General features: G+C 46.2%; 1 protein-coding gene, 1 non-coding gene and 1 pseudogene across 3 annotated transcripts; all 3 read left to right on the top strand.

The window, feature by feature from the left end:
• The first annotated feature begins 5158 nt into the window (after positions 1-5158).
• LOC119353213 (2-dehydro-3-deoxyphosphooctonate aldolase-like) lies at positions 5159-14234 on the top strand. 2 transcript variants are annotated; one of them, XM_037619810.1, is made up of 15 exons: positions 5159-5501; positions 6298-6395; positions 6471-6567; positions 6634-6699; positions 7051-7110; positions 7226-7300; positions 8053-8137; positions 8670-8728; positions 9289-9333; positions 10091-10189; positions 10303-10350; positions 10442-10489; positions 10575-10678; positions 10855-10958; positions 13893-14006. In XM_037619810.1, the coding sequence occupies exons 1-14, from the start codon at positions 5463-5465 to the stop codon at positions 10910-10912; spliced, it is 981 nt and encodes a 326-aa protein (XP_037475707.1). In that variant the 5' UTR covers positions 5159-5462; the 3' UTR covers positions 10913-10958; positions 13893-14006. The 2 variants fall into 2 exon arrangements, with proteins under 2 accessions (XP_037475707.1, XP_037475706.1); XM_037619809.1 differs by lacking the exon at positions 10855-10958 and having other exon boundaries at positions 13893-14234.
• A 14402-nt stretch (positions 14235-28636) lies between these two features.
• LOC119353212 lies at positions 28637-34267 on the top strand (annotated as a pseudogene).
• Positions 34268-34337: 70 nt separating this feature from the next.
• Positions 34338-34410, top strand: TRNAE-CUC. Its single transcript has one exon. It is a non-coding gene; the product is annotated as a tRNA-Glu (tRNA).
• Positions 34411-72089: the final 37679 nt, after the last annotated feature.

Raw genomic sequence — 72089 nt, 5'->3', positions numbered from 1 at the left:
TGAGGAGGAACAAAAGAAATGGGCAGATAGATGGAGGCGTGTGTGATACACAGCATATGGTTCACTCAGATGAACTATTTGTGATTAGGCAACACAAAAGAAACGGTTAGCCAGATCAAAGGTATGTGCGATATACGTCATGTGGTTCACTCGGATGAATTGTTTGCGTTGAGACATGAGAACAGAAACGGTTCAACTTAACAAGATGTGTGTAATACGCGACAAACAGGTCTGTAATCAGAAATGTGTCTGAAGACCGATAAGAACACAGACGGTTGTTGCTAGTAAGACGTGTGTGTTGTGCGATGGGATTGCATACAGAACAACAACATATGTATATACACACACTTATAAGGACATGCTTGCATAACCAAATTAAACATCCACTTACATATGTGGCTACTACAACCATGGCATTTGCACACACCAAAGTAAACTATTACATGCATAATTACATAAATGGCTACTACACACATGACATTTCCACACACTCCAATAAAGTAAACTATATATTACATGCATGATTAACTAGCATAAACGATCATCTACTTGTTGTGACGCTTGCTCTTCTTGTGGCTCGATCCGGGCTCATCGATCTGGGTAACGAGGCACTTCCTCATGTCAACAATCCGCCTGTGCATCTCGTAGCATGTGTACATGCTCTTGGCCGCGAACCAGAGGTGAGGTTCATCCATTTGCCGCATCTAGGCCTTGTGCCAGGATACGGGACTTGTTCTCTGGGCATCCTGCTTCATCTTTTCATAGTAGGGGTCGATGATGGCTGAGGCGAGTTCGACCAGGGAGTCCTGCTTCGTGCTGCCCTAGACCCTGTAGTGGTCACGGATTTCGATAAGGTTCTTGCAGGCCAAGCTCGTAACACTGAGCGCTTTTACATTGTCTTTGGTATCCACCGTGGCGAACTTGTAGTCGGTGCTGTTGACAAACCTGTTGAACGGTCGCAAGGCCCTGTGGCCATGCAGTAGTGGTAGATGAGGACATGATGACGCACGCACAACTGAGCGATGGCAACCTTCTGATCTATGCCAGGACAACCGGCGGTGTACTGGAGGTCGATGCCGACCACCTTGTACTTGTCTCCAGCAAGCAACTACTCAACGTTGTTGATGTAGTCGTCCACCACGTCCGGGTCGATGGTGTACACCACCGAGAGATCTGTCTCCCTCGCACGAGTCTCCACTCTATGCTCGTCGAACTCCATTGAAGCGTCGCCGGACATCCCCTCTCTATGTGTCGTCGTGGGTGTGCTTGTTGTGTTGTGGGGCGTGATTGAAAGGTTGAAGAGACTAAGGTTATAATGGCCGCGGGAATTAAAGGGGAAACCGGACGGCTAGGAATATCGGCAGGCCCTGATGGCAGTTCTAATTTGCAGCGTGTAACTCCGTCGTGCCGCACGTAACTGCATCGCGTGGCAACGCGCGCGGCGCAACCGCATGCATATGGGGCCCCCGACAAGATTGTGCGCACGCCCAACCACTGGCAGAGCACGCGCGGAGGGACATGAGAAGAGCGCTCCGCGTTCGCCTCAAGGAAAAGCTATCCACAAGCCGAGCACGCCGACGGACACGAGCAGAGCGCGCCAAGGGACGCGACCGAGCGCGCCACGGCGCCTAACAGCGAGCACAGCGCGCTGCGGCGCCTAACGGCGAGCAGAGCTTGCCGAGGGACGCGAGCAGAGGACAACACAGTGATACATAGCAAATAAGACGAACTGTGCGAGCGATGTCGGAGACATCAAGCACGAATCAGATTAGAGTTGCGTGTGCGATACATGGCAGACAGTTGATCCATCAGAGTTGTTTGTGATGGAATAAGCCGTGTGTGTTGTGGGCAAATGCTTGCTGGTGTATAATCTTAAATTTAACCAAAAAAAGTGTTAATGCATGTTACAAAAATTGTATAGCTGGAAACTATGTTCAAACCAGGACGGGGGTATGGTAGGTAATTAAATCGCAAACGTTTTTTATTAACTGTATGTGTACGTGTTCTATCGTCCTCCTCTCACACGTCTTGTCACCCCGCTGCCGCAGACGACTTACAGTGCTAGCTTGCGCAGCGTGCAGGGGCGTTCTTTTGGCCAAACGATGGTGCCAATGAATCGTCGGTGAGCCTGTTCCCATGCAACCTGGTAGGTTCCCGCGCAAACTTCCCGCTCGACTCGGTGAAATCCCCCAAAATCCCAATGCTTACCGGCCTGCTATAAAAATCCTCATGGCCGGTGAGTCATGCATCGCATTTTTCCCTCCCTCCCAGTAGCTTATCTCGTCTGCTTCTTCCACAATCGCCAATGGCACCGGTCCATCATCGTCGCTCAGCCACTCCGCCATCATCAGAGGACAGCTCCAGCTGGGAGGCTACACCGCGGCGGCGGCGCAGTCCCCGGCGTAGTGTGGTGCGCGTGGCGTCCCTGTTGGATGTGCGCAGAACACCCACCACCCGCTCCGCCACCGTAGCCCGAAGGCGGAAGGTGGCCGCCATGGCCGCCACCCCACTGCTGGCCACCGTGGCCATCACCCGCTCCGCCACCGCGGCCCGAAGGCGGGAGGTGGTGATCGTGGCCGCCACCCCATTGTCGGCCACCGTGGCCGCCAGCCCACCGTCAACCGCCGGGATCATCACCCGCTCCGCCACCGCCGCCCGAAGGAGGGGGCGGAGGTGGAGCCCGCATGTGTGTCAGCGACCTTGCGCCCTACATCGAGTTCCTGTGGGAAGAGGAGGAGCGCCTCGTCGAGCACGCAAAGAGCCTTACCGCGGCCGTGGCCGCAGCACACGCCGACGCAGAGGCGAGGAATCAGGAGATCTATGAGCAGTCCGGCCGCTTCGAGAGGGATCGTCTGGAGCGGCAGTGGGCGTTCGAGCTGGCGAGCGTCACTGAACGTGCAGCAGCGGCAGGCACCGTATTGCATTTGTCCAGCTCGTCGGTAGGCTCCTCCTCCTCCTCTGCCTCTTACTGAGCGCGCTCGGCAGAGGAGAGACTGCCGGAAGTAGCACAAAGCCCCTCCGTGGTAGTAGTAGTATTTAGGGGCTATTTTGTTCAGTTCATCTCACTATAGATGTGTGGTTGAACTGTACAACGTACTTAAAATTAGCTAGTATATATAGTTGAACTAGCTATTTCAGTACATGGTTAGCAACAATTGGGGGATGATTTCTAGCTTAATTACTGAATTTTAGTTGCAAAAATTACATAGTGCTAATGATTTCTAGCTGCATTTTTTGACAAATCGCAGTGTTATAAGGATTAACAAATGGCAACGTTACTAGATCAACAAATGTAAATCTTTCCAATTTGACAAATGGCAACATACCCAATATGACAGATGCAAATCTTACCAAATTGTTTGTACATGGTTGCACATGGGTTATTCAGAACAACCGTTTGCATTGAAGGAATGCATAAATCCTGCGCTGCTCTCACTTTGCATACGGGTGTTCTATCTAAATCGTTTGCGATCAAGAGCTACAGAAATCCTGCTCGACCCATTTTCTCTTGGCTTCCTGGGGAAGCTGTCGGTTTGCATACGGGTGTTCTAACTAAAACGTCTGTGATGCGTGTTTTATATTTAAAAAGCGAATTAAACTGTGGCTTGGGCGCCATTAATGAAGAGGACGCGAGCAAGGCGGGTAGCCATGGAAATCAAAGGACTCGCTTCCAAGTGAGCTTGCGCAGCGTACTGCTCGCATGCTTCCCGGTGAGCCTACGCACTCGAGGACAGTTTGCACGCCTCTCGGTCAGCCTGCGCACCGGACGGCGCTCGCACGCCTCCCATTCAGTCAAGGTCAAGCAGCTGTCCGCACGGCACTTCCTATAGTGATTAAAACCAAGACATGTGGCGTCACATGAATGGTTAACAGAATTTTGGATTTACTAGAATTTAAAAATCAGGCATCTCAATGTTTTGCCGGCAATCAACAGTTCTCCGGTGTTTGAAATTCATGCCCATTTATTTCATGGGACCTAAGCATGCACCCAAGGACACAGATTTGATTTTTTAACCAATTTATATGCATTAGAGCATGTGCATGTAGTTCAAATTTGAATTATGCACATAAAATGCATTGAAAACTCAGTTAATGCATAAAAATGTCCAAACGAACCCCGAAAAATCACAAAAATTCACACAACACTCCTATTTGTTCTATGTTGAGACGAGAAAAAAAATTTGAAAGCAATAAGAGGTAATGGATACCGTTTCGTCCCCAAAGGTGGAACGTTCCCTACCGAAAACCATCATGCCTGTTGTGAGAAGCTGCGGTTTGTGAGAAGTATATACCTAAACCTGCCCCATATGGGACAAAATTTATACTATGACATGTTGATGCCGCTCCATGATAGCATGCCAAGTTTCATGAATTTCAGACGAGTTTTGGATTAATAAAATTTAAAAACCATGCATCTCAATATTTTGCCGGCAATCAACGGTGCCCCGGTGTTTGAAATTCATGCTCATTTCTTGCATGGGACCTAAGCATGCACCCAAGGACACATATTTGATTTTTCAACCAATTTATATGTACTAGAGTATGTGCATGTAGTTCAAATTTAAATTATGCACATAAAATGCATTGAAAACTCAGTTAATGCATAAAAATGTCGAAACGAACCCCGAAAAATCACAAAAATTCACACAACACTCCTGTTGTTCTATGTTGATGCGAGAAATTTTTTTAAAGCAATAAGAGGCAATGGATATCGTTTCGTCCCCAAAGGTGGGACGTTTCCTATCAAAAACCATCATGCTTGTTGTGGGAAGCTCCGGTTTGTGAGAAGCATATAACCAAACCTGCTCATATGAGACAAAATTTGTATCACGGCATATTGATCCCGCTCCATGATAGCATGCCAAATTTTATGAATTTCAGACAACTTTTGAATTTACTAGAATTTAAAACCAGACATCTCAATGTTTTACCGGCAATTAACGGTGCCCCGGTGTTTGAAATTCATTCCCCGTCCATTATTTTGATTAGGAGGTGTACATGTTGCGGAGAATTGTGAACGCGTACGAGACAAAATGTGTGAATACAAATCTTCTAAACTTGTATGAATTTTTTTTACCCTGCCCACTTTCCATGGCCGGTTCATCCATGTATTTTCCATGCCCGGTTCGACTGAAAAAGAAGACCAAAACCGGTCCCGACTCACGAACGGATCTACCGACAGCCGTCATCCTCCTCCAGCAATCCCCATGTGCTCTCTGCCCCGCTCCGCCTGATCCCACTCCCAGCACCTGGACCCCTCCCCCTGCTCGTCCGCGCCCCATTCACCCACATCCGCCACCGTCCTCCATGCCCTGCCCCCCGGTGTGCCTGACGACCCGATTCCTCGCCAACGAACTCCTCCTCCTCGGTTCCACACTTCTCGGATCCTCGTCGCCCCGGCCGAGCAGAAACCGGAGCCCTGCCGCAGATCCGCAGGGAGGAGGAGCCGAGGAGGGAGAAGAATGGACGCCCCGTCGGTGGCGCTCTACAACCAGCTCAAGGTAACAAGAATGCCCTCGCGCCGCGTGTGATGTTGGGTGCGGCATTTCGTCGACCACCCTGCGGCTGCCGGTGCTGTGGCGGGTTCAGTTCAGACCTTCTTTGCCCCTTTGTTCCTCGCCAAGGGTGCTTTAGGAGTTACTCCCTCCGTCCCATAATATAAGAACGTTTTTGACACTAGTGTAGTGTCAAAAACGTTCTTATGTTATGGGACGGAGGGAGTACAACGGTTCTTGTGGTGGGGAGTTGTTGGATCACGTCGCTGTCTGCTTATTATTCGCAGTCCTTTTTTGTTTTGGATAATACTACGTAGATGATAATACAATTGACAGTTAGCGCATTCTGGCAGGGCCTTGCGTAGTGCTTAGCTTACCAGTTACGGCATATGCAAAAAATCCACATTTTGATAGGTTTCTTGGTGAGGTGCTGGTCAAATCAAGTCAATTAAAATGTTCTCTGAAGGTCCTGAATGCATGCCATTATTGAGATTTACATGATGTAGAAATATTCGCATGATTCAGTAAGTTTGTTGGTGTTGTGACGCTATTGACTATGCTCAAGCCTGGAGATGTTTGGTATGACTAGATGGGATTTCTGTTTTTGCGTTTTCTTTGAGTGAGTTACAGAGAAATTTCCTTTTGAGTGCTGTGTTTCTGCCTCTTGGATGACAGTAAAATTGCTTTTGGGAGCTCATCTCATGTCCTTGGTTTGTCGTCATATGAATGAATGATACTAGCAGCGTGATCACATCTCAAGACGTCATATATGCGAGAACTGACCCCTCTGATTCTGCACCAGGCTGCCCAACCATTCTTCTTGTTAGCTGGGCCCAATGTGATCGAATCAGAGGAACATGTCATGAAGATGGCCAAACACATCAAAGCCATCACAACCAAGTAAACAACCAATCACCATACTTCTGTTTACTCTTGGGCGAAACTAAACCCGTTTTTTTTTTCTCTCCATGGCAGGCTTGGGGTGCCTCTTGTGTTCAAATCAAGCTTTGATAAAGCAAACCGTACATCGTCGAAATCCTTCCGTGGTCCTGGTCTGGAACAAGGCCTAAAGGTCTGACAAAATAATATTAGACCTTTTGTCTCTTCCGTATCTAACCTTTCTACCTTGCTATATCAGATCCTTGAAAAGGTGAAGGCTGCATATGACCTTCCAGTGGTCACCGACGTGCATGAAAGCTGCCAGGTATCCATTTGATTCTTTTAATCCTGTAAGTAAGGACACTCTTCTCTGTTTTGCTAGCAAATTCTGCTGTGTCACTCGCTTAATATTTCTGCAAATTTAGCTGAGTCCATTAATTATGTTTCCTTTCTATGAAATGTTACTGTACCACAGGTACCGTTACTTTTTTGTACATTTGAATGTGACATGTCTGAATTTAAAATATCTTTGTTTGAATATATTGCTAGGCTTTTTGTGTTGAATTTGTACTGCTACATGTGTTTATTGTATCCTTTGAATCCAAATTCTTGGATTGTGTGTCCTTTGCTCTGAAGTGTAAAGCAAAGATGCTTTCTAACTAATTCACTAAATCAGTGCGAAGCTGTTGGAAGAGTTGCTGATATTATACAGATTCCAGCTTTCCTCTGTCGCCAGGTACAACTTTAATGTATGCATGTTTCTGGGAAAACTGCAGTACTACTAGCTATCAAGCATGAATCTTCTTTAATATCTCGTTCAACATGCCTAATATAAGTATCTATGCCAACAGACTGACCTTCTAGTGGCTGCGGCTAAGACTGGGAAAATTATCAATATCAAGAAAGGACAATTCTGTGCCCCGTCTGTAAGTTGCATTTCTATCTGGCAGTCTTCACAAAATTTGAATGTAGCACCCCATTTTTTGATTCTTATAAGGTGCGTTTGAGTTGGCACCTCGACAAAATTAAACTTTAACCATAAATTTCTTCTCCAATATATTGTTTGTACCTATCAAGAAAATTATGACAGCGTGAAAAGCACATTTAGACACGGGGCATATTTACTAAACCTTTCTATTGTTTGACTATCTATTGGTCAAACATTAGAAAGATAGAATCTCATGTTTCATGGGCGCTTCATACAAATCAAAAAGGGGTACTATTGTTGCCACTATCTGCGTTATTGCTGGTGCCATTGTCTGTTTTAGCGTTAGCCTAAAAAACTCATGCTTAGTTTGTTCAATAATGTCCTTTGTATTTCACATCATGTGGTTTCTTTCTCTATGAGATTGAATGGTCATGCAAAGTTGAAGCTAATTGCACTTGCTTGGACCTTTTATTCTACTCTTTATTAATCCAACATTAGAAACCAACATGATGCCTAACTAACTATGTAAAACAAGCTATCAGTTCCAGTTTAGTCTGTCACTGTTCTGAATTGTCATTTCTCTTCAGAAGTTCGGCTAGCCATTGTTCAAGATGTAGCTTTCTGTATCCGTATACCAATTACATGCTTGTGCTACTTAACTAGATATTTTTTCAATGGAAAATGTTGCGCCCAGCATCTAGTTAAGTTGCACATTTGTTGAAGTGATCCTGTATGGCTGTACCTTAACAGGTTATGGCCAACTCTGCGGAGAAAATTAGACTTGCTGGAAATCATAATGTGATGGTCTGTGAGCGAGGCACCATGTTTGGCTACAGTTAAGTCATCTTTTCGCCTTTTTTTGTACTGCCTGCTTCAGAAGTAAATAAATAAGAGAAAACACATAATATCATATTACATTATAGGCTATGTAATTATCACGAAACATATTGTACTGACTAGGATATCCTGCTCTTTTTGGACACTCGGATATGATGTGGCATGGGGAATAATGATTGTTGTGATTGAGCAGCTAGATAAAGAGAAAATACATGAAAAGGTGAAATCTGAGGGCTAACTAGCTCTTCAAATGTCTCTGTGTCCCTAGCCATTTAACATTTTAGCGTGTTTGAATGAATTTACTAATAGTAGTAGTAGTACTAGTACATACTACTAGTCAGGTTGGGGCACCATGCAGTGCAGCTGCCATAAAACAAAGTGAGCAATACAACCATTTGCCCGTTTTCCTTATTCAGGTTAAAGGAGAATCAGGCATTAGTCTTCCTGCAACAAGCAACTTATGTTCATGGTTTCCTTGTAGAAGATAACTGATTTAGCAATATCTTCCTTTGTTTTCATTGCACACACAGATGATCTAATTGTTGATCCAAGGAACTTTGAGTGGCTGAGGGAAACAAATTGCCCAGTTGTAAGTATTATCACCTTACTTTTGTCCACAATTGCACAATCACATATTCAGCATGTTTCTAGTCATGAAAAGCTCTGTCTAGGTTATCATTGGCGTTCGGCCACAATAGAAAAAGGTTATCATTGGTGAAATTGGGCATATCGGGATGTCCGGTATTCATGATGGCGTGATATTTGCAATAAAAATAGTATTAACCTATTTTTCAACATTGGAGCTCTATTATATAATGAAGATAGTTGTTTTTTATTGTCAATTAATTGATTAAGCATTGAGTTATTTTTCTCTCTCGGGGCACATTTGCCTTAATATGGCAGATGTCTAGCTTTTGTGCTATTTTCTGTTGTTATTACTCGATAATGGATCTGGGTTGTTTATTTAGACATGAACCAGATGATTGCGTTTTCTATAGCTGAATTGTACATTGAATTCTTGATTTGTGTATTCTCAAATATCATGTTATGTGGTAACTTATTCCATTGAATTCTCGATTTGTGTATTCTCAAATATCATGTACCATGAACAATGACATAGATCGGTGACAGAGAAGTATCCATTTTCAGGTAGCTGACGTAACACATGCTCTACAACAACCAGCTGGGAAAAAGGTATAATCACCTATTTCCAATCTGCCTCTCTTGGTTTAGGGTAATTGTCCTCGCAGACATTTTTGCTCAACCTTAAGAAAATTATTCTTTTCTTTCTTTTCCCCTTTGTCAGAGTCATGTCATTTGTGAATAAAATCAACATCAAGGGAATCATCATGATCTTTAAATGTTGCCAATAGTTTACATGGAAACTTGCAGCAGTTGACCAGATTTTACATGGCATGTGAACTTACTCCCTTCTGTCTTAAAGAAGATGACATTTTAGACGTCTACGCTGTGTTCATAACATAATTTTGCTACTTAATTTCTACTATAGTATTGCTAAATTTAATTGTTACGTTATGGAAGTATTTTCTGATACCAATCTGTAAATATGATTTCTCACATATCCAATCGAATCATATGTTTTAAACAAATTGGTGGTGAAAGTTTTAAAAGCTTGATGAAAACTATGTCCCAGACACCATACTTATAATGGACTGGGAGGGTATGATACGTGGCAGTGTTCCAACCTGATCCATCACTGTATATTTCTGCAACCATGATCCATGGCCAAAGCTCAAAAACCATGGTGTGATATCTAAGCAATTCAGACTTTTTGGGTTATTTTTATTTTGGTTCTTCTGTGTAGCCATCTCCTAAGATAGTGTGATCAACTAGTAAAACATTGATGACCAAATTAAACCTCTTCCAAACTAACTATCTTTTGAGGATTTTAATTTTGCTCAACCGGGCATACTTGACTCTGTTTTGCAAGCTTGATGGTGGTGGGGTCGCAAGTGGGGGCTTACGAGAACTCATACCATGCATCGCAAGGACTGCTGTTGCAGTTGGTGTTGATGGTATTTTCATGGAGGTAGGTCGATGAAACTATCATGTTGCTTTTTGCTCGTTGTACCTTTCATTTTAGTTATGATCCATTAGAGATACAACAATATTTGTAAGATTATTTTCACAATCCTATGACAGGTACATGATGATCCCCTGAATTCACCATGTGACGGGCCAACTCAATGGGTAACCTCTCCATCACCGTTGAGACATTTTCAACCCATGATGTGTGATGATATGCTCACTTATTACTACTGTTGTGCACATTGCTTTGTAGCCATTGCGCAATTTGGAGGAGCTGTTAGAAGAATTGATTGCGATCGCTGTAAGTTAGACATCCTTGCTTGGGTATAGTGAGGCCAAATCTCTCTCTAAGCGCTCACCATTTTTCTTTTTCTCTTTGTGCGAAGCGAGTCACCAAAGGAAAGAAGCCACTCAAGATGATTTGGCAGTGGGTAGCAATAGGAATAACTTTGTCGTTACCAATTGGTTTCACCAATATGGTCGTGTCCAGGCGAGTTGCTCTTTATATGCGGTACTTTCATTTACCGTTGGCTTAAGCTTTGTTGGATTGCCTGCATGTATTAGTTTCTTTTGAAGTGTAGCATAGCAGCCACAGATTCCTGGTTTGAATCACTCTGTCTCAGAGTCAATCCGAAAGAATTCGACTTTTGATTTGTGGTGTTTCAGTTGGAGCACATTTTTCGAAATCGGACAGCTTGGTAAAGAAACACTCGCGGTTGCATGAGCATGATGATAGCAGCTTCCTCTATTTATCGCTGGTGATAAAACTGGTACAGTTGCGAACAATGCTAAATACATAAATTCTCCTTTTAAAATCATAATGCCTAGAGCTTTTCTTGCAAATACAAATGGATTTGATGATTAGGGGACCGAACAAACCCCGAGTATATTAGAACTTTAGAAGAAGATGAATCTACTCCGAGGTAACGGCAGAACATAGAAACGCAAGGAATAAGTGTTCAGCAGGAATGTTGGAAATTTGAATGGCCTTTCTAGCAACAGTTCACTACACAATAATCTTACAAGTTAATTTACCTCTTATGCTTGTTCAGAAAAGAAAAACCGCTTATGTTACTGCTTTTGTCTACTGGTACTGCTTTTCTTGGTGAGTATTTGGCTTTGCTCCAATAGTTTTTCCTCCTTGAAATTGAAAGCCTTCACCATATTGTAATAAACCTGAAGTGAAGCACCCAACTTACTCCCAGTTCTGAAGAAAGTTTTGACATTTCAGATATTTTGAATTGCAATTACCTTGCGAGTTCCCGATGTACAGCCCATGATCGACAAGTTTCAGTTTCATGCTATCCTGTCCCTTTCCCTTGGTGCATGCATACTTGACCCACATCACCTATGCTACAATGGAAAAAGAATTAGGCCCTGTTCGGCAGCTCTCCACTCCACGGCTCAGCTCCTGGAGCGGCCGGAGCGGAGCGGCGCCGTAGCCTATTTTTCTGGAGTCATCAAAGTGACGCTCCGCCGGCTCCCGTATTTTGAGGAGCTGGATGACTGCCGAACAGGCACTTAGGCTCTGTTCGGCAACTCTCCGCTCCACGGCTCAGCTCCTGGAGCGGCAGCTCCTGGAGCGGCCGGAGCGGAGCGGCGCCGTAGCCTATTTTATCGGAGTCATCAAAGTGACGCTCCGCTGGCTCCCATATTTTGAGGAGTTGGATGACTGCCGAACAGGCACTTAGTCTGGTTGCAACATTAGAAGCTATTCCTTTGGTCTAGAGAACCATCAGCTATCCTCAAGCATTGGATTTCTGTTCAACATACTCCTATGCTGACCAACTGCTTCAAATGCTTATCCATCTCGTTTCCCCTGTTTAGCCAAAGGATCGGTTATGCATTCGTCAACAAGAAGCTCCCTATGATCCAGCAATAGTGCCCAAAGGTATTCTCGTATCAGTATAAGCCTTTCAGGCCCTAAATTATCGGATGTCATATGGTTCTTGACAAAGGTAAATCTTTCCTATCCGAATCTTGAAAGGATAACCAGATCCTTGCGATCCCACTGATCTCCTCCCCGAGTCGCCTCCCCCGGCGGCGGCGGGGAAACCCTAGCCGCGCCGCCGCGGCCCCCTCCCCACCTCGTCCCATCTCCTCGCTGCCGCCAGAGGCAGCCGCCGGACAAGCCCGGGGCGCCAAGGATGGTGGCGGCGGGGTCTCGGTTGCCCTACTTCTGCATGGGGAACCCCGGATTTGGAGTGGCGGCTTCATTGGCAAGGCACGACCAGCTAGCAGCCGTGCGGGCGGTGGATCTGGTGTCCCGGCCACGTGGGCGGCGGGATCCGGTGGTCGTCGACAGGCGGCGGCGGCTTCTGCGGCGGCCGGTGCGCGCGATCTGGCGCCTCCCCTCCTCCTCTGTTCGGCATGCGGGCCAGCCTGGTCAGGCCGCGCTTCCTCTTGGTCGCCGGTTCTGTACAGGAGGCGCTACTGGTGGCAGAGATCTAGTTCGGGTGAAATCACTGGCCGGCCATGACCGGCCGCGCCGGCGGCGACGCCTGAGGGCGCCGTTTCCCTCCTTGGAGGCGTCGGTGAATTATCAAACTAATAGTTGTTAGCATCAACTTATTCCACTTAAGTAACAAAATCAATCTTTACTGAGCAGTATAGAAAAATAAAATAAAATGGCCACAGAAAATGAATCAACATTTTACATGCCATTTAGATCAAAAGGAAAAATAAACAACCTTCAAACTTATAAACTATCTAGCTAATCCATTGTATATAGCATCACCTCCAAAATTTGCAGGAGCCCCCAATCAATTTGTTAAACACCTCTGCCGCCACCCACTTGGATTTCGTCCTTGCTGGACAGTTGTCATCTTCCACTGATCACATGCTCAATGTTTGCTTAAAAGAAAGGAATTCATGTTCAAGCTTGGTGCCTCCAATATCTCCAAAATGATTCATGTTCTATATTAGCAAAGTTGATCTTCCATATGGCCTTCCCCTTGCAACCCTGAGAAGTAGCCATCCAAGTGAAGGTGGTACAATGCACATACCAACAACAATTATAGCCGCCAGGAGCGCTAAACCGAGCACGTAGGACAATCCTAAAAAAGTAACAACCTCCACAGAAGGAAGATGAAGGTTAACTCCCTTTTCTGTAATTGTTGGCGCACCTGCACATAAACACACGGTTTAACTTGTATTGAGACTGGCTAGTGAGTTCGTTAGGTTTTGTTGGAGCAGCTTGGATAAACTATTAATCAAGGCAAGCGAGAACTGATTTGGCCTAGAATTGTATAGAATATTCACTTAGAGAGAAAAGTCCATTTTAGCTAAGAAAGGGAGAAATATAAAATAGGAACTTCCAGCTGATTGTTTCTTTTCCATTAAGGAATCCAGCTTAGCCCCCACTATTAGCTAGAAGCTCATATATTCAACTCGGTACTATACAAATCAGTGATAGAAACTCCTCTACATATCTTGTACATACTTGTATGCAATTAGCATCTGTAAGCACTCATGGAGATAAGGTTTGCATAGAAAAAATTGAACTGAATATGAAATGATTAGGATGAATGCCAACAAACTGAGCTAACATAGCTCAGTTTTCTACCACTTCACGGAACTTGGTATCGCAGAGCTCACATGTTCCTGCTACAAGTGAAGGGAAACTAAAAGCTACAGATTACACATTAGTATATTTGCTACACAGGCCCAAATATAATCTTTCATTACTTCTTTCTTGCATTCAGGTGGCCCCCCATCCATGTCTATGAAATGGTGTTTTATATCACATCCCTTGAACAGTTTGAACAGAGCCCCAGAGGGGAGGGAAGCACCTTGAACCGAATGAGGAGAGATTTGCAGGGGACATTAAGCGTGAGATTAAGGGACAATTAGCATTAGTCCAACGTTAATTGTTACAAACATGAAGCGTATGGCTGAGATTGTTTAGATTCCAGAGACAATGGTGCTTTCTATAGGGGTAGTGATATTTGTTGTACTAAGATTTCCTCTTTCTAATATCCAAGATCAGAAACATTCAATTCAATACTCATGTGCATCTCCAGCGACAATGATGCAACGTTACACTAGACAGACTCCAGTTATTGATAGCTGTTTTTTTAACTGAATATTGATAGCTGTTTTGACTGGATTGAGCATACATGGTTCAACAAAAGTCATGATTGATTTTGCTGATCACTACCCCATAGACAAGCATGAGTCACATGAACCAAAACTTTATCATTATTCTAGGGATGATACTAAATTGGCTTGCACTGGCCATCTGTCGTCATCTGTACAGCAAACAGCAAGCCTTCAAATTCAAAGTAGGTCGAAGCAACCAAACAATGCATGTATTGAAATGAATCCAAAATAACCATAATAGATTAGACAGGCCTGCTTCACCCCAAAAAAAAAGACAAGCACTCAGCAGATTCATTAAAGGAGCTGAAGTAAGAGATGCTGATGGACAATATTCATTAAAAAAGCTAACTATGAGATACTGATGGACATATGTAATAAGGCTAAACGTACCTAATAAGGTGGTACTACTAAACAACACATTAGTACCTTATTAGTTAACCATAGAAGAAAAAAGACTACACTTGCATCACCCGCTATAAACTCACTTATAACATATATATTCAGTAATATTAAGGAGTGGCCAGTGTTGCTCACCTTCCAGATCACAAGAAGGTTCTCTTTCTCTTTACTGGATCATCATAGGCATCGTGTTGGCACCGGCGCTTGCCTTTTTCGCTCATAGATCGTCTGCAGCACAGCATAATGAACCCACTTAATCAAATCCACGACAGAACACATCAAATACGAATAGACTACAAACATGATAGAACTGATGAAGATAGGGGAAAATGACATTAGCGCCTATAGACGCCGAGAGTTAGGAGGTGTCGTAAGTCTTAAGTTCAATTGTTTATGTTTAAGTTTGAATGAAAATGTTCCCTCTTTCCATTAGACAAAGACAAACACATGTACTGGCTTCAACGCCCTACCTAACAGTGAAATCTAAGATCAGACAAGAGGGCTTATTGATCACGATTTCTGTTTTCTTAAATCATGTCAATAATCGTAGTGAGCTACTAGGACACATGATCCAGGTGCAAAATATATCTATGTACACGTAGCAAAGAAATCAAGTAATTCATGAGGTAGGATTCACAACTTAAAACAAGAAATACAAATGCCTTTCCTTGTCCATCTATGGCTCACGATTACAACCACCGAATGTGAAACCACAGCCATGACCGATGAAAGACAAGTGTGGATAAGCAAACTGGAAAAATACTGCTTTCATATTCACGACGAGACATACCTATATCGTTCCTGCCGTCGCACGCGTACCCTAATCCTTCTTGCAAATTCCACCAAATTTTCAAAATTTACACTTCCTTGCACATAAACATGCCTGCCATCAGAAAAAATAGCCATGCCAACAAAGTTCCCATCACCGTCGAAGAGTAGCTCACCATCACCAGCCTAGCACATAAAATAGCGAAAATCAACAAGGTTTGCATCAAACAAAGTAAAAGTGGCATCTAATGGGCGCATAGATTAGGTCATTCTGATTCCTCAAAATAAATTATTCATTTATTTCCTCTTATTAACATGTAAAGAAGATAAAAACTGACAACATATGTTGCAAAGCACAGTCTCGGAAGGCGTTGAAACTTTACTCGGGATCTCTTTTACAGTCGTCGCTCCACCAGAGTCATTATAGTGTATGGCTATTACGACAATGAGGGGCGGAATTCAATAATTCTACATCTACGAAACCTTCTACGTAAGCTTACTTAACCTTCCATAAAATTCTCTTCCCCCCCCCCCCCCCTGATTTTAACCGGGGTGGGCCCCAGCTGCTAATCTTGGCTCAATTAACAAACCCCACATCAGCTTTTACGTAGAATCTGAACGTAACATTACGTATGTGTAGCACTGCTCGGTGGAATTTCCACCCCATGGTGGAGATGTACTTCGCAAACATCAAGGAACACTGTTATTTTGACAACAGCAGCCCTAACAGTCCCGTGATCTAACTCACATTCCTCCAAGCACCCAGGGGCAACATTACTAAATGCGTCGCGCACTTGAATCTGGAATGACAAGAAAGCAAGAAGAGAGCACAGAATTGCCACAATTAGTAACTTAAAATGAACAAGAGAACAAGCAAAATGGGGGAATAGTTAATTACCAACCTTCATGGCAGAGCTTGATTTTGTTTTGTCCCTCATAGCTGCAGCCAAATTTGTTGAGGTCAACACTTTTGTACAAGACGGATTGTGTTCTATAGGAATGCCAGAGCATAAAAACACAATGGTGTCTCCTACAAAAGATCAAAAGTTAACTGCTAATGCAGATGTGTATTTAGGGAATTCAGAAGCTTGAAAAGGCAAGATCACCATCAAACAAGAAGATCCAGACGACGCCACGGGCCGTTTTGGATGGAGCTTCACCGGAACAGTCGGAGACATCTCGAGAAGAACCACCCGAGCTGCCAAGTCCGGCAGTATCAGTAGCACCTGAACCTACTTAAAATAAATATAACATAACAACCCCCCAACCCTAATTTCTTCGCAACTCGCTGTCCTTTCCTCTTCTTCACCCCTCTCTGGTGAAACAAGGGCGATCGACAGTGGGGGCGCTTCTCCGGTGAGTCTTACACGGTGATTGGGGCATTTGTAGAAAACATGAATCTTATAAGGTGATTGGGGCATTTGTAGAAAACCCTTCCAGGATTTGCATTAGATTTAGAAACTAGGCAGATGGTTGACCAAAATCTGCAGCAAGGACACGACACCAACGGCAGCATCCCCGATGACGGATGCGCCAAAGAAGCTAATGCCCGCGATGGATGGCGCCATGGATGCGCCAAACAACTTCCTCCTATGGTGCTTGAATGCGGAGGAGCTAGCGGCGGCGGTAGAACGAAGAGGGGAGGGGGGAGAAAAGACCTAGGGATGGGGGAATGTGAAGGAGAGATATTTCAGGGGCCAGATTGCATATATTTGCAATCACCGGCCGTGGGAAAACTCCCGCCTGGGCCCTGGTATCGACGTGGCGGCGGTCAAAGCATCACGCAAGCTGGTCAGCAGCGGTCAGACAAAATTAGGACCTCGCGTGGACAACTTAAACAGATTTCAGACTCAGACGTGCATTTTGAAAGAATTAGGACCTAATCGACACTTTGGTGAAAGAATTAGGATCACGCATGCATTTTACTCGGAATTTTTTTTACAGTTCAACCTTGTTGCGGATCTGCTTGGGATAAATTTTCACCGAAAACCGTAAAAGTCAGTTAATTAGGACCCAACCTAGTACAAATCAGCATAACTATGGTGATACATGGCCTCAACGCAGTCCTAAATGCATACATCACTACTCATTCGAACACCCACCCAGCACCAAGGCAGGTTCAGAACACGTGTAATTCTACGAATCACCCGAAGAGGAAAATCTTTGCCTTGCACCCACAACATTACTGTCATCTTATTCTTAACTATGTCGACAACATACAGTGCTTACCTTTTTTATTGGCTGCATCATGATTCAGGAATTTCATCTCCTTGTCCATGGCTCTACTCCTTCCCATGGCGTAGGCGATGCATGGCACGCCAACCTCGTTGGTGGGAAAACGGAGCGGACGTAGGAAGCAAGCACCCCGACACCTTCGCGTTGCAGTTATTACCGAGGTCCCCACCTTGTATACACAGACAAAGCTCCCGTCATGATGCACCACAACTTTGACCGATAGCTAAGATAGTGGGGTATACCCACACTCAGAAGTAGAAAGCCAACTCTCACCCCTAGATGGCACTATCCTACTATCCAGGATCCAAATCATGAGCAGTGAAAGTGACACGATCTTTCATTACTCATGATTTGAATGTGGATAGGAGTAATAGTGCCATTGTTAAGAAACGTAATAGTGCCAAGAGGTGACTTTCTACTCCCAAATGTGGGTACATCCTATTATCCCAGCCGTCCGTCGAAGCCTTGAAGTAAAAGTACGCCTACTACCATGATTGCTTTCACTGCCCACTACTAATCAGAAGCTTAATTAGATCTAGCAAAGGGCAATCTCTCTTGCTTGAACGAGCCATGAGCTGAAAATAACCCATTGGGGGGAGAGAGGGATTGCAGCACCCGAGCTCCACTGCTCCCTATATTTAAACATTTTAAAATTTGTATTTTTGAAGTTTCAAAAAAATGTGAAATGTCTCATGGGGATACATATAAACATTCCGAATACCCGTGGCAAGTTTTGGTAGAAATCTCGTTTTGTTTGGGGCTATAGAAAAAAAACAAATTTCTGACACTATATAGGAGAAAAGATGTGCCATTTTCTGTCAGAAATTTCTCTTTTTTGTATTTCCCAAAATACAAAGTATTTTGTTTTCAGCTTTTTACCAGGCCTTAGGAATGTGTGTATGTATTCACGTATTTAATATAAGATTTTTTGAAGCAACGAAAATGTGTTTTTCAAAAATTTCAAATACCAGGAGCCCTGGAGCCCGGTTGCTGCAGCCACTTTTCGCCATTGGGGGTGCCTTTTATAGTGACTCTTTTAAAAAAAAGGAGGATGACCCCCGGCCTCTGCATCTGGGAGATGCATACGGCCGCTTTATTGATTATTTTCGAGGACCTTACAAAGTATATTCCTATCCAAATGATGGAGTGCTAGCTGGGCCACTACCCAGACCACTCACCTAAGCCTAACATCAAAAGCCGGAATCCCCAGCCGAGCCACATAACGGGTCTGGGGCACAATCCGGTCAGACGCACTCGTGTGTCGTCGCCGCCATCTTCCACGGGTCCGTCTTCAGATCATATTGTGGCTTCTACCTTGTCTAGCCACTCTGCCATCGACGTCACCATGATGCCAGACAGCAACCTCCTCCTGCGCGAGTCCATCTCCGTACATCATACGCCGAGGCTCCACAGCGCCATGCCGCCGATATCCGCCGCCATCAATGTGTGAGATGAAACACCGCTCCACCATCCCCCCAGCCATCACTTACTTCAAAACGATGCCCCCAGGAGGGAAAGCGATAAAACGCCATCATCGTCCGATCCGAAAGACCCAGATCTAGGGTTTCCCCCGGAGCATCCCGAGCCTGATGATGCAGACTCCAACGACGATGCCTCGACAAGGGAACGACATCTAAGATGCCGCCATCGTCCGCCATGACCGTAGTCGGCGCAATTTTCATCGGCAGTTGCTCCACCAGACGTGCGCCGCCGACGTCGTTGGTCCCTTCAACCGGAGCAAACTCCAAAACAATGCCCTAAAGAGGGACTACGACGCAAAAGCGCCGCCATCGCTCGATCCCAAGGAGATCTAGGGTTTCCCCCGGAGTTGCCCGCGCTGTCAAGGACCAGACAAGGGTAGAATCCCGGCGGATCTGCCCAGCTGCCGACGAGTCGCACCCGCCACCTTGCCGATGGCAGACCAGCGATCAAGGCCCACGCTTGGGCATAGATCCGGCCGCGCCGCCGTGAACCGATCCGGTCACGCCGCCGCCGTCCCTGGCGGCCGCGACGCACCAGATCGCGAGGCCTCCTGCCGCGGGAAAGCGAAGTCGCCGAGGCGCCGCCACTACCCGCCGTGGCGTCCGGCCCGCCGCCAAGCTTCGGTCCGAGGGCGCCAGCCCCACCCGAGCGAGAGGGCCCGAGTCCCCGCCGCCGCCGGCGACGGCAAGGCTTCACTTGGCCGCGCCCTTGGGCGGCGGCGAGGGAGGAGGAGGAGGAGTGGGGGAGGTCCGGCCGACGGGATCTGGGGGCCTACCGGTCGCCCACGCGGGGGGCGGCTTGGGAGGGGGAGGGGGATTGGCTGCGCTATCGTCCTTAAATGGGAGAGATTTCCACATTTCTCACTCTCCACCATGGCCACTCCAGAATCACATTTTTCATAACATTTTCATGTCCTCAGTCAAGCCATGGTATTTCTTACACCATGTAACGAGCATTTTGGCACTGGTTCACAGAGTTTGCATTTTGCCCCTAGTTTCCTCGTGACACAACTACCATCATTTTGCACACAAGAAATGTATGCTTCAACCTACTCAGTAAATTGTGCCAACCTCCATTTCTCGCCTCTTTATACATAGCCTATACGGGGGACAACTAAGGAATCCTTTAATTACCAGCCTCGCTTGGCCACTCACGATATACCGTTGGAAATCCTTTTTTTTGCGGGAAAGAGGATTTCATTCATCAAGTAATATGGTCACACTCAGCGGCAATGATGCTCGCGATCTCGTCGGGAGGGTTACGCAGCCAAACAGCAGTCCGCTGTTGAGTACGTCCCAAATGGGCGAGAGTATGGCTAGCGAGATTTACACCACGCTTAATCTTCTGTAACTAAAACCTTCTTTCTTGAGCTAGCAGGGATCTAATCTCTATGACTCTGAGTGTGAGCTGAACGATCTTTCCCCACAACAGAGATCAAATGTAGCGCATCCGCACAGTTGCTCTCCACCACAAGGTCCAATTCTGTCCAACTGAGCGCCAATGTTATGCCTTCGTGAATTGCAGCTAGTTCAGCCTCCAGTGCATCCTCACAATTCACAAGGTCTCTGGTAGCAGCAAGCATCACAACCTCATTGTGATCACAAAGTATCATACCGGCACTTGTTATACCATCTAAGGCCATGAACTATCCATCGACATTCAGCTTGCATAGCCAATCGCTGGAGGCATCCAGTGCTCCACACGCATCATTGGCTTTGGCTCCCAAACATGTTCCCCAAAGTAATCAACAATCTATTTACCTTTGATCTAGTCAGCCTGAGGGTGTTGCTGCAGCGACAAGATCGATGTGACGTAACTAACAAGGAAGCGGCGAGAGGCCTCAATGGGGATCGCTGGCTTCTGATGGGTTATTGATGCATATACCAAGCCCGCCACATAATCATCAGGTCCATGACTCTCTGGGGTTCAGTCAGCTTGTCTAGGAGGCGGAATATCCAATCCGGCTCTGAATCCTGAAGGTCGGCATCATTAGGAAGATCCCAAACTTCTCTCATGGCATTCCATAGACCAGCTGCATGGGGACATCGAATAAGGGCATGGTGAGCATCTTCAAGAGCATTACCACAAATAGTACAAGCTTGGACATGCACCGTATGTTTAACTTTCTGGGTTGCTTCCGTGGACAAAGCTTCATGTGCAGCCTTCCATGCAAATATGTGTACTTTGGGCGGTGCCTGACTCTTCCAAGATGAGATCCCAACCAAGACGTCGGCATCAGGGCGGATACTCGAGGCCCCTTGATCATTAGCGGCCATCTTTTCCTGTAAGGCGATGGAGTATGCACTCTTAACTGAAAACAACCCACGCTTGTCAGGAAACCAAGCCACAAAATCAGATTCCAATCGTGGAGAGGGCATGATTTTCAGAATCTCAATAACATCAGCGTGACCAAAGTGTTGTTGTAAGAGCCCTCTATTCCAAGATCCATCTGTATTCAATAGTTCAGCAACCCACTTTAGGCGGCACCGTCGTTTCGGCGTGATGGGGCGGCATGAAGTACCACGGGGTATCCATGGGTCTCTCCAGATCCGGACCTTTGCACCATCGCCCATACGCCAGATGATCCCTTTCTTAAGCAACTCAAGGCCAAACTCGATGGCTTTCCAAGTAGATGACGCATTTCCCGTGAATACTGTATCCACCAATGGGCCATTTGAATAATACTTTGCCCTTAGAACTTTGGCGCATAAACTATCAGGATATTCAATTAATCTCCATGCCTGTTTAGCCAACAAAGCCTGGTTGAAGAGTTGTAGGTCTCGAAAACCCATACCACCACAAGCTTTTGGCCTGATCATACAATCCCAAGAAATCCAATGAGTGTGCCATTTATTTTTGCTAGCACCCCACCAAAACTCTCTTATCATTTTCATAAGATCTTCACAAAGACCCGCAGGAAGTTTAAAGACCCCCATTAAATAGGTTGGCAAGGATTGCGCAACTGCCTTGATAAGGATTTCTTTTCCACCGCTAGAAAAATCACCCCATTGCACCATTCTTTTTAGGAGCTTCTCTTGAATGCTCTGAAACTTCCCTCGTGTCATCCGACCCTCTGGTGTTGGGAGGCCCAAATATTTTGGCTCGAATTCTACTTGTGTGACCTGTAGCACAACCCGGACTTCCTCTTGTGCATCGCTTGGGCAAGCTTTCCCAAACATCAGGGAGCACTTATCAACATTAACCAGCTGGCCCGTCCCTTGCGCATATGTATTGATCACTTGCTGCACCCTCAAGGTTTGCTCGACCTCTGCCTTAAAGAAGAGCAATGTATCATCGGCGAATAACATATGAGAGATACCAGGGGCCCTGCGACATACTTTCAAAGGCACAATCTGATTATCATTGATCTCTTTCTGTAGTAAAGTTGAGAGACCGTCCATGACAAACAAAAATAGGAAAGGCGACAAGGGATCGCCTTGGCGCAGACCACGGGTAGGGATGAACGAATCCAGCAAGGTCATTGTCGCTTCTTTTGCCACGTCACCGTCTGCAAGCGGGCACGACCTGTCAGATCTGTGTTACCAGAGTGAAACGGCTGATCAGTGTGATTTGCAAAAAAGAAAAAAGACTTTGTGTGTGATGCTTTCTGTAAAAAAAAAGAACCCCACCTTTTCTACGATGCCATAAATGTGATGGTTCTTTGTAATTCACTCCGTTTAGGAGGTGGGATCAAGTAAGCTCTTTACAACCTTGCTTTGGATGTTGAACCAATAAGTATCCAAATCTCATGTGACATGCTAATCATCGTGGTTTTGCCCAAATTTGCGAGCTGAGCCATCTCAGGGTGGACGGCGACCCTTTCTAAATGGAGAAATAAACTCGGTTTAGTGATCCGAAAATTGGTCCGGCAAGCTTGTGAGTCTTCTTGGCGGTTATAGCACGTTTAAAATTTTGAGTCTATATATGCAGGCTTTCTTAGGAAGTATATTGACTGATAGTAGAAGCAAAGGATAAATATTGGTGTCTCTTCGCACGGTCTCTCATGATTTGAGCAGACTGATCATAGTCTTTTTCCCTTTTTCTTTGAGAATCACCGGGGGAGGGACCTGAATATATTACTCAAAATGGCCATAATATCTGTTGGCCATGCTCAATCAAATAGTATTGAGGAATGACTTTTATACCCTAAACTTTCATAGCGGAATTCTAGTTGCGCGCAGAATGGCTGCTAAGAAGAATCCCATTTTTAAAATTGTTGCTACACGATCTACATAACGGTTAATGGTGCCGAAAGAACCCTAAAAAACCAAAACTGACAATAAAGTTGACTACACGTAAAAGCATGTACGATTTGCACAAAACGGAGGACATACATTGCAGACACATCAAATATGCCCTTTATTAAAACCAGATGATTTGATTTCATCTAGCACGGTATTGCGAGAACTTTGGCCTACGGCAGCGTAAGAGCATCTTCAGCCGTTGGCCCCGGACGCATAAAAATCGCCCCCTGGGGGCGAGCCGGCGATACAATCGGTGCTGGGGGCGGTTTTGCGCCCAGTCGTCGCCCCCAGCTCGTCCCCAGGCGCCGAAATTGGCCCACTTTGCAGCCCCATTTCGGCGAATAAAGGGCCCATATGGGCGAGAATAGGCCCATATTCGGCGTGATTTCGCCGTGTCTCGGCGTTTAATTATCAACACAATTATTTCTTATCACATATTTCATCACAGAAAAATCAAATACTTTAACAAAATAGTACAACAACAAATAGTTCAATACAAATTATATAGTTCAACAAATAAAAACTCGTATTTCATCACACGGCGTCTTTCTTGAGCCTCCATAGATGCTCAATCAGATTTTTCTGCAGTTGATGATGCACCTGTGGGTCTCGGATCTCCTGACGCATACTGAGATAGGCAGTCCAAATTGCCGGTAGCTGGTGATCAACTTCGGCTAGAGGACCCTGCCTGTAGTATGGTTCAGTGTCAAACACTGGGTCTTCTTGCTCGCTCTCGATGATCATGTTGTGCAAGATGACACAACAAGTCATAATCTCCCACATTTGATCTTTGGACCAGGTCTGATTGGGGTACCAAACAACAGCAAATCAAGATTGGAGCACACCAAATGCCCGCTCGACATCCTTTCTGCAAGCCTCCTGAAGCTTCGCAAATCAGGCGTTCTTGCCTCCTGTCACAGGGTTTGAGATCGTCTTCACAAATGTCGACCATCTCGGATAGATGCCGTCAGCTAGATAGTAACCCTTGTTGTAGTGCCGCCCATTGATCTCGAAGTTCACCGGAGGAGAATGACCTTCAACAAGCTTGGCAAAGACAAGAGAGCACTGCAGCACGTTGATGTCATTGTGAGTTCCCGGCATACCAAAGGAGTGCCAAATCCAAAGGTCATGTGTGGCCACCGCCTCAAGCACCACACTCCAACCGCCTTTGGCGCCTTTGTGCATCCCCTGCCAAGAAAATGAACAATTCTTCCATTTCCAATGCATGCAGTCGATGCTTCCAAGCATCCCAGGAAATCCTCTTGCTGCATTCTATGCTAGGATCCGAGCAGTGTCTTCCGCATTGGGTGTTCTCAAGTATTGTGGTCCAAATACTGCCACCACTGCCCGACAGAACTTGTAGAAACACTCTATGCTGGTGGACTCGGCCATGTGCCCATAGTCGTTGAGTGAATCACCGGGAGCTCCATATGCAAGCATCATCATCGCTGTCGTGCACTTCTGGATGGAGGTGAATCCAAGAGCGCCGGTGCAATCCATCTTGCACTTGAAGTAGTTGTCGAACTCCCGGATGGAATTCACAATCCGGAGGAAGAGCTTTCGGCTCATCCGATAACGGCGCCAAAATGTTTTTCTCGCCGTGAAGTGGAGCATCGGCGAAGTAGTCGGAGTAGAGCATGCAGTAGCCTTCGAGACGATGTCGGTTCTTTGCTTTCACCCGCCCAGGCGCCAAGCCACCTCGCCGCGGCTTTTCGTTGCTCGCCAGCAGCTGGGCGAGGGCGGCGAGCACCATGAGATGCTCTTCTTCCTGGACGTCGGCCTCGGCTTCCTCCTCCAGCAGCGCGGCGATCGCTTCCTCATCATCGGAGTCCATCACTGACGCAGGCAAATCACCGAACACCTTGTGCTCGGTGAGCGTGTACCCGCCGCTAAACCGCGCCTCCGCGGTCAGAAACGCCCAGCTGCTGTTGGAGGGGCTGTTGCGGCGAAGCACTGCTATTTTTCCAGCGGGGAATGGCTATCTAGCAGTGTAGGGCGGCGGGCGGCGCCGAGATATAGCTAGTGGTGGCCGAGGGCGCGGGGGGTGGGAAACGAGTCGAGGAAGAAAACCTTGACTTTTCCCCTGACGGTGTGGGCCAGCCACGCTTTTCCCTTGCGCCGGAGCCCCCAGCTGCTCCCCAGTACGCCGGGTTCGGCCTGTGACCGCCGGGCGGAAAAAAGGACCGAACCGGCGATTTTCGACGTCCTGGGGACGCGACTAGGACGTTTTTTTCGCGCCGGCGCCGAAAAAGTGACCTGAGGGTCCTGTTGAGGACGCGACTGGAGATGCTCTAACCTGCTATACTCGTAATCAGCCTCCCCCTTGGTGAGATCTGCAAACGCGGACAGCTGAGACACCCGCGAAGAACCAGAATTGTTCATTTTGTACACCCGCATCGCGCTGGCCTTAAATGACCTGAACCAGCGGACCATCTCTGTACGGTCACGGGACACTTCATAATACTTGCACCAGCTCTCGTACAAGGCCCAGAGGGATTCCTTCGACTTGATGGAATTCTCATCGACAAGGGGAAAGTTTGGATCATTTCCTGACTTGTAGCGGCATGATTCCATCCACTCGATGAAATTCTTATCAACAGGGGGACAGTTTTTGTGATCTTCTTCTGACTCGTAATCGCCTGCGGTTCAGTAGCAAGGAGTTACAATTTGATTTCAAAAAATACCATCATCTCCTCCCCCGATGATTCTAAAAAAAAACATCATTTATAATATTTGCAGAGCTGAATGCAAACCCGACCTTTACGAGACCTCCAAGAGACTGAGCCGACACCTGCATGAGATTAGGACTTTGTAGGTGACGGGAATCACCTCCCATTGAATACACATCGACGAAAGACCTAAAATGAGGAGTGAATTCCATTTTTTACCTTGTAGTTGTACATTTGTGACACATATTACCCTATTTAGCGGAACTTTTATCGAAATGTCAGATTTTAGAGACTTTTAACACGGTTTTACCCCAGTTTTACATTTTGTCTGTTTATGGTCGATAGGATCGGCATGTTGCATCATTGATTTGTAAAAAAACTGTAAGGATCGGAGGGCATCATTGGCGATCTTGTCCAAGCTTCTCTTGTCTATCTGTTCCACTCCTTGTGGCCGTCCACATGTTTTTGGATACAGGGCGTCACCTCACACCTTACCTGATGGACACGCATCAAAAAACAAGGGTCCAAAGATTTCAAAAGGGGTATTCTAGATGAATTTTCACTCGAAGGGGTAATTAGTGTCACAAATGTATAAATATGGGGTAAAAAGTGGAATTCACTCTAAAATGAATCAAGAAAAATGCGACCACCAATACCAAGTTTAGGACTTGAATCCCAATTGGTTGGTTCCACCACAAAAAAACCTAACCATCTAAACTACCCTCGGTTCACTCGGTGATTAATGATAGTTATTTTACGTGCCTGCACACATGTATACAACCACTGCTTTAATGCATAAAAACTTGGTGACCGCGGCGAACTGAGCCTAGCTCAGATAGTCTGGTGGAACTAGTCCACCAGGATTCATGTTATAGACTCGACACTCGTGCTCGAATTTTTCTTGGTTTAATTCAGGCTTCCCTGTTCGTTCAATGGGAGGAGACGTTCAAGTCGACTACAAAAGCACATGTGGTGACTTCGTGAATCTCAAAATGATGGGCCGGCTCAATCTCTCATAGAAGTATGATGTGCGTGTGTGCGCTCACAACCTGTGAGTGTATGTGTGTATGTACGAGCATATGCATTTTGTATAGTGTTAACAAAAACTTGGCAACCGATCAGAACGAGCGATCGGTCACCGCATGGGCCAGATCCGGCAGGTTCCCGTCCCGAGCTGGTGTGGTACAGTGCTAGTGGTGGTCGCATGTGGGCGGTGGCCTAAGACGGAGGTGGCGGCGGCACCCTATGTATGGTCAGGTCAACATGCAGCAGCCGAGACGACGCTTGGCTGTGGCTGCGGCGGGTGAGTTTCCTTCGGTGATCTGGCAGCTGGAGGTTGATTAGCTGTCATGTATCCGAGTCCCTTCTAGATCCGTCATCGGCTTCTTTGGCTTGCCAAGACACGAGTTGGGCTGTGGTGGTTGGGCTTGGTGGTGGGTGCTCCAACGGTCATCGTGTGCCTACGTTTGGTCTGTGTCGTCGCCGGCATGTTCTAGATGTGGTAGTATAGTGGTCTCTGGCAAGGCTTAGGCTCCTTGTGTTATGGCATGTGTGGTGTTGTGGTGAGGGGTTGAGCGGCAGTTGGCTCAATGTTTCAATTTGTGTGGTCTGCCCTTAACACCCCAGGCTTGGTACCTTTGACTAGTTTGATGTCGATACCAGTAAAGAACACGTCCATGGTCGTCTTTTTTGTCTTTGTAGGCGTCATCGAAGAGTTCACCCCGACACTAGACTTTTGTTGTCTGGTTCTAGGTACCGACAACTGTTGATGTGGCCGGATCCCTTCCCACATGATTAGGTGGGGTGGTGGTGTGCGCTCTAGGCAAAAGCTTTGTGCCAACGGGGTTTGGTATCGGTGACGTTTGACGTTAAGGTGTGCCATTTTCTTCTTGAAGCCGCTGCAAAAGAGCATCTTCATTTTTACCATGGGTCTTTTTTGGCTCTCGATCATTGGTTTGCGTTTGGCGGTGGTGCCTGGTTTTAGTTAGGGGTTGTTTGTATTCGGTTTTGGCGTGATTGTCCTCTATTAATTATGCAATTTAGTGGTTTTTGCCTAATTTTTCGTATAAACATGACTAATTTTTTTGGAAATTGCAGGAGCATCTCTGACGAGGTTCTGTAAAATAATTCCTACAAATTCTCTAGAATAATTATTTTCTTAGTTGCATGAAAGGTAGAAAACTGGAGTTTTAGAAGTTTCAGCCTGAAGAAGTTTATTTTGATTATTTTTTGACTCGATAGAGTGAAGATAGCAACAATAAAAATTCCCTTAGGCCTTGTTCGATTGCAACAAAATTGAAGGGGTTTGAAGTGGATTGAGGTGGATTAAATTCCATACAAGTCAAAATCTCATCCAATTTCCTCCAAACCTCTCCAATCCCCTCCAGGAGAGGTTTATCCGAACAAGGCCTTACCTAGACTTTTCCACTCTGGGGTGAGTTTTAAGCTCCGAGTTTATTCTTAAAAAAATCCATAGTTTTCCCGCGAAAAAAAAATACAAGGAAATGAAAATTTTCAAGCTTCAGCTAAGCTCAATGGCCAACGCCCCAACCGAGTCGCGGGGCTCGCCGCTCGCCTCCCCCGCGACGGCGATGCGGCGACGCCCCCCGCCTCCGCCGCCCGCGTCACATGCCCCCTCGAAGAGCCGGCTGCTCCTCCCGCATAGCGCTTCGCCGACCCCCCCCCACATCCTCCCGCGGACCCGACGCCGGTGAGTCGCCGCAACCCTAGAGAGCCCCGCACCCGGCCAGATCTTTTCTGCATCGGGCTGTTGGGTTCCCCAATTAGGAGAAGCGTCGATCCCAAGATGAACACACACATATTCTTTGCTTTGGCTTCAACTGTACTCAAGAACGCACCGAGCCACTGTCTCTGTTTATTTTCGGCCACCATTTCTATTTCTGCAGACTTCGCCTCCAGTGTGAGTACTGACGGATAATCGTCAACAGCAAGAGTAGCTGCCACTGATTCATCAACGGAAATGGTTGCTTCTTGCTTCCCCGCGATGTGATGTGCAAAAACGGAGGAGTAAAGCTTCAAACAGAATACTGACGTACGCCCCATCCGTGCCCATCCTCGTCCCTCGTCCATTGGATGCCTTCTCGGCTAGCTTTGCTTCCACCCGTGGAACTGCCTTTTTTACTCAAATTGCTGGTTGCTTGACGCAGTACGCTTCTAGCCTCTTGTTGCATGAGCCATAGCCCGTGCTATATATATGGGTGGGCTGTGGATTCAGTACTCTGTTCTTTGATTTGAGCTGCGGGTTCAGTTCAGACAAGCACAATGGCTGTGCCAAGGGCGTATGCCGGTCATCGGCTCCGTTGTGTGCTTGTAGTTCTGTGTGCCTTGTGCTGGGCATCGTCCTCTGTCAGGTCCGTGGCGGGTCAGGCCGGGCAGCTGAGCGTGGACGCCTCGCCGCAGACTGCGAGGAAGATGCCTGACAAGATGTTCGGCATCTTTTTTGAGGTGAGCATAAGAGTCTCTTGGTAAATTGCTTGTTAAACTGCGATTGCTGAAAACTTTTGCGCTCTTTGATCGATTTGTACCAGCCACCTGGTAAAACTTTGCATAAAATTTTCTCTCATTCAGTAAGGCCATTTTGTTTGGTTACAGTTTAAACTATATATGCAGCTATATTGTCTTAACTGAATCTCGTAGGATTACAGAGTGCGGCTCTGTCGCAGTTTGCCTCAGTTCAAAAAAGTTGGGTCTTGGAAAAACGGTTTTGATTTTGCTGCAAAGAGAATAAAGTCAACAACAGTTAGTAATTCAAATCATTTTTCGGTTTTATCTGTAGGAGATCAACCATGCTGGTGCTGGTGGGCTGTGGGCAGAGCTTGTAAGCAACAGAGGTAAGTAAATCTTAATTATCAGGATATGTGTTAATGATTCAAGGGTCCATTCTGCACTTCCATTTTTCCTTGCTCAGTGTTGTGTATACTCTGACAAAATTACTTCCAGGTTTTGAGGCCGGTGGGCCTAATACACCATCAAACATCGACCCATGGTTCATAATTGGAAATGAATCAAGCATCATCGTGGGAACCGATCGGACATCTTGTTTCGAACGTAACCCGGTCGCACTCCGAATGGAAGTTCTTTGTGGTTCTAAAGGAACTAATGTCTGCCCATCCGGAGGCGTTGGGGTCTACAATCCTGGTTACTGGGGCATGGTATGATATTTCTTTTGTTCATATGTCTGCATATATGATATGTTGACCTGTTTTCAAAAGAAATACAACATATTCGGTCTATAATATTGCGGAACGTGTGTGGCAGTTTCAGTTTGGTTTGAAATGCATTATCATTCTTTTAAATGAAATCTCTTTACAAGTTTGCCTCATATTGCTTTCCTCTTTCCAGAACATTGAAAGAAGGAAGGGTTATAAGGTGAGCCTGCACATTAGGTCTTCAGATGCAGTTTCCTTGACCATTTCTTTGACAAGCTCTGACGGTCTGCACAAACTCGCTTCTCGCACCATCACGTAATGTTATGCTGTCATCAGTTTATCAGAAATGCTGCATTATTGTTTGCATATTTATAACCTGGATTCCCCTGGTGCTTTCAGGGGCGGCAAGAAACAATTCGCCAACTGGACAAAGATACAGTTTCGTTTGTATTCCAGCCAAAACAACACTAATTCAAGGCTTCAAATTACAACCACTAAAACGGGGGTGGTCTGGCTCGATCAAGTGTCGGTTATGCCATCGGACACTTACATGGTATGCCTTCTTTGTGTCTGTTTCTCTTCCTTTTGGGTGAGATTTCTTTTTCTTCCGAGACCGCACAGAAGAACCGTGTCTCTTTGTGTTGAAGAAAGCAATGAGAATGAATACTATGTATGCTTTCACCTGTACCGTGTTTGAACTTTTGTTCATTACATGTTTTCTTCATAGGGACATGGTTTTCGGAAGGATCTTGCTTCTATGTTGGCCAATTTAAAGCCCCAGTTTCTCAAGTTTCCAGGTTTGTCATATTTGCGGTTATTACATCCAAGGTTAACTTATACTAGCATTACATGATTTTGATGATACACATCAAATGTATTTTAGGCGGTAACTATGCCATGGGAAACTATCTAAGAAATGCGTTTCATTGGGGCGAAACTGTGGTCCATGGGAGGAAAGACCTGGCCATGTGAATGATGCCTGGGGATACTGGACTGACGATGGACTCGGATTCTTTGAGTTCCTTCAGGTAAATGGAACAGAGACACAGTCTTTGACTTTAACACACTAAAATTTCTCCAATGAGTATATTTCATAAGTTGATATTGATATTTATTTACTGCAGTTAGCTGAAGACCTTGGTGCTTCCCCTGTTTGGGTGGTGAATGATGGTATGTTCAGTCTACATAGATGTATGGCTTCTAGCAAACACTTGATCTGTCTTATGAAATGCTTGTCGGTACTGCAGGAGCAAGCATTAATGAAGAAGTTCCTACTGCAATAATTGCATCTCTGGTGAAGGTATGTTCTTCAATAATACTTGTCAGTCAGTTGATAAAGGAAAGAAACCTGACTGGATAACTTAATGTCATGAAATCTCTGATTTAATTTTGTGGCATACGTGTTCTTCTCTGTTGTTTGAAAACAACATATGATGCCCAACCTCGTAAACAATTGGCAACATGAACTTGTTCTACGAGGAAATGTGACTACAAAGACATAAGAAGTACAAAAACAAACTCTTTTACAAAGTAAGTTGAAGATTTTAAGAATAAATCAACCTATTTTTTGTAGCAGGTGTGTTTGCAAAACAAATGATTTATATTGCGATTAAATTTGCCATGAGCATTCTTGGCTCAGTTACTACCACAAAATATATTACGGCACATAATGTTCTCTTGTTGATGCCAAGAAAAAGATATTAGTTGCTAAACATTCTGAGGCAGCATGAAGTTTCTCTTATATATTTTTTTAGAATTTTCTTTTATATAGTATTAGTCCAGTACTTTTCCGAAATTATTTAAATGAATAAATCTATTATACCAGTACCTTTTCGGCCTTCCTGGCCTTCCCTGCATTTTCTTCATACTTGTAGTATTTCAGGATGTTGTTGATGGTATCGAGTTTGCGAGGGGAGGGGCCAACACTACATGGGGTTCAGTTCGTGCGGCAATGGGACATCCACAACCCTTTAAGCTTGATTATGTTTCAATAGGGAATCAAGAATGTTGGATGCTCTACTACAGAGGTTTGTAGTTCAGTTCAGTAACCTTCTTTCCTAGGTTCACAAATCTGTACATGATTCAGTGTGTTTGTGGATCAAGAGTTTTCTATGTATGCCATGATTGCATAGAATTTTTGGTCATGTGACTTCTGATTAAAGATTTTGTTCTATTTATTTTTCTGCTATGGATAACTCCTGTATCTGCAACCTTGCTTCTCTACTTAGTGAAAGTATGCGCAAAGATTTTGCACATTTTCTCTCTCATGGATAAAGCAGGAAAGCTCATACTAAATGTTTACTTGGTTTAATAGGCAATTACCAAAAGTTCTATTCTGCGATTAAAGCTGCTTACCCAGACATCAACATTATATCAAGCTGTGATAAGTCAACTATTTCAGCATCCAACCCTGCCGATCTATATGATGTTCATGTAAGGCTCCTCTGTTATGTTTCGTCGCTTTCTATCACAAATTAACCTTAATGATTGATAAAAACTTCATTTCTGCTGCAGGTCTATGCATCTTCTGCTAATATGTTTTCGAGAACTAGTATGTTTGACAACACACCACGCAGCGGACCAAAGGTAGTATGTTTTGAAATTCCAAATGCTATCCCGACATGCTACATCTGTGATGTTCTGTGCCAAGTCTCTGAGCTAGAAATGACTTGTGGAATCACTGTCAAACTGTAGGCAATCGTTAGTGAGTACGCCGTGACTGGAAACGACGCTGGCAAAGGAACACTGGTAGCAGCACTTGCAGAAGCTGCATTTCTCGTTGGATTAGAGAAGAACAGGTTATTATGTGTGCTCTTCCTGGTTTTTCATTGTAGTGTTTTGTTTGCTCCTGGGTACTAAATCTGGTTCATGATGCCAATAATTAAGACCATGTACAAATCGGGGTTTTGACATTAAATGCTAGAGGATAATGCCTAACTGTCCCAACAAGTCTGGGCAGTCTGCCGTTTGCATTGCTCTGCTGGTGGGTTCCACTGCAAACTTTGATATTTTGCCCGTTAATTGTTCTACTGCAGTGATGTGGTTGAGATGGCAAGCTGCGCACCACTTTTCGTAAACGACAACGATCGCAGGTAAAGATTCAACATCTTAAAAGCATCGTTTCACATTTCGGTATGGTTTGCCAGCCTCGAATCGATCGTGTCGTGTATTTGGATAATCAACACAGAAAATATTATGTGCTCCCTCCACAGGTGGAGCCCAGATGCCATTGTGTTCAACTCATGGCAGCACTACGGATGCCCAAACTACTGGATGCTACACTTCTTCAAGGACTCGAGCGGCGCCACCTTTCACCCCACAGCCATGCAGGTCTCCAACTACGATCAGATGGTTGCATCTGCCATCACCTGGCAGAGCCCTAAAGACAAGAGCACTTACCTGAAAATAAAGGTGCTCCCATTTTTTCTTTTCCAAATTTCAGTAAGCAAACTCTGCTGACCAACCTTATTACGAAACAAAAATGACCAAACACAACAATCTTTCCGCAGGTCGTAAACTTCGGCAGCAAAGCCATGGATCTCAACATAACAGTGACGGGTCTGGAGAGCGGCATCAAGAGCTCCGGCTCGAAGAAGACGGTGCTGACATCCGCCGCGGCGCTCGACGAGAACTCCTTCGAGCAGCCAGAAAAGGTCAGCACCGCACCACCACACTTTTTTTTTTGCTGACTCTGCAGGTGGTAAATTGCTCGCTCTAGCTGTTTAGCTCTGGTGTTTGCTGACTCTGCAACCGTGTTGCTGGAATTCTGCAGGTGGCGCCGGTGTCGAGCCCGGTGGCCGACGCCAAGCAGCAGATGGGCGTGTCAGTGAGCCCTTACTCCCTCACATCGTTCGATCTCCTGCTGGAGCCCAGCAAACACTCAATCATATGAAGAAGAAACTAGCTCGAGTGGAAGGAAATCATAGAGATAATTACCACGTATATTGTAGATTGTACTGTATTATTCTCTGTGCCTGGATTGTATGTCTGAAAGAAACATTACGTGGCCGTCTCTCTGAAGCTTATTACAGCAAACATTGTGCTCCGTAACTAGAAGCGATATTTGCAAACGTTCATCACGTTCCGTCGTAGTCTAGGTGGTTAGGATACTCGGCTCTCACCCGAGAGACCCGGGTTCAAGTCCCGGCGACGGAATATTTTTTTCCCACGCCACTTTTTAACCTACTTACAAATGGCTACTATTCCAGTCTCAGTTTTAGCACTTTCAGCTTTAACTTTAAACGTTCACAGTTGAAATATGAATATTGGCACCAATGTATCATACATCCAGTTTTAATTTTAATTGTAACGACTGGAATATGAATATTTGCACCAACATATCATACATCCATTTTTTAAAGCTTTAACAGCAAACGATTGGAATATGAATATTTTGGGGAAATTGTTGAACACATGATGTGTGTGAGAGTTTTGAGGCAATACAATAAGGAAAACGTTTGTTTTAAGTCGGATGAAAAGAACGAAACGCAAGCCGCTCCCGTTGATCGACACGTGTCCTCTCGCCCTCCACCGCTTCGCTCAGCCGGCCTTATCTCTTCACCCCGTCTCTCCTCCACACATTTTCATCCCCGCTCACTTTTTTCTCTTTCCCATCTCTGCTCGCGAGAAGAGGAGAGCCCCCATGGCGTACTTCAGCCAAGGTGCTGCGAAAAAGGGAGCGACGGCTCCACCACGCTCCTGCATCCCACCACAAATGGAGAGATGGTGAAGTCCGCACGCCACCGCCGCGGTGTTGCATCCTCGAGGGTGCGACGCAGCGCGCACGGGGGGAGGCGCTCGCTCGTCAGTACCGCCGGCGATGCGCCGCACTCGTCGATGACCATCTGTGCTCCAATGCAGAGCAACGCATCCATGGCCACAGCACTGCGATACAACCTGCTAATGCTGCAAGTCGCCGGCGGCGGCGCTGCATTGGAGAGCTCTTGGGGCCATTGGAGCTCCACCGCGGCTGCAGTGAAGTGTCGCCGGAGGGTCGGGGTTGCAATATAGCGTCACCGGAGCTGCAGTGAAGCACGCCGGAGGGTCATCGGGGTTGCAATGGAGCGTCGCCGGGAACTGCAGTGAAGCAGGCCGGAGGGTCGTCGGGGTTGCAATGGAGCGTTGCCGGAGCTGCAGTGAAGCACGCCGGAAGGTCGTCGGGGTTGCAATGGAGCGTTGCCGGAGCTGGAGTGAAGCACGCCGGAGGTTCCAAAGGAGCGTCGGCGGCGCCACCAGTGCTGCCATGGAAGCTGCTGCGCTTGGTACAGGGAAGGAAGACGAGGTTTGTGCTGCGATCCAACTGCTGCGCTGCGTACAGAGAAGGAAGACGAGGCTGTGCTACGATCTAACGGCAACCCCCGTCAGATCGGACGGCTGGTTAGGCGGATGATTTCCAACTTATTCGTAGCAGTCGCCATACAATAACCAAGAATAAATCCCTCGTGAGCTTTAGGAGAAAATTCAGTTCTACGGTGCTTGTCAGGAAGACAGGAACGAACAAACCATTTGAACGCAAATACTCTAAAATATCCTACTTGGGGCTTTCTACTGGGAAGTTCATATACCACCTTCTTGAGGAGCTCGTGGAGGTATGGTTGATTTTTTTTTTTTGCGGGGTAAAAGGGAGTTTTATTGCAAATTCATAGAGTTACAGTCAAGAGGCCATAAGCCCTCGATACAAGGTGGAATCGAGCCCAACCACACTGCTGTAGCTCGTTCGGACCGGCTATAGGTGGCCAACCGATCGGCAACTCTATTTTGACTACGTCTAATTTTCTGAGGTACAAACTCCCTCTCACTCATCAACTCCTTAATCTCTAACACTAACTGGCCATACGCCGAGCGAACCAGGGCATCATTTGACAAACTGGACAGAGCTTCCGAAGAATCCGACTGCAAGACCACTGGCCGGTTGGAGTGCTGGATAGCCAAAGCCATACCTTGCATGATCGCATATAGTTCTACTTCCAAAGGATCATTGCAGTGGAAAATAAAACGGTAAGACGCAAAAATAACCAAACCTTCGCTGTCCCGGAGAACCATGCCCGCAGCCGCTGACCCATCAGCCCCCAAAAATGAACCATCCACGGAGAGGGCGACGTAGTCTTGCTTCGGGGCCGGCCAGGGAAGTGGAGGGGCCGCCTCCAACTGTATGGGAGCAGTGGAGGGCGTAGCTGCCATTTTACCTTTCAAGATTTCATCAGTGTTGAAAACCTCCCAGCTAGTTTGATGGATTGGTAGTAGCTGTCCAGAAAATCCACCGTAGAAAGAATCGGGGGTGGATCCTTACCATGTGACATGTCATTGCGTAATTGCCAAATCCGCCATATCAACATTATTAACATGTCCCGAACATCATCAGAGCACCGGGTAAGCAGGTGCAGCAACCATTCCTTCCCATTGTCAAGGAGAAATTCATCACCTGGAAAGGGCCATCTGTTCCGCATATGTTCCCAGAGACTTCTAGCGTGCGAACAGGCAGCCAATGCATGGAATGTACCCTCCTCCTCCACACCGCACAAAGGGCAGGTCGAGCGAGTAGAAACATGTCTGTATTTCTTGCATTGCTGTGTGGGTAGAGCTCCTGTCACAGCCCTCCATGCTGTGATCTTCATTTTCTGAGGTACGTTAGATTTCCACACACAGTTCCATAAGCCCCGGTTGCCATCTGGGCTAGTACTTGAAGCACCATCTGCGAATTGGATATTGTGCTCGTACATAGCTAGTTTATATGCACTTTTCACTGTGAAAACTCCACTTTTCTCCGGAAACCAAGAGAGAAAGTCCGTTCGCTGACGGGGGGATGTTCTGATTTTCAAAATATGTTGAACATCCATCGGCCAAAAAAATTGTCTCAGGCGGTCAACTCTCCAAGCACCATTGACATCTAGGAAATCAGAAACACGATTTAGACGACAAGTACCTTTAGGGGAGATTGGACGGAATGAAGAGGGGCGCGGTATCCATGGGTCTCTCCATGTCCGTATTGCAGCTCCGTTCCCCACCCGCCAAATAACACCATTTTTGAAAAGCTCAAGACCATGCAATATACCTTTCCACACCGCGGAGCCATTGCCTGAAAAAACAGTGTCCAAAATATGACCTGAAGGGTAATATTTAGCCTTCAGTAATCGTGCACATAAACTTCCAGGCGAGTCCAGCAAGCGCCAGGCTTGTTTGGCCAACAAGGCCTGGTTGAAAGCTCGCATGTCCATGAAACCCATGCCTCCCATAGGCTTTGGTAGCATCATTCTGTCCCAGCTCATCCAGGCCATCTTCTTTTTCCCATTCTCGACACCCCACCAATATTGCCTCATCAACCGTGTTAGCTCATCGCAAACAGAAGCAGGGAGCCTAAACACACTCATAACATAAGAAGGTATGGTTGATTGATGGCGGTGCACATGGTGTTGATGGCATCGGCCAAAAGCATATGTGCCTATTATACTCGTCGAGCATAGTGTACCACCACAATCAATGTTTCATTTTCCTCTCCATAACTCCATTTTGTCGAGGGTACAGGTGGTGGAAAGCTTGTGGTTGATCCCATTTTCATCGAGGGAGACATCAATATTGGTGATCTTGAACTTCGTCCCATTATCACTTCAGACTTTCTTGATCTTGACCTAAATATGGCTTTGATCTTTTCTTACAAAAGTCTTGAATGTGCCTTGGGTTTTACTTTTATCATCCAAAAAAATACCAAAATGAATATAGAATAATCATCAATTATTACGAGACAAAATTTCCGGACATATGTTCTACCTTGTTTTAAGCACATTTGTAGGGATACACAATGGACTCGGATGATGAGTTTATTTACAACGAGTTATTCGATCCGTTGTCATAGGACGACGGTGATGGCGGCTACAAGTTGATGATGACGATGATCCTCAAAGAAATGGAGAAGAAGGAGGAGCATATGGTGTCAACTTTAGGGGTTTTGACACCGGGCAGCACAACTGTTTGCCGGGCTATTGTCCGTGTACATGCTAATATGTGGGATCCCGAGACATTGTGAGAGGTAATAATTGCACGTCTGATCATGCACGACAAGATTGTGGTCGTCCGGAGAGGTCGGACGGCTAGATAAGGTTAGGTTTTTTTTTGGATAAGTTGGATAAGGTTTTTTCTAATAAAGACACTTAAAGCGCATCTTTTTTTTTTTGAAATTACTCAAAGCGCATCTTAAATCTGATTAATATCAAGAAAACAATGATCAGTACCACGGATAGATAACAGAGCGTGCTTTCTCAGGGGACATTTGTTTACATCGGAGCGAGCTAACTTTCGCCCCCGCCCCGCACGTGGTTTCACTTAGCCGTGGACCGTCGTGGACGTATGTTCCTCCAACGAACTCGCACGGCGCCGCGCACCAGCCCGGGCCGGGCCGCACCGCTCCCGCCTGCATGTGCATGCAACAAGCTCCAAAACGTCCTGCGTCGTCCCAGCTCCATGCACGGCCATTTCAGGCTAAGCCAGCGCCTATCACACGCGCGTACGTAGCACTACGTGCCCATGACCCCATCATCGTCTCCGGTCGTCGCCTACCAGCACCGCAGCTGCCAGGAAGCTTCCTAAAGTCGTCGTACACCAGCACCGCACCTGCCTCCGTAGATACAGAGTATGTCTATACACACGAACAAAACAATGCAAGAATACGTATAGGATGGTGACGTTACTTGCTGCCTGGCTTTTCGTGGCATATACTTACATTAGTAAGTACATTATTACATATATCTGGCGGAACTAATGCGTGGTTAATAACCCAATGTTTGTGTGGGTGTGTGGGTTTAACAAAAGGTTATATCTCTTACGCCAAAAGAAAAAACGAAAATGACGTGCATACGATATTACTTTCCTATACAATCCTTGTACGGCACTAACTAACATGGACCATTCACGTTGGAACACAAGAAGGAAACCAACAGCTCGTGCCATGCGTCTTACAAGGACTGTACGTGCGTGTAGCATCGATCAAAAAAAAATTGACGGAAAGCATGGATTAATGTTATCTGCAGTTTCTTGTCTTGGTGGACCAACTGTTTCTTATTGTACCAACATATACGTACGTATGTATTGTACGTGCCATGCAACTGCCAGGCAAGTAAGTTTCTTGACCGACGCGAACCAACCTGTGGTTGGATGGTTAGAGGGACTGTGGTATCCCCAGCCCACCAGGGTTCAAATCCTGGTGCTCGCATTTATTCCTGGATTTATTTTAGGATTTCCGGCGATGCGCATTCAGTGGGAGGAGACGTTCCCGTCAACGACGAGGTGCCTACGGTGACTTCGTAAATTTCAAGATGATATGCCGGCTCAGTCTTTCGGAGGTGCTCATAGGGGTAGGGTGTGCGTGTGTGCATTCATAGGGGTGAGTGTATGCGCGTGTATATGAGCACTTGTGTCTGTACTGATGTTCAAAAAAAGAAGTTTCTTGACCGACGAGCCTCTCTCGTTAACTATTGTCTTTCTTTGTACAAATGGGTCAATCAGTGACAAGAATTTTACATGTTCGTATTAGAGGGGGAGAGGTCGGCCGGTTAGATAAGATTTTTTTACAAGGTTAGATAAGTTCTTTTTAACAAAGACGCCCAAAATGCATCTTAGATCTAACTAATATCAAGAAAAACAAAGGCCAGTTCAATGAATAGACAATTGGATGTGGAGCAATCAGTAAAAAAATTTACATTAGATAAGGTTAGTTGGGTCTTTGGGATGTAATCAGTAATAGTTGAGAAGCTTACTTTCCAGAACAAATGTCAATATATCTGTTCACAGTTAACCACCCCTGGCACCACGCATGTGCCGTAACAATGTGACCATAAGAAATTTCATGTCTGCTTCCTTCTCCCAAGCATGTCTGCTAGCTAGCCTCTCCTCCTTTTATTCTGCCATGAAATATATTCTGCCCAGCATGTTGCACGCAGCAGAGATATATACATACGAGTATATATTTGATCTGATCTCTGAGTCCTAATCAAACCCTACTGGTCACAGTCTTAATTAGTAGTACATCACCCACTCACAGAAAATGCATTTCAATATTTTTCAAGTATTGTTCGCTATATAGTTCATTCACACGCAGAGCTAGCCTCGAATAAAACATGCTCTGGATACAGAGCTGTACGGCTGCACTACCGAATCGATCTGCTTTGACCAGCTGCTAGCCGAGAGAGAGAGATAAATAATAATTAAGAATAACCCGATGCGATTGGGTCGATCCAACGCGCCAATCGCTAAAGAATGTCAATGCATTGGTACATTTTTTAAAAAGTCTCGACATGCTAATCACGATCGTCATAGTATAGTTCAGGAAAAAAAATGAATAGGGTCGCCGTAGCTTGGTAACCAAAAACCACAGCACAACGTGACCGAGCCTAAACATACCCTCCGTCTCCCCCTCTCCCATTCTTGAAACTGAACCATTCCCCTTATATTTATAAAAACTTATGAGCTCAGCTATATTTATATGATCAGCCCTAGCAAAAATAGTAATTAATATGTAGGAAGTATGATTTTTTAGTGGGGGATTTGATCCGTAAAATAGATCATCATCAAAACTCAAACTTAAAAGTCGTTGTGTTGATCCAGCATGAGCACTGACTATTCATCAAAAAGATTATGATCAATGTATAGCATAATGATATATTGTTTATTCCGACCACATGGTATATACTCCCTCCGTCTTAGAATAAGTGACTCAACTTTGTACTAAGTTTAATGCAAAATTAATACAAACTTGAGTCACTTATTTTGGGACAAAGGGAGTATATAGTAAGCTATCTAGAAGGGAAAAAACGACGTTCTGACTTCTTGTGATTACCTAGGTGTAGCATTTCTTGGGAAGAGCTTTCCTACACCTACATAAGCTATCTAGAAGGAGTATTACGAAACTTAGCGTATGAGCTGATGTGGCCTGATTTAGTTGGAAGAAAAATGGCCCAGGCCCACCCCATGAAATTCAGGGGGGTGATTAGTTTAGGGGAAGGAAAATTACGTAGTTACGTAACAAGTTACGTAGGTGTAGCATTTTTGGGGAACTATTTACGAATAGAAATGCCACTGGCGGTGGAAGGGCCAGTGCCACTATCACAAAATTTATACCTTTTTGAGAAATGTAGGCAGCATGTGACGTGGGAAGATCTAGTTTCTAAAATATGTCTTCGTTATAGCATTCCACGCCACGTACCTCAGAAGGGCATGATGCCGCAACTTTGTGGATGCTATCGGCGCTTCTCCCACCAATCATAGACCGCACAATTGGTGCACCAATAAGGCCGGGGGGTGGTGGTGGTGGAGAGAGGCGGGTTCCACATGGATCACAGATCACACCTATATCGTGTAGCTGCAACCCTTGCCAAGGTGGGAGGGTTTCTTGGAAGCCGCTAGTGGAAGCAACACGCTGGCTTGAATGTATCCCGTTCAAAAGAAATTAAAAACCATTCAAAAATAGTAATACATTGTCACCACACAAATATGATCAAGACAAAAATATGATTGAGGCTAAACAAACTCTTTCCATATATCTTTCCCCTCCTGCAAAGTCGAGAATGCGCCATGAGCCCATGACAGCGAGCCAATTAAGGAATAGTACCTATTGGCTCATCAGAAAGATCTAACAATAACAAAACTTGTAGGTCGTTGTTAGGAGCACACCCGCATCTCTCATGGTGCACAATATATTAAACATAAACTCGACATACTCCCTCCATTTCATACTACAAGCGGTTCCACGGCTCCCGGTTAGGGGCCTCTCATCATGTCGACTCCTAGTCTAGTGAGTCGGGCTAAGGACCTCCTTGTTCGTTCCGTCCTTGGCCACTTTGGACAGCCCATGACAATCTACTAGGAAAATCAAGAAGCCTTGTCATTCATGACAAGTACTCCTTATCTGTGATCCGTGAAGGACTCCTCTCCACCGACGTAGCCGACTAGGATTGTTGTTATCCTAGGCCTCCGGTAACTTATATAAACCAGGGTTGGGCTAGTTGATAGAACATCTAGATACACAACAATCTTAGTTTGTACTTTGTACTCCATCCAAAAGCAATATACACAAGCAGCGTGTAGGGTCTTATCTCTTCAGAGAGCCCGAACCTGTGTAAAAACTGTTGGAAATATGCCCTAGAGGCAATAATAAAAGGTTTATTATTATATTTCCTTGTTCATGATAATTGTCTTTTATTCATGCTATAATTGTGTTATCCGGAAATCGTAATACATGTGTGAATACTTAGACACCAAGATGTCCCTAGTAAGCCTCTAGTTGACTAGCTCGTTGATCAACAGATAGTCATGGTTTTCTGACTATGGACATTGGATGTCATTGATAACGAGATCACATCATTAGGAGAATGATGTGATGGACAAGACCCAATCCTAAACATAGCACAAGATCGTATAGTTCGTTTGCTAGAGTTTTCCAATGTCAAGTATCTTTTCCTTAGACCATGAGATCGTGTAACTCCCGGATACCGTAGGAGTGCTTTGGGTGTACCAAACGTCACAACGTAAATGGGTGACTATAAAGGTATACTACGGGTATCTCCAAAAGTGTTTGTTGGGTTGACACGGATCAAGACTGGGATTTGTCACTCCGTATGACGGAGAGGTATCTCTTGGGCCCACTCGGTAATGCATCATCATTATGAGCTCAAAGTGACCAAGTGTCTGGTCACGGGATCATGCATTACGGTACGAGTAAAGTGACTTGCCGGTAACGAGATTGAACGAGGTATTGGGATACCGATGATCGAATCTCGGGCAAGTAAAATACCGATTGACAAAGGGAATTGTATACGGGGTTGCTTGAATCCTCGACATCGTGGTTCATCCAAAGAGATCATCGAGGAGCATGTGGGAGCCAACATGGGTATCCAGATCCCGCTGTTGGTTATTGACCGGAGAGCCGTCTCGGTCATGTCTACATGTCTCCCGAACCCATAGGGTCTACACACTTAAGGTTCGGTGACGCTAGGGTTGTAGGGATATGTATATGCAGTAACCCGAATGTTGCTCGGAGTCCTGGATGAGATCCCGGACATCACGAGGAGTTCCGGAATGGTCCGGAGGTAAAGAATTATATATAGGAAGTGCTATTTCGGCTATCGGGACCAGTTTCGGGGTCACCGGCATTGTACCGGGACCACCGGAAGGGTCCCGGAGGTCCACCGGGTGGGGCCACCTATCCCGGAGGGCCCCATGGGCTGAAGTGGGAAGGGATCCAGCCCAAAGTGGGCTGGGGCGCCACTTCCCCTAGGGCCCATGCGCCTAGGGTGGGGAAACCCTAAAGGGGGCGCCCCCTTGCTTGGGGGGCAAGCCCCCCACCCCTTGGCCGCCGCCCCCCCCCCAGGAGATTGCATCTCCTAGGGCCGCCGCCCTCCCTAGGCCCCCTATATATAGTGGGGGCGAGGGAGGACCTCTCACCTACGCCTTTGGTGCCTCCCTCTCCCTCTCCAACACCTCCTCCTCCTCCTCCATAGAGCTTGGCGAAGCCCTGTCGGAGTACTGCAGCTCCACCACCACCACGCCGTCGTGCTGATGCTGGGACCATCTTCCTCAACCTCTCCTTCCCCTTGCTGGATCAAGAAGGAGGAGACGTCACGCTGACCGTACGTGTGTTGAACGCGAAGGTGCCGTCCGTTTGGCGCTAGGATCTCCGGTGATTTGGATCACGTCGAGTACGACTTCCTCATCCCCGTTCTTTGAACGCTTCCGCGCGTGATCTACAAAGGTATGTAGATGAAATCCGATCACTCGTTGCTAGATGAACTTCTAGATGGATCTTGGTGAAACCGTAGGAAAAATTTTGTTTTCTGCAACGTTCCCCAACAGTGGTATCAGAGCCAGGTTTATGCATAGTTCTTTTGCATGAGTAGAACACAATTTGTTGTGGGCGTAGATGTTGTCAACTTTCTTGCTGCTACTAGTCTTATTTTGCTTCAACGGTATTGTGGGATGAAGCGGCCCGGACCAACCTTACACGTACGCTTACGTGAGACCGGTTCCACCGACTGACATGCACTAGTTGCATAAGGTGGCTGGCGGGTGTCTGTCTCTCTCACTTTAGTTGGAGCGGATTCGATGAAAAGGGTCCTTATGAAGGGTAAATAGAAGTTGACAAATCACGTTGTGGCTTTCACGTAGGTAAGAAAACGTTCTTGCTAGAACCCTCTTGCAGCCACGTAAAACTTGCAACAACAATTAGAGGACGTCTAACTTGTTTTTGCAGCAAGTGTTTTGTGATGTGATATGGCCAAAGTTGTGATGAATGATGAATGATATATATGTGATGTATGAGATGTTCATGCTATTGTAATAGGAATCACGACTTGCATGTCGATGAGTATGACAACCGGCAGGAGCCATAGGAGTTGTCTTTATTTTTGTATGACCTGCGTGTCATTGAGAAACGCCATGTAAATTACTTTACTTTATTGCTAAACATGTTAGCCATAGTAGTAGAAGTAATAGTTGGCGAGCAACTTCATGGAGACACGATGATGGAGATCATGATGATGGAGATCATGGTGTCATGCCGGTGACAAGATGATCATGGAGCCCCAAGATGGAGATCAAAGGAGCTATGTGATATTGGCCATATCATGTCACTATTATTATTTGATTGCATGTGATGTTTATCATGTTTATGCATCTTGTTTACTTAGAACGACGGTAGTAAATAAGATGATCCCTCATAATAATTTCAAGAAAGTGTTCCCCCTAACTGTGCACCGTTGCGACAGTTCGTTGTTTCGAAGCACCACGTGATGATCAGGTGTGATAGATTCCAACATTCACATACAACGGGTGTAAGACAGATTTACACATGCAAACACTTAGGTTGACTTGACGAGCCTAGCATGTACAGACATGGCCTCGGAACACAGAAGACTGAAAGGTCGAGCATGAGTCGTATAGAAGATACGATCAACATGAAGATGTTCACCGATGTTGACTAGTCTGTCTCACGTGATGATCAGACACGGCCTAGTTAACTCGGATCATGTTATACTTAGATGACTGGAGGGATGTCTATCTAAGTGGGAGTTCATTGAATAATTTGATTTAGATGAACTTAATTATCATGAACTTAGTCTAAAATCTTTACAATATGTCTTGTAGATCAAATGGCCCACGTTGTCCTCAACTTCAACGCGTCCCTAGAGAAAACCAAGCTGAAAGACGATGACAGCAACTATACGGACTGGGTCCGGAACCTGAGGATCATCCTCATAGCTGCCAAGAAAGAATATGTCCTACAAGCATCGCTAGGTGACGCACCCGTCCAACAGAACCAAGACGTTATGAACGCTTGGCAGACACGTGCTGATGACTACTCCCTCGTTCAGTGCGGCATGCTTTACAGCTTAGAGCCGGGGCTCCAAAAGCGTTTTGAGAGACATGGAGCATATGATATGTTCGAAGAGCTGAAAATGGTTTTTCAAGCTCATGCCCGGGTCGAGAGATATGAAGTCTCCGACAAATTCTTCAGCTGTAAGATGGAGGAAAACAGTTCTGTCAGTGAACACATACTCACTATGTCTGGGTTACATAACCGCTTGACTCAGCTAGGAGTTAATCTCCCGGATGACGCGGTCATTGACAGAATCCTCCAGTCGCTTCCACCGAGCTACAAGAGCTTTGTGATGAACTTCAATATGCAGGGGATGGAAAAGACCATTTCTAAGGTATTTTCAATGCTGAAATCAGCAGAGGTAGAAGTCAAAAAGGAACATCAAGTGTTGATGGTCAATAAAACCACCAAGTTCAAGAAGGGCAAGGGTAAAAAGAACTTCAAGAAGGACGGCAAGGGAGTTGCCGCGCCCGGCAAGCAAGCTGCCGGGAAGAAGCCAAAGAATGGACCCAAGCACAAGACTGAGTGCTTTTATTGCAAGGGAAGTGGTCACTGGAAGCGGAACTGCCCCAAATACTTAGCGGAAAAGAAGGCCGGCAAAACAAAAGGTATATGTGATATACATGTAATTGATGTGTACCTTACCAGTACTCGTAGTAGCTCCTGGGTATTTGATACCGGTGCAGTTGCTCACATTTGTAACTCAAAGCAGAAGCTGCGGAATAAGTGGAGACTGGCGAAGGACGAGGTGACGATGCGCGTCGGGAATGGTTCCAAGGTCGATGTGATCGCCGTCGGCACGCTACCTCTACATTTACCTACGGGATTAGTTTTAAACCTCAATAATTGTTATTTAGTGCCAGCTTTGAGCATGAACATTGTATCGGGATCTCGTTTAATACGAGATGGCTACTCATTTAAATCCGAGAATAATGGTTGTTCTATTTATATGAGAGATATGTTTTATGGTCATGCTCCGATGGTGAATGGTTTATTCTTAATGAATCTCGAGCGTAATGCTACACATATTCATAGTGTGAGTACCAAAATATGTAAGGTTGGTAATGATAGTCCCACATACTTGTGGCACTGCCGCCTTGGTCACATAGGTGTCAAACGCATGAAGAAGCTCCATGCAGATGGACTTTTAGAGTCTCTTGATTACGAATCATTTGACACGTGCGAACCATGCCTCATGGGTAAAATGACCAAGACTCCGTTCTCAGGAACAATGGAGCGAGCAACCAACTTATTGGAAATCATACATGCTGATGTGTGCGGTCCAATGAGTGTTGAGGCTCGCGGTGGCTATCGTTATGTTCTCACCCTCACTGATGACTTGAGTAGATATGGGTATGTCTACTTGATGAAACACAAGTCTGAGACCTTTGAAAAGTTCAAGGAATTTCAGAGTGAGGTTGAGAATCAACGTGACAGGAAAATCAAGTTCCTACGATCAGATCGTGGAGGAGAATACTTGAGTCATGAATTTGGCACACACTTAAGAAAATGTGGAATAGTTTCACAACTCACGCCGCCTGGAACACCTCAGCATAATGGTGTGTCCGAACGTCGTAATCGCACTGTATTAGATATGGTGTGATCTATGATGTCTCTTACCGATTTACCGCTATCTTTTTGGGGCTATGCTTTAGAGACTGCCGCATTCACTTTAAATAGGGCTCCGTCGAAATCCGTTGAGACGACACCGTATGAATTATGGTTTGGGAACAAACCTAAGCTGTCGTTTCTAAAAGTTTGGGGATGCGATGCTTATGTAAAGAAACTTCAACCTGAAAAGCTCGAACCCAAGTCGGAAAAATGCGTCTTCATAGGATACCCTAAAGAAACTATTGGGTATACCTTCTACCTCAGATCCGAAGGCAAGATCTTTGTTGCCAAGAATGGATCATTTCTAGAGAAAGAGTTTATCTCGAAAGAAGTAAGTGGGAGGAAAGTAGAACTTGATGAAGTATTACCTCTTGAACCGGAAAGTGGCGCAACTTAAGAAAATGTTCCTGAGGTGCCTGCACCGACTAGAGAGGAAGTTAATGATGATAATCAAGATACTTCTGATCAAGCTCCTACTGAAATTCGAAGGTCCAAAAGGACACGTTCTGCACCAGATTGGTACGGCAACCCTGTCTTGGAAATCATGTTGTTAGACAACGGTGAACCTTCGAACTATGAACAAGCGATGGCGGGCCCGGATTCCGACAAATGGCTGGAAGCCATGAAATCCGAGATAGGATCCATGTATGAAAACGAAGTATGGACTTTGACTGACTTGCCCGTAGAGCGGCGAGCCATAGAAAATAAATGGATCTTTAAGAAGAAGACAGACGCGGATGGTAATGTGACCATCTATAAAGCTCGGCTTGTCGCTAAGGGTTATCGACAAGTTCAAGGGGTTGACTACGATGAGACTTTCTCACCGGTAGCGAAGCTGAAGTCCGTCTGAATTATGTTAGCAATTGCCGCATACTATGATTATGAGATATGGCAAATGGACGTCAAAACGGCATTCCTTAATGGTTTCCTTAAGGAAGAATTGTATATGATGCAGCCGGAAGGTTCTGTCGATCCTAAGAATGCTGACAAGGTGTGCAAGCTCCAACGCTCGATTTATGGGCTGGTGCAAGCATCTCGGAGTTGGAACATTCGCTTTGATGAGATGATCAAAGCGTTTGGGTTTATGCAGACTTATGGAGAAGTCTGCGTTTACAAGAAAGTGAGTGGGAGCTCTGTAGCATTTCTCGTATTATATGTAGATGACATACTTTTGATGGGAAATGATATAGAGCTTCTGGACAGCATTAAGTCCTACTTGAATAAGAGTTTTTCAATGAAGGACCTTGGAGAAGCTGCTTATATACTGGGCATCAAGATCTATAGAGATAGATCAAGACGCCTCATAGGTCTTTCACAAAGCACATACCTTGATAAGATATTGAAGAAGTTCAATATGGATCAGTCTAAGAAGGGGTTCTTGCCTGTGTTGCAAGGTGTGAAATTGAGCTCAGCTCAATGTCCGACCACGGCAGAAGATATAGAAGAGATGAGTGTCATCCCCTATACCTCAGCCATAGGTTCTATTATGTATGCCATGTCGTGTACCAAACCTGATGTAAACCTTGCCGTAAGTTTGGTAGGTAGGTACCAAAGTAATCCCGGCAAGGAACACTGGACAATGGTCAAGAATATCTTCAAGTACCTGAAAAGGACTAAGGAAATGTTTCTCATTTATGGAGGTGACGAAGAGCTCGTCGTAAAGGGTTACGTCGACGCTAGCTTCGACACAGATCTGGATGACTCTAAGTCAGAAACCGGATACGTGTATATTTTGAATGGTGGGGCAGTAAGCTGGTGCAGTTGCAAGCAGAGCGTCGTGGCGGGATCTACATGTGAAGCGAAGTACATGGCAGCCTCGGAGGCAGCGCATGAAGGGATTTGGGTGAAGGAGTTCATCACCGACCTAGGAGTCATACCCAATGCGTCGGGGCCGATCAAACTCTTCTGTGACAACACTGGAGCTATTGCACTTGCCAAGGAGCCCAGGTTTCACAAGAAGACAAGGCACATCAAGCGTCGCTTCAACTCCATTCGTGAAAATGTTCAAGATGGAGACATAGAAATTTGTAAAGTACATACGGACCTGAATGTAGCAGATCCGTTGACTAAACCTCTCCCTAGAGCAAAACATGATCAACACCAGAATTCCATGGGTGTTCGATTCATCACAATGTAACTAGATTATTGACTCTAGTGCAAGTGGGAGACTGTTGGAAATATGCCCTAGAGGCAATAATAAAAGGTTTATTATTATATTTCCTTGTTCATGATAATTGTCTTTTATTCATGCTATAATTGTGTTATCCGGAAATCGTAATACATGTGTGAATACTTAGACACCAAGATGTCCCTAGTAAGCCTCTAGTTGACTAGCTCGTTGATCAACAGATAGTCATGGTTTCCTGACTATGGACATTGGATGTCATTGATAACGAGATCACATCATTAGGAGAATGATGTGATGGACAAGACCCAATCCTAAACATAGCACAAGATCGTATAGTTCGTTTGCTAGAGTTTTCCAATGTCAAGTATCTTTTCCTTAGACCATGAGATTGTGTAACTCCCGGATACCGTAGGAGTGCTTTGGGTGTACCAAACGTCACAATGTAACTGGGTGACTATAAAGGTATACTACGGGTATCTCCAAAAGTGTCTGTTGGGTTGACACGGATCAAGACTGGGATTTGTCACTCCGTATGACGGAGAGGTATCTCTTGGGCCCACTCGGTAATGCATCATCATTATGAGCTCAAAGTGACCAAGTATCTAGTCACGGGATCATGCATTACGGTACGAGTAAAGTGACTTGCCAGTAACGAGATTGAACGAGGTATTGGGATACCGACGATCGAATCTCGGGCAAGTAAAATACCGATTGACAAAGGGAATTGTATACGGGGTTGCTTGAATCCTCGACATCGTGGTTCATCCGATGAGATCATCGAGGAGCATGTGGGAGCCAACATGGGTATCCAGATCCCGCTGTTGGTTATTGACCGGAGAGCCGTCTCGGTCATGTCTACATGTCTCCCGAACCCGTAGGGTCTACACACTTAAGGCTCGGTGATGCTAGGGTTGTAGGGATATGTATATGCAGTAACCCGAATGTTGTTCGGAGTCCCGGATGAGATCCCGGACGTCACGAGGAGTTCCAGAATGGTCCAGAGGTAAAGAATTATATATAGGAAGTGCTATTTCGGCTATCGGGACCAGTTTCGGGGTCACCGGTATTGTACCGGGACCACCGGAAGGGTCCCGGGGGTCCACCGGGTGGGGCCACCTATCCCGGAGGGCCCCATGGGCTTAAGTGGGAAGGGATCCAGCCCAAAGTGGGCTGGGGCGCCACTTCCCCTAGGGCCCATGCGCCTAGGGTGGGGAAACCCTAAAGGGGGGGCGCCCCCTTGCTTGGGGGGCAAGCCCCCCACCCCTTGGCCGCCGCCCCCCCCTAGGCCCCCTATATATAGTGGGGGGAGGGAGGGCCTCTCACCTACGCCTTTGGTGCCTCCCTCTCCCTCTCCAACACCTCCTCCTCCTCCATAGAGCTTGGCGAAGCCCTGCCGGAGTATTGCAGCTCCACCACCACCACGTCGTCGTGCTGCTGCTGGAGCCATCTTCCTCAATCTCTCCTTCCCCTTGCTGGATCAAGAAGGAGGAGACATCACGCTGACCGTACGTATGTTGAACGCGGAGGTGCCGTCCGTTCGGCGCTAGGATCTCGGGTGATTTGGATCACGTCGAGTACGATTTCCTCATCCCCGTTCTTTGAACGCTTCCGCGCGTGATCTACAAAGGTATGTAGATGCAATCCGATCACTCGTTGCTAGATGAACTCCTAGATGGATCTTGGTGAAATCGTAGGAAAATTTTTGTTTCCTGCAACGTTCCCCAAAAAAAACTCGTGTCCTCGTTATCATCGTCTCTAGACACTTAGTTCGGGACCCCCTATCCGAGATCTGACAAATTTAGCTCCATCAACAGACGAACAATAAATGTTGTCGCGCAATGTTCATGGATGATCTTGGCTTCCAGGATGAGCAGCCTGCATTGTACTAGTCCATGCACAACATCGCGATATCCGCCGCAAGAGATGATGGTTGTGCGTCCTGCGGGCAAAGAGGAACACGCGGTTCACAAAGATGGACACGGAGGCAGATGAAAAAGAGGCGCGGGCGGAGGACCTCTCAGCTCCACGTGAAGGAAATATGCCCTAGAGGCAATAATAAAGTTATTGTTTATTTCCTCAAATCATGATAAATATTTATTATTCATGCTAGAATTGTATTAACCAGAAACATAATACATGTGTGAATACATTGACAAACATAGTGTCACTAGTATGCCCCTACTTAACTAGCTCGTTGATTAAAGATGGTTGATTTTCCTAGCCATAGAAGTGAGTTGTCATTTGATTAACGGGATCACATCATTAAGAGAATGATGTGATTGACATGACCCATTCCGTTAGCTTAGCACTTGATCGTTTAGTTTACTGTTATTGCTTTCTTCATGACTTATACATGTTCCTATGACTATGAGATTATGCAACTCCCAGTTACCGGAAGAACACTTTGTGTGCTACCAAACGTCACAACATAACTGGGTGATTATAAAGGTGCTCTACAAGTGTCTCTGATGGTGTTCGTTGACTTGGCATTGATCGAGAATAGGATTTGTCACTCCGATTGTCGAAGAGGTATCTGTGGGCCCTCTCGGTAATGCACATCACTACAAGCCTTGCAAGCAATGTGACTAATGAGTTAGTTACGGGATGATGCATTGCGGAACGAGTAAAGAGACTTGCCGGTAACGAGATTGAACTAGGTATTGAGATACCGACGATCGAATCTCGGGCAAGTAACATACCGATGACAAAGGGAACAACGTATGTTGTTATGCGGTTTGACCGATAAAGATCTTCGTAGAATATGTAGGAACCAATATGAGCATCCAGGTTCCGCAATTGGTTATTGACCGGGGACGTGTCTCGGTCATGTCTACATAGTTCTTGAACCCGTAGGGTCCGCGCGCTTAAAGTTCTGTGATGATCGGTATTATGAGTTTTTGTGTTTTGATGTATCGAAGGTAGTTCAGAGTGAAGGAAATATGCCCTAGAGGCAATAATAAAGTTATTATTTATTTCCTTATATCATGATAAATGTTTATTATTCATGCTAGAATTGTATTAACCGGAAACGTAATACATGTGTGAATACATAGACAAACAGAGTGTCACTAGTATGCCTCTACTTGACTAGCTCATTGATCAAAGATGGTTAAGTTTCCTAACCACTCACATAGGTTGTCATTTGATTAACGGGATCACATCATTAGGAGAATGATGTGATTGACTTGGCCCTTTCCGTTAGCTTAGCACTTGATCGTTTAGTTTGTTGCTATTGCTTTCTTCATGACTTATACATGTTCCTATGACTATGAGATTATGCAACTCCCCTTTACCAGAGGAACACTTTGTGTGCTACCAAACGTCACAACATAACTGGGTGATTATAAAGGTGCTCTACAGGTGTCTCCGAAGGTACTTATTGGGTTGGCGTATTTCGAGATTAGGATTTATCACTCCGATTGTCGGAGAGGTATCTCTGGGCCCACTTGGTAATGCACATCACTATAAGCCTTGCAAGCATTGCAACTAATGAGTTAGTTGCGGGATGATGTATTATGAAACGAGTAAATAGACTTGCCGGTAACGAGATTGAACTAGGTATTGAGATACCGACGATCGAATCTCGGGCAAGTAACATACCAATGACAAAGGGAACAACGTATGTTGTTATGCGGTTTGACCGATAAAGATCTTCGTAGAATATGTAGGAGCCAATATGAGCATTCAGGTTCCGCTATTGGTTATTGACCGGAGACGTGTCTCGGTCATGTCTACATAGTTCTCGAACCCGTAGGGTCCGCACGCTTAAAGTTCGATGACGGTTATATTATGAGTTTATGTGTTTTGATGTACCGAAGGAGTTCGGAGTCCCAGATGAGATCGGGGACATGACTAGGAGTCTCGAAATGGTCGAGACGTAAAGATCGATATATTGGACGACTATATTCGGACATCGGAAAGGTTCCAAGTGATTCGGGTATGGGCCATACGGGAAAGGAGAGAAAGGCCTCAAAGGGTGGCCGCACCCCTCTCCATGGGCTGGTCCGAATTGGACTAGGGAGGGGGGCGCCCCCTTCCTTCCTTCTCCTTTCCCTTCCCTTTCCTTCCCTCCTACTCCTAATACTTGGAAGGGCTCCTAGTTCTACTAGGAAAGGGGAATCCTACTCCCGGTGGGAGTAGGACTCCCCTAGGGCGCGCCATAGAGAGGGCCGGCCCTTCCCCTCCTCCACTCCTTTATATACGGGGGCAGGGGGCACCCCAAAGACACAACAATTGATCTCTTAACCGTGTGCGGTGCCCCCTCCACAATAATCCACCTTGATCATATCGTAGCGGTGCTTAGGAGAAGCCCTGCGTCGGTAGAACATCATCATCGTCACCACGTTGTCGTGCTGACAAAACTCTCCCTCAACAGTCAACTAGATCGGAGTTCGAGGGACGTCATCGAGTTGAACGTGTGCAGAACTCGGAGGTGTCGTGCGTTCGGTACTTGATCGGTCGGATCGTGAAGACGTATGACTACATCAACCGCGTTGTGCTAACGCTTCCGCTTTCGGTCTACGAGGGTACGTGGACAACACTCTCCCCTCTCATTGTTGTGCATCACCATGATCTTGCGTGTGCGTAGGAATTTTTTTGAAATTGCTACGTTCCCCAACAGTGGCATCCGAGCCAGGTTTTATGCATAGATGTCATATGCACGAGTAGAACACAAGTGAGTTGTGGACGATATAAGTTATACTGCTTACCAGCATGTCATACTTTGGTTCGGCGGTATTGTTGGATGAAGCGGCCCGGACCGACATTACGCGTACGCTTACGCGAGACTAGTTTTACCGCCGTGCTATGCACACAGGTGACTAGCGGGTGTCAGTTTCTCCAACTTTAGTTGAACCAAGTGTGGCTACGCCCGGTCCTTGAGAAGGTTAAAACAGCACTAACTTGACAAACTATCGTTGTGGTTTTGATGCGTAGGTAAGAACGGTTCTTGCGCAGCCCGTAGCAGCCACGTAAAACTTGCAACAACAAAGTAGATGACATCTAACTTGTTTTTGCAGGGCATGTTGTGATGTGATATGGTCAAGATGTGATGAGATATAAGTTGTTGTATGAGATGAACATGTTTTGTTGAAGTTATCGGCAACTAGCAGAAGCCTTATGGTTACCTCTTTATTGCATAAGATGCAAGCGCCAAATAATTGCTTTACTTTATCGCTATGCGATAGCAATAGTTGCAAGAGCAATAGTTGGCGAGACGACCATGTGACGACACATTGATATAGATCAAGATGATGGAGATCATGGTGTCATGTCGGTGACGATGGAGATCATGACGATGCTTTGGAGATGGAGATCGAAGGCACAAGATGATGATGGCCATATCATGTCACATATTTTGATTGCATGTGATGTTTATCTTTTATACATCTTATTTTGCTTAGTTTGACGGTAGCATTATAAGATGATCTCTCACTAAATTATCAAGGTATAAGTGTTCTCCCTGAGCATGCACCGTTGCGAAAGTTCTTCATGATGAGACACCAAGTGATGGTCGGGTGTGATAGGCTCTACGTTCAAATACAACGGGTGCAAAACAGTTGCACACGCGGAGTACTCAGGTTAAACTTGACGAGCCTAGCATATAACAGATATGGCCTCGGAACACTGAGACCGAAAGGTCGAGCGTGAATCATATAGTAGATATGATCAACATAGTGATGTTCACCATTGAAACTACTCCATCTCACGTGATGATCGGACATGGTTTAGTTGATATGGATCACGTGATCACTTAGAGGATTAGAGGGATGTCTATCTAAGTGGGAGTTCTTAAGTAATATGATTAATTGAACTTTAATTTATCATGAACTTAGTCCTGATAGTATTAGCATATCTATGTTGTAGATCAATAGCTCGCGTTTAGCTCTCCTGTTTTATTTTTGATATGTTCGTAGAGAAAACTAAGTTGAAAGATGATAGTAGCAATGATGCGGACTGGGTCCGTGTTTTGAGGTTTGTCCTCATTGCTGCACAGAAGAATTATGTCCTTGATGCACCGCTAGGTGACAAACCTATTGCAGGAGCAGATGCAGACATTATGAACGTTTAGCTAGCTCAATATAGTGCACCATGCTTAACGACTTAGAATCGGGACTTCAAAGACGTTTTGAACGTCATGGACCATATGAGATGTTCCAGGAGTTGAAGTTAATATTTCAAGCAAATACCCGAGTTGAGAGATATGAAGTCTCCAACAAGTTCTATAGCTAAAAGATGCAGGAGAATAGCTCAAGCAGTGAGCATGTGCTCAGATTGTCTGGGTACTACAATCGCTTGAATCAAGTGGGAGTTAATCTTCCAGATAAATAGTGATTAACAGAATTCTCTAGTCACCATCACCAAGTTAGTAGAATTTAGTGATGAACTATAATATGCAAGGGATGACGAAAACAATTCCCAAGCTCTTCGCGATGCTAAAATCAGCGAAGGTAGAAATCAAGAAAAATATCAAGTGTTGATGGTTGACAAGACCACTAGTTTCAAGAGAAAGGGCAAGGGGAAGAAGGGGAACTTCAAGAAGAACGACAAACAAGTTGCTGCGCAAGTGAAGAAACCCAAGTCTGGACCTAAGCCTGAGACTAAGTGCTTCTACTACAAAGGGTCTGGTCACTAGAAGCGGAACTACCCCAAGTATTTGGTGGATAAGAAGGATGGCAAAGTGAACAAAGCTATATGTGATATACATGTTATTGATGTTACTTTACTAGTGTTTATAGCAACCCCTCAGTATTTGATACTGGTTCAGTTGCTAAGAGTAGTAACTCAAAATGGGAGTTGCAAAATAAACAGAGACTAGTTAAGGGTGAAGTGATGATGTGTGTTGGAAGTGGTTCCAAGATTGATATGATCATCATCGCACACTCCCTATACTTTCGGGATTAGTGTTGAACCTAAATAAATATTATTTGGTGTTTGCGTTGAGCATGAATATGACTTGATCATGTTTATTGCAATACGGTTATTCTTTTAAGTTAGAGAATAATTGTTGTTCTGTTTATATGAATAAAACCTTCTATGGTTATACACCCAATGAAAATGGTTCATTGGATCTCAATGGTAGTGATACACATATTCATAATATTGAAGCCAAAAGATGCAAAGTTAATAATGATAGTGCAACTTATTTATGGCACTGCCGTTTAGGTCATATTGGTGTAAAGCGCATGAAGAAACTCCATGCTGATGGGCTTTTGGAATCACTTGATTATGAATCACTTGATGCTTGCGAACCATGCCTCTTGGGCAAGATGACTAAAACGCCGTTCTCCGGAACAATGGAGCAAGCAACAGATTTGTTGGAAATCATACATACTGATGTATGTGGTCCGAGTATCATTATTTTCTGACCTTCACAAATGATTTAAGCATATATGGGTTTATCTACTTGATGAAACACAAGTCTGAAACATTCGAAAAGTTCAAAGAATTTCAGAGTGAAGTGGAGAATCATCGTAACAAAAATAAAAGTTTCTACGATATGATCGCAGAAGTAAAATATTTGAGTTACGAGTTTGGGCTTCGGTTAAAACAATGTGAAATAGTTTCACTACTCACGCCACCTGGAACACCACAGTGTAATGGTGTGTCCGAACGTCGTAACCGTACTTTATTAGATATGGTGCGATCTATGATGTCTCTTACCGATTTACCACTATCATTTTGGGGTTATGCATTAGAGACAACTACATTCACATGAAATAGGGCACCATCTAAATCCGTTGAGACGACACCGTATGAACTATGGTTTGGCAAGAAACCTAAGCTGTCATTTCTTAAAGTTTGAGGTTGCAATGCTTATGTGAAAAAGTTTCAACCTCATAAGCTCAAACCCAAATCGGAGAAGTGCATCTTCATAGGATACCCAAAAGAAAATGTTGGGTACACCTTCTATCATAGATCCGAAGGCAAGATATTCATTGCTGAGAATGGATCCTTTCTAGAGAAGGAGTTTCTCTCGAAAAAAGTGAGTGGGAGGAAAGTAGAACTTGATGAGGTAACTGTACCTGCTCCCTTATTGGAAAGTAGTTCATCACAGAAATCTGTTCCTGTGACTACTACACCAATTAGTGAGGAAGCTAATGATGATAATCATGTAACTTCAGATCAAGTTACTACCAAACCTCGTAGGTAAAGCAGAGTAAGATCCGCACCAGAGTGGTTCGGTAATCCTGTTCTGGAAGTCATGTTGACCATGACGAGCCTACGAACTATGAGGAAGCGATGATGAGCCCAGATTCCGCGAAATGGCTTGAGGCCATGAAATTTGAGATGAGATTCATGTATGAGAACAAAGTATGGACTTTTATTGACTTGCCCATTGATCGGCGAGCCATTGAGATTAAATGGATCTTCAAGAGGAAGACGGACGTTGATAGTAGTGTTACTATCTGCAAAGCTAGAATTGTCGCAAAAAGGTTTTCGACAAGTTCAAGGTGTTGACTACGATGAGAGTTTTTCACTCGTATCTATGCTTAAGCCTATCCAAATCATGTTAGCAATTGCTGCATTTTATGAAATCTGGCAAATGGATGAACAAAACTGCATTCTTTAATGGATTTATTAAAGAAGAGTTGTATATGATGCAACCAGAAGGTTTTGTCAATCCTAAAGGTACTAACAAAATATGCAAGCTTAAGCGATCCATCTATGGACTGGTGCAAGCATCTCGGAGTTGGAATATACGCTTTGATAAATTGATCAAATCATATTGTCGGTGTCAAAACCGGTGGATCTCAGGTAGGGGGTCCCGAACTGTGCGTCTAGGCAGATGGTAATAGGAGGCAGGGGACACGAAGTTTACCCAGGTTTGGGCCCTCTTGATGGAGGTAAAACCCTACGTCCTGCTCGATTAATATTGATGATATGGGTAGTACAAGAGTAGATCTACCACGAGATCAGAGAGGCTAAACCCTAGAAGCTAGCCTGTGGTATGATTGTATGTTGTCCTACGGACTAAAACCCTCCGGTTTATATAGACACCGGAGAGGGCTAGGGTTACACAAGGTCGGTTACAAAGGAGGAGATATGCATATCCGTATTGCCTAGCTTGCCTTCCATGCCAAGTAGAGTCCCATCCGGACACGATACGAAGTCTTCAATCTTGTATCTTCATAGTCTAATAGTCTGGCCAAAGAATATAGTCCGGCTGTCCGGAGACCCCCTAATCTAGGACTCCCTCAGTAGCCCCTGAACCAGGCTTCAATGACGATGAGTCCAGCGCGCAGTATTGTCTTCGGCATTGCAAGGCGGGTTCCTCCTCCGAATACATCACGGAAGAATATGAATACAAGGATAGTGTCCAACCCTGCAAAATAAGTTTCCACATACCACCGTAGAGAGAATAACATTTCCACAAATCTAATCTGCTGACACATTTTGGTAACACGACATTATGCCATGGCCCGGTAATTATTCGAACCGTTTTTCTTCAACCATCTCCACACATAACGCGAGGCAGTTTTTTGACACGTCTTTGTCAAAGCAGAGATCGTGTTCCCCTAATTACGGGATTCTCATCAATACGGTTGTGGGTAACCCAACCGTATCTAGGACTCCTATATTATAGGCAAGTCCCAAACGGCTACGGAGAGGACGCTTGATATTCACCCTCTTTATAAAGGGACAAGGCTTTTACTCTTTCCCTCCCGTGCTCAATCGAATCCTTCCCCCGCCTCGAGTTCTAACACCCAAAGCCCAGGTCAGGTGCTCCGTACCTTCAATCATGTCCGGATCTAGCCTTCAAGGCCGGTGGATGCCCTCCTCCGTTACAGAAGAAGATATCAAGAAGTTAAGGGAGGCCAGATACCTGACCGCCGAGGTTTCGCATCGGCTGCCTGCCCGAGGGCAGGTCATCCCTACTCCTGAACCCAACGAAGACGTCGTGTTCATCTCCCACTTCCTCCGAGGTCTAGGCCTCACTCTGGATCCCTTTATTAGGGGGCTGATGTTTTATTACGGGCTAGATTTCCACGATCTAGCCCCGGACTCCTTTCTCCACATCTCATCATTTATTGTTGTATGTGAGGCTTTCCTCCGCATTACCCCTCACTTCGGCCTATGGCTCAAGACCTTTGACGTGAAGCCGAAGATGGTCGAGGGGCAGCATGTAGCGTGCGGAGGCGCATTAATAAGCAGGATCACCGGAGCTCCATGGCCAAAGGGTTCTATTCTAGAGGTGTCCGGATTATGGCAACGGGAGTGGTTTTACATCACAGCTCCCAGAAGTGCCAAGTGGGCGGCTGCCCCTGCTTTTCGCTCAGGCCCTCCACCACAACTGATGTCATGGATTAGCAGAGGGCTGAGCTGGGGTCCTGCCAAGGACGTGCCTGTACTGCAAAGTCGCATTCAAAATCTCTTCGAAGGAGATTTCAGCTTGATTATGGTAATGCAAGTCATGCTGGTTCGACGAATCCAGCCATGCAAACGCCGGCCTCTTCACATGTGGGAGTTCAACCCAGAAGGACCGCGCGCTATTCAGAATTTCCTCGGCCTGACGCATGAGGAGATGTATAGATCATTCTTCGGACCCCAGATAGAGTGTCCGGATACTACCGAGGACGTGGGCCTGAGCAGCAACCGCACCGCCGACCAAGTAAGTTATCCTCTAGCCGAACACACCATCTTTCATTTATCATGACGTTATTCTGAGAAATCGCTCTTTGACCATGACTGGATAACAAAGGTGAAGATGATTCGGTGTTCGGCCCCCCTTCCCGAGGGTTTGGAAAATCCGGTACTGGAAAAGATGCTCGAGCTAGCACCTTGCTCGGAGGCCTCAAAGGAAGACAAAGGGGGGGGGGATAATGAGGGTGAAAGCGGGCCTCCACCGCTACCTATTCCGACCAAGGGAACGAGCGCCTCCGTGAGGGAGGATAACCAAGGGGAGTAATCTGACATTCTCTCACCCCTGGGAAGGAAGAGGACTACCTCTGAAGATCCGGAAACCAAGGTTTCCAAGCGGGAGAAGAAATCTCCACCGGAGGGTCCTGCCTTAGAGGGTGCTCTTGCCGCACAAAGTCCGCGCAGGGATCAGCCCTCTAACGAGATGTAAGTAATCAAAAAGTACTTTAATAGTGAAGATATATTACCTTACCCCTGAGGAAAATAACCGAAGTATTTATCTTGCAGTTCAGATTTAGCCCTTCTCAGCAGAGCTCGTCTTCGGGGGATCTTCTTCCGGAGATGATGGAGAGCGAAACGCCTCCCCTGGACTCCTCCGCTCAAGAAGCGGGCGACCTTGAAGTGTCTTCATGGAGGGCCTCTCCGGATCGGGTGAGGCCAGAAGATAATCCTATAGTCACCCGAAGTCCCCAGCGTTCGGCTCTCGAAGAGAGCAAACAGAAGAGTCTGGCACTGACTGGTATGTGGTCGGACGTACTGAGAGAGCTGTTGGAGCGAGCGGTCATCTCAGAAGAACACCGTACATTGATGGGTACGGTGATGGAAAGGATTTCATCTGCCGAAAGCGGGTTGCATGATGCCTTTATGAGTCTACTGACGGGCTTTGAGGTACGTAAAATGATGTACATTTGTGATGGTACCGCACATTTTTAGGTGTGCCCTGTGTAGATAGTAGCCCCTGAGACTCTGGTTGTCGCCGAGAACGGCGGCAAACAGAGGATCGTAGTCCTAGGCAATAACCATACCGCTTTAATGTGCAGGTAGTGGGAGCTCCGGTGGCTAGCCGGACTCATGAGTTTGCCAAACTGAAGCGGCAACTGGATGCGGAGGATGCCGACATCGAGCTTGTTAACAAGAGGCTTGACGAGGCACAGGGTAAGTGGTATTTTTTGGTGAATGTCACATAGTAAGAGCAGCATGATGCCAGTATCTTTAATATGTTGTGACTGCAGATGGAGCTGCCATCGTGGAAACCCTGCGGGCGGAACTTGCCCGAGCCAAAGAACAAGCAAGGATTAGTAATGCGGCCGCTTTGAAGGCGGCCGAAGAGTTGAAAGCCGAGAAGGCCGCGCATTGCGAGAGCAAAGAGAATATGGCCAAAATGGCCGTAAAGTTAAAAGACACTGCCGACCGTTGCCAGTTCCTTGAAAAAGAAAACCGAGCAAAGGCAACGGACCTTGAAAAGGCCACGATGGTGAACAAAGACACCCGCTCTGCTATGAGAGCGAAGAAGGAGGAGCTGCGTGAAGCCGGGGATATTGCGGCTGGGAAGCCCTTTATGCTGCGGAGGAAGTTCAGAGATCCGCGGTATGCCCCTCTGGATCGGCTGTGGAGTTCGGCAGACGCATATATGGACTTGGCGGCAAGCGCTGTCGATGCGGCCAAATACTTCCGAGATCAAACAGATCGTGAAGTGGACAAGCTGTTCTGGTCGTAATTTAACATTCCAGAGCATCCGCTTCCATTGACTGATCAGCTAGCCGAATGGGCCGAACTCAATAGGTTGTACAGACTCGCCATGAGGTCTGTCGTGGATCAGCTATGGCCGGAAAAGCCGAAGTCGAACATCTATTTCAGCTTAGTGCAGCAGTTCCTTGGTGCGGTGCCGCGCATTAATGCGATGAAGAGGTCGGCGTGCATAGAAGGCTCGTGGATGGCCCTTGCCCGTGTTAAAGCATAGTGGGCGGAGATGGATGCTACCACTATTACGGCGCAGGGTTCGGCCATAGGTCGGGTGGCTGCCGAGCACTATTTCGAAGAGGTTCTCGAGGGTGCTCATTTGATAGAGGCCCAGTGCTCGAAGAATATTATGTTTGAGTGACATGTATTCCCATTGTAAACACAATGTTTTTATGAAATTTATTAAGGATGTGTTTATACTTTTGCCTGAAAGTAATATGATGCCTCCTGTGCGGCCGTTTATGTATGCATGTGTATAACCTGAAAGATTGCAGTCGTCGGCTTCAGCCCCCATGCATATAATGCGGAGGTGTTCGCAGAAGACGCATGTTCACACTTAACCCAACATCTTGGTCCTATTAAGGAGGTGATAGCGCAGCGAACGAGGCAACCGGACTATAATGCTTTAACACTTTCACTTAGTCATAGGAGTTTGACGGTGGGGCTACTATATAGCCCCTGGTGGCTCCGCACTCTCCCGAATTCAGGGTGCGTACATGCCTGGTCGGGAAACGGCCCTTCGTTAAGGCAGAAGAATTCTAACATTCTGATAGGTCATCGAGTGATTGACCAGTCTCACTCTATATCATGACAGTCAGTTTTCGGCTTCCTCTACTGAGGTGCTTGTCCGGATGACCCAGGGCACAATCGCAGTAGTTCTCCTAGTGCTACCTTAGCCGATAGAGTGGAACGTAAGGTACCAAAACATAGGAGCCGGGCAAACCCAACATTTGACCAAAGACATGATTCAGAGCTGATGCATATAGGGCCAAACTCGCGACGCGGAACACTCCCTAAGGTATTCGGTCTTTATGGTATGAGTCGGGCCTAATCAGTGCCCTTTGTAAGAAGCCCCTGGTGTTCAGGTACGTGCATTATTCTGACGTGGCCACATGCCAAGACGCCAGCATCCTTCTCAATTGTACCGAGAATCCGAGGGATGTGTATCAACAAGAGACAGTAAAAAGGTTGACGCAGGGTCTTAATCCAAAAGAATCCTCGAAACGGGTCCCTGTTGCACGTCTGCGCCTGTGTCTCCGTTGTGCCGTATCCTGGACGGGTGTAGCACGATGGTCATCTGTAAAAGAGAGAAACTTAGGTGAAAATTTGTCGTGCAAAAAGGTAGGTTTTTTGAAAAAACCATGTATAATTCAAGATGAGTAAAAATTGCCACTTGTCTGCGCGCGTTGAGCCCCTTGTATTTGTGATAGGGGTGTGGCCATCAAACCTGTACGAATTACATACAGCTGCGCCGGACTCGTCTAACCGTGTCCGTGGTCTTGACGGCATATCGAATACTTTAGTTGGTGAGGCCGTTTTAGTGTGTGGCTGCCCAGGCAGCCGCATTCTCTTCGGTGCGCAGGGATCGCTCCATATTTCCATTTACTGTAATGATGCCACGTGGACCGGGCATCTTAAGCGTGAGGGAAGCGTAGTGCGGTATTGCATTAAAGCAAGCGAAAGCATCGCGTCCAAGTAGTGCTTAATAGCCACTTTGGAACGGAGCAATGTGGAAGGTTAAATTTTCTCTACAGAAGTTATAGGGGAAGCCGAATATAACTTCTAGTAGCAGGGAGCCCGTGCAGTGAGCACCTGGGCCTGGCGTTACTCCTTTAAAGGTAGTATTATTTTGGCAAATTTTCGTTGGGTCTATCCCCATTTTGCGGATTGTGTCCTGATATATCAGGTTTAGACCGCTGCCACCGTCCATCAAGACTCGTGTGAAATGATATCCGTCAATTATTAGGTCTAATACCAAGGCAGCCCATCCTGCATGCCGGATATTTCCTGAGTAATCCCGATGGTCGAAAGTGATTGGTTGAGCCGACCAGTGGCAGGATTCCGCGGTGATAGGCCCTTGGGCATATTTCTCTGGGAGTGCCATTTTATTTCTCCCCTTGATCACGTGTAACACGTTTACTGTTTTGACTTCTGGTGGAAATTTCTTTTGTTCCCCAGTGTCTTGCTTGAGAGGCTCATCCTCGTCTTCGCTTGGTGTATCATCCCCCTTGTGTACGGCGTTCAGCTTGCCGGACTGCTTGAAGACCCAACATTCTCTGTGAGTATGATTAGCGGGTTTACCAGGGGTGCTATGGATCTGACATATTTGGTCCAGAATTTTGTTCAGGCTGGACAGTTCATCTCTGGCGCCTTTAGGGGGCGCCTTTTGCTGACCTGGCCGGGAGCTTCTGAATCTGGCGTTTACTGCCGTGCTCTTCGGGTTGTCTTCTTTATTTCGGCGCTTATTATTTTTGCTGCGTCGTGATTTCCCGTTTTCATCTCTAACTTCGGATGTACTTGGGTCATTGGTGCTGCATCTGGCTAGCCAGTTGTCCTCACCCGTGCAAAAGCGGGTCATGAGGCTTGTTAATGCTGCCATTGTTCTCGGCTTTTCTTGGCCGAGGTGTCTGGCAAGCCATTCGTCGTGGACGCTATGCTTAAAAGCTGCCAAGGCTTCGGCGTCCGGACAGTCGACTATTTGGTTCTTTTTAGTAAGAAACATGTTCCAAAGCTTTCGGGCTGACTCTCCGGGCTGCTGAGTTATATGACTCAAATCATCCGCATCCGGAGGTCGGACATAAGTCCCTTGAAAATTTGCCCGAAAAGCATCTTCGAGCTCTTCCCAGCTTCCAATGGAGTTTTCGGGGAGGCTTTTATGCCAATGCCGAGCTGGCCCTTTGAGCTTGAGGGGTAAGTACTTGATGGCGTGGAGATCATCTCCTCGAGCCATATGGATATGGAGGATATAGTCCTCAATCCAGACCCCAGGGTCTGTTGTTCCGTCATATGCCTCTATGTTTACGGGTTTGAATCCCTCTGGAAATTCATGGTCCAGCACCTCATCGGTGAAACATAGGGGGTGTGCGGCACCCCTGTATCTGGGTTTACCGTGTTGTTCGGATGTTTGTTGTGTTGCATCATATGCTGGAGTGCGCTTGCATGGTCCATAGATGGATCTGGTTGCGTCGTCCTTTTGATGCGAGCCCTCGCGTGGATCGCGTAGTGGCTTATGTGCGGTGTTGTTTGCCGCTCTATGTTGGCCGTGAGGTCGTCTATCCGGCCAGGTGGCCATTTTAATTTTTGGTTGCGGGGGATCTAAGGCCTCCTCGTCAAATTCAGGTAGCAACTTCCGCTTCGGGTAGCTCTTGGTGGGGCAATTACCGCCGTAAGTCGCTGCTGTATTGAGTACTTTACTCCATCTGATTTTAAGTGTGTCTTGCGCAGCCTTGAGCCTTTGCTTCTGCTTTTTTAGACTCCTTGCGGTGGCAATGAGCCTTTGACGGGCATTCTGTTGCTCCGGGTGTCTGTCCGGTGTGATGTCATCCGGACTGTTATCTTTGACAGAATCGGGTTGTTCGGTTTGATTCTCCAGGTTGCCGTGGTCCGGCGATGGTTCACCCTGCTCTAACGCTGGGTCTGTATGGTCGTTGTTTCTGCCGAGGCGGGATTTGGAGCGGCGCTTACGCCGCCGCTTTGACTGCTTCTCGAGGGGACAACCCTTCATTGCGTCCTTCAGTTCCTCGTGGTCGTTTTCTTTTGGCGTGTCCACCATGTATACGTCATGTGATGAAGTGGGCGTCCAGTGCCCTATGGGCAGTGGTTCCTGTTCGTCTCCTGCATCGTTGTCCATACCATCGATGTCTTCGGAGTCGAAGTCGAGCATGTCAGTTAGGTCATCGACAGTGGCTACTAAGTGGGTGGTGGGTGGGCGGTGAATTTTGATGCCATCCGCATCCCAGTCATGCCGGACATAGTTCGGCCAGGATTCTCCTGACAAGGAGAGAGACCTTAATGAGTTCAGTATGTCGCCAAGGGGCGAGTGCTGAAAAATATCTGCGGGGTAAACTCCATGATCGGCGCCCAATTGGATTCGCTAGGAACGGGCATAGGCGGTTCGGAGTCCGTGGCCGGAGAGAGATCCGGCAGTTTGTCAACACGGCTCTCGTGTAGAGTAAGGTCGATGTTCGGCTCGATCGCCAATGGGGGTAAGGCCTCCGTGGCGGGGTCCATCCACCCGTCCATGGACAGCGCAACTGGCTCCGAATTGAGGGTCAGAGCGGCTGACGGTGCGATCTCCTGAACACTGTCGGATGGTAGAGCTAAATCGTACTCATCATGACCGCGTGACGCACAAGGCAGAGGTTCAAATCCGTCGAAGATCAAGTCTCCGCGGATATCAGTCGTGTAGCTTAAGCTTCCAAACCTGACCTGATGGCCAGGGGCGTAGCTTTCAATCTGCTCCAGATGGCCAAGCGAATTGGTTCGTAGTGCAAAGCCGCCGAATACAAAAATCTGTCCGGGGAGAAAAGTCGCACCCTGGACTGCATCGCTAACGATGATAGAAGGAGCCATCAAGCCTAACGGCGACGACACAGAGGAACTCTCAATGAAAGCTCCAATGTCGGTGTCAAAACCGGCGGATCTCGGGTAGGGGGTCCTGAACTGTGCGTCTAGGCGGATGGTAACATGAGGCAGGGGACACGAAGTTTTACCCAGGTTCGGGCCCTCTTGATGGAGGTAAAACCCTACGTCCTGCTCGATTAATATTGATGATATGGGTAGTACAAGAGTAGATCTACCACGAGATCAGAGAGGCTAAACCCTAGAAGCTAGCCTATGATATGATTGTATGTTGTCCTACGAACTAAACCCTCCGGTTTATATAGACACCGGAGAGGGCTAGGGTTACACAAGGTCGGTTACAAAGGAGGAGATATGCATATCCGTGTTGCCTAGCTTGCCTTCCACGCCAAGTAGAGTCCCATCTGGACACGAGACGAAGTCTTCAATCTTGTATCTTCATAGTCTAACAATCCGGCCGAAGAATATAGTCCGGCTGTCTGGAGACCCCCTAATCCAGGACTCCCTCACATATAGTTTTATACAAACTTGCGGTGAAGCCTGTATTTACGAGAAAGTGAGTGGGAGCACTACAGCATTTCTGATAAGTATATGTGAATGACATATTGTTGATCGAAGATAATGTAGAATTATTCCGCAAAGCATAAAGGAGTGTTTGAAAGGAGTTTTTCAAAGAAAGACCTCGGTGAAGCTGCTTACATATTGAGCATCAAGATCTATAGAGATAGATCAAGATGCTTGATAAGTTTTTCAATGAGTACATACCTTGACAAGATTTTGAAGTAGTTCAAAATGGAACAGTCAAAGAAAGAGTTCTTGCCTGTGTTACAAGGTGTGAAACTGAGTAAGACTCAAAGCCCGACCACGACAGAAGATAGAAAGAGAATGAAATTCATTCCCTATGCCTTGGCCATAGGCTCTATAAAATATGCCATGCTGTGTACCAGATCTATTGTATACCCTACACTATTTTTGGCAAGGGGTACAATAGTGATCTAGGAGTAGATCACTGGACAGCGATCAAAATTATCCTTAGTGGAATAAGGATATGTTTCTCGATTATGGAGGTGACAAAAAGGTTCGTCATAAAGGGCTACGTCGATGCAAATTTTGACACTGATCCAGATGACTCTAAATCTCAATATGGATACATATTGAAAGTGGGAGCAATTAGCTAGAGTAGCTCCGTGCAGAGCATTGTTGACATATAAATTTGCAAAATACTTACGGATCTGAATGTGGCAGACCCGTTGACTAAACTTCTCTCACAAGCAAAACATGATCACACCTTAGTACTCTTTGGGTATTAATCACATAGCAATGTGAACTAGATTATTGACTCTAGTAAACCCTTTGGGTGTTGGTCACATGACGATGTGAACTGTGGGTGTTAATCACATGGTGATGTGAACTATTGGTTTTAAATCACATGGCAATGTGAACTAGATTATTGACTCTAGTGCAAGTGGGAGACTGAAGGAAATATGTCTTAGAGGCAATAATAAAGTTATTATTTATTTCCTTATATCATGATAAATGTTTATTATTCATGCTAGAATTGTATTAACTGGAAACATAATACAAGTGTGAATACATAGACACACATAGTGTCACTAGTATGCCTCTACTTGACTAGCTCGTTGATCAAAGATGGTTAAGTTTCCTAACCATTGACATGGGTTGTCATTTGAATAACGGGATCACATCATTAGGAGAATGATGTGATTGACTTGACCCATTCCGCTAGCTTAGCACTTGATCGTTTAGTTTGTTGCTATTGCTTTCTTCATGACTTATACATGTTCCTATGACTATGAGATTATGCAACTCCCGTTTACCAGAGGAACACTTTGTGTGATACCAAACGTCACAATGTAACTGGGTGATTATAAAGGTGCTCTATAGGTGTCTCCGAAGGTACTTGTTGGGTTGGCGTATTTCGAGATTAGGATTTGTCACTCCGATTGTTGGGGAGGTATCTCTGGGCCCACTTGGTAATGCACATCACTATAAGCCTTGCAAGCATTGCAACTAATGAGTTAGTTGCGGGATGATGTATTACGGAACGAGTAAAGAGACTTGCCTGTAACGAGATTGAACTAGGTATTGAGATACCGACGATCGAATCTCGGGCAAGTAACATACCAATGACAAAGGGAACAACGTATGTTGTTATGCGGTTTGACCGATAAAGATCTTCGTAGAATATGTAGGAGCCAATATGAGCATCCAGGTTCCGCTATTGGTTATTGACCGGAGACGTGTCTCGGTCATGTCTACATAGTTCTCGAATCCGTAGGGTCCGCACGCTTAAAGTTCGATGACGGTTATATTATGAGTTTATGTGTTTTGATGTACCGAAGGAGTTCGGAGTCCCGGATGAGATCGGGGACATGACTAGGAGTCTCGAAATGGTCGAGACGTAAAGATCGATATATTGGACGACTATATTCGGACATCGGAAAGGTTCCGAGTGATTCAGGTATTTTCGAGAATACCGGGGAGTTACGGGAATTCGTATTGGGCATTAATGGGCCATACGGGAAAGGAGAGAAAGGCCTCAAAGGGTGGCCGCACCCATCTCCATGGGCTGGTCCGAATTGGACTAGGGAGGAGGGCGCCCCCTTCCTTCCTTCTCCTTTTCCCTTCCCTTTCCTTCCCTCCTACTCCTAATACTTGGAAGGGCTCCTAGTTCTACTAGGAAAAGGGGAATCCTACTCCCGGTAGGAGTAGGACTCCCCTAGGGCGCGCCATAGAGAGGGCCGGCCCTTCCCCTCCTCCACTCCTTTATATACGGGGGCAGGGGGCACCCCAAAGACACAACAATTGATCCCTTGATCTCTTAACCGTGTGCGATGCCCCCCTCCACCATAATCCACCTCGATCATATCGTAGCGGTGCTTAGGCGAAGCCCTGCGTCGGTAGAACATCATCATCGTCACTACGCCGTCGTGCTGACGAAACTCTCCCTCAACACTCGGCTGGATCGGAGTTCGAGGGACGTCATCGAGTTGAACGTGTGCAGAACTCGGAGGTGTCGTGCATTCGGTACTTGATCGGTCGGACCATGAAGACGTACGACTACATCAACCGCGTTGTGCTAACGCTTCCGCTTTCGGTCTACGAGGGTACGTGGACAACACTCTCCCCTCTCGTTGCTGTGCATCACCATGATCTTGCATGTGCGTAGGAATTTTTTTGAAATTGTTACATTCCCCAACACGGAGTCCCAGATATGATCATGGACATGATGAGGAGTCTCGAAATGGTCGAGACGTAAAGATTGATATATTGGACGACTATGTTCGGACAAGGAAGTGTTTCAGGAGGTTTCAGACATATACCGGAGTACCGGGGGTTACCGAAACCCCCTGGGGAGCATATTGGGCCTAATGGGCCCTAGTGGGAGAAGAGGAGGGTCGGCTAGGGCAGCCGCACGCCCCCTCCCCCTCTAGTCCGAATTGGACAAGGAGGGGGCGGCGGCCCCCCTTTCCTTCTCTTCTTCTCTCCCTTCCTTCTCCTCTCCTACTCCTACATGGAAGGGCATAGGAGGCTGGGCCCCTCCCCCTCCTCCACTCCTTTATATACAGGGAGGGGGGCACCCCTTGGAGACACAACAATTGATCATTGATCTCTTAGCCGTGTGCGGTGCCCCCCTCCACCATAATCCACCTCGGTCATATCGTAGCAGTGCTTAAGCGAAGCCCTGCGTCGGTAGCTTCATCAACACCGTCATGCTGACGAGGCTCTTCCCGGAATCTCTACTGGATCGTGAGTTCGCGAGACGTCACCGAGCTGAATGTGTGCTGAACGCGGAGGTGCCGTACGTTCGGTACTGAGAATCGGTCGATCGTGAAGACGTACGACTACATCAACCGCGTTGTCATAACGCTTTCGCTTACGGTCTACGAGGGTACGTAGACGACACTCTCCCCTCTCGTTGCTTTGCATCACCATGATCTTGCTTGTGCATAGGAATTTTTTTGAAATTACTACGTTCCCCAACACCGCGTCTGTCATGCCGCCCACTTGGTTCGTAGTCGGCCGCAACGACCACCAGATCGGCCCGTCCATGTCTGGCGTTGTCCACACGATAGACTCCGGCAAGGAATATTAGGAGGTCGCACACGGACGTGGGAACATCTCGTGTCCCATATGGGTCGTGTCACATATCATATTCTTCCCCTCCCGCAACTTCACTTCCTGGAGCTCATGATCGTTGAGCTTGTCGGACATGCGAAAGACAAGATGTGGAACACAGACGCCTCCATGGCCAGCGATGATTTGGACTAGGTTAAAAAAGTATCGTACCCTTTTGATTAGTTCACATATGTCAGAAATTTAATGAATTTGGTCTGGTTTAAATGAAAATCGTCCAGTTTGCATGAAATTTGCCCGATTTGTGTAAATTCTGTTTGAAATGTGTTCGGACCCTTGATGGATAGGATTGGATGGTTGGCTCCCGCATCACTATTCACAGACGGATATTGTGTCTGTTTTAGTGTTCCATGTTGGATATGCCCTAACCCCACTTTGCAATGGCACCAATATTATTCATGTCCACGAAGGGCAAATATTATGCAGTTGATGTTTGCACGATATAAGGGCATCTCCAACGCTCACCCCCAAGTCAAACCCCGCATCCGTCGCAGACCGGGGGGCAGCCCGCGGACACTGATGCGGGAGCTGGCCATCCAACCGTAGCTGCATACATTTCAAACCGGATTTCAATAAATAGATGAATTACATGTAAACCGGATGATTTTCATCTAAACCGGAGCACATTCATTACATATCGGACACTTTTCAGTGAAAAAGGGGACCAGACTTAAACCTAGCATACGACTGCGTCAGTCGTCCAAGTCCTTGTTGTTTCCTTTCGGCGACCACGTCCTCCATCGGCCGTCTCCATGAGCGGCGGTGATAGGACCCGGAAAATGAAGGTGTGGTCGCCAGCCAGGAAGAGTATAACATGGGAGACAGACTGGCCCACTTGGCACTCGAGGCCCCGCCGCCTTCCATGCCCTACTCATCCTCATCGGAGTCTGTGACCTGCCCGTCGCCGATGGACGTGAGGTTTGTGATGGAAGGACTACTTTGAGATACCCAGCCCGCTCTTCAAACGTCACCAATTTCGACGTCGTTTCGTATGGCTAGGCATGTTTTCAACCATATCCGGAAGGGATGGTCGAATACGATAAGTATTTCAAGTGCAAGGAGGATGCCCTTGGAAAGATTAGTTTCCCCTCTTATCAGAAATGCACTGCAGCTATCCGGATCATGCGGAGTTCCCGATGATCTCATTAATGAGTATGTTCGTATGAGCAAGTCTATCTGCCTAGACTCCATGTAAAGTTCTGCAAGGCTATGATTGCAATGTTTGGCCCTGAGTACTTGAGAGGGCCAAATGCTGAAGATACAACCCGCTTGTTGACGATGAATGCCACCAGGGGCTTCTCGGGGATGCTTGGTAGTATAGACTGAAGATACAACCCGCTTGTTGACGATGAATGCCACCAGGGGCTTCTCGGGGATGCTTGGTAGTATAGACTGTATGCACTAGGAGTGGAAGAATTGTCCTTCTGCTTGGCTGGGGTAGTATAGCGGCCATGTCAAGGCTTGCACTGTCATACTTGAGGCCGTGGCCTCACAAGATCTTTTGACACTCTTTCTTTATCATGGCCGGATCGCACAATGATATCAACGTGCTTCAACGCTCTTCGGTGTTTGTAACGCTTGCCGAAGGCAACTGCCCGCCGGTGAATGTTAACATCA

The sequence above is a fragment of the Triticum dicoccoides genome, chromosome 2A, assembly GCF_002162155.2.
Source record: "Triticum dicoccoides isolate Atlit2015 ecotype Zavitan chromosome 2A, WEW_v2.0, whole genome shotgun sequence".
Taxonomy (NCBI): domain Eukaryota; kingdom Viridiplantae; phylum Streptophyta; class Magnoliopsida; order Poales; family Poaceae; genus Triticum; species Triticum dicoccoides.
This window is presented reverse-complemented; position numbering and strand designations above follow the sequence as displayed.

Coding starts and splice junctions, on each gene's coding strand:
- LOC119353213 (XM_037619809.1), top strand. CDS start 5,463: ATGGACGCCCCGTCGGTGGCGCTCTACAACCAGCTCAAG. Junction 6,396..6,470: donor ATCAAAGCCATCACAACCAA/GTAAACAACCAA, acceptor TCTCCATGGCAG/GCTTGGGGTGCCTCTTGTGT. Junction 6,700..7,050: donor ACGTGCATGAAAGCTGCCAG/GTATCCATTTGA, acceptor TCACTAAATCAG/TGCGAAGCTGTTGGAAGAGT.